Source organism: Tinamus guttatus, unplaced genomic scaffold (genome assembly GCF_059628265.1).
Source record: "Tinamus guttatus ecotype Peru unplaced genomic scaffold, ASM5962826v1 Tinamus_guttatus_pri_ptg000107l, whole genome shotgun sequence".
In the NCBI taxonomy this organism is placed as follows: Eukaryota; Metazoa; Chordata; class Aves; order Tinamiformes; family Tinamidae; genus Tinamus; species Tinamus guttatus.
In genome coordinates this window covers 350,679-409,611 of record NW_028288641.1, presented here as the reverse complement: position 1 = coordinate 409,611, position 58,933 = coordinate 350,679, and the positions used below count along the sequence as shown (strand labels likewise).

Here is a 58,933-nt window from a genome sequence, read left to right as displayed (position 1 = left end):
CCCGTTCTCCTCCCCGTGAGATGCTTTGACTCAAAGCCCTGCTGCTCTGCAGGGAGCCTGGCCCAAGGCAGGCAGCATCCTGACTCTGCCTTTCCTGAATTCCTTCCCATGGGAGCAGGCGCCTTCGCTGTGCTCCCTTTTGCAGACTGTGGCCGTGCTCCTCATGGGCTCCCTGGGGAAGGGCTGCTGGGGCAGAGCTGTGGGTGCCGCTGCCAGCTCGGCCTGTGCTCCCCTGTGCTGCTCTGCAGCCCGGGAGCTCCCTGCCTGCGTGGGCTCCTCATCCTCCCCTCGCGGGCCGGTGCGCCCTGGTCACCCTCTGCTTGCACAGAGGCTTTTTCAGCTGCATTAACCCTGCCGCTGCAGGAGCTGCACGGCCGGGCCATGTCCCACTGCTCGCAGCCCTGCACAGTGGTGGCTGCAGACGTCCCCGCAATGTCCCCTCTGCACCATGGGGCTGAGAGGTGTTGCCTCTCTGGCCAGGGCTAGCCAGGATTGCTCCCATGTGGAAGGGAGCATCACCATGTGCTGGCGGACAGGCCCTGCGGAGCCAGGGCTGCAAGGGGACCTGCAGCAGCCTCCCCTCGAAGCACGCTGCCCTGCGCCGGAGCGTGTCACTCCACACTGAAGAGTGCTGCCCTGCATCGGAGCATGCCCCCCCATGCTGGAGCACGTCGCCGTGCATCCCTGCACGCTGCCCCAGCTCAGTGGGTCAGGCCCGGCACACTGGGAGCACTCGCAGCGCAGCAGAAGGTGGGTGGATTAGCATCCGTGTCCCGTCCCCGCTAACGGATGGGCGTGTGGGAAGTGCAGAGCCTGCACCTGCCGTTTCATTACACTTTGTTAAGCACCCTGTAACCGTGACCGATGCTGCCTCCCCGGGTGGCTGCTGCTGCATCATATTTTTGCTGGGCTGGCACCCTGCAGAGCTGAGCTGTGCAGGGACATGCGGGTGGCGGCTGGCGGGGCCATGCAGTGAGAGTTGCAGTGACTTTGCCGGGACACCGGGCCGGGACCCTTCTCCGGCACGGCTGCCATGGCACCGCCGGCTCCGGGACCGGGCCGGGCCGCAGCGCTCGGTCCCTCAATGCCAAGGGCAGTCCCAGAGCACGTCCCGGGGTTATTTGCTGGCAGCCTCCTGCAGGCCCCAGAAGACTCAGCCCACTGCAGGGATCGCCAGCTTCTCTCCTGACAGTAAATCAGCATCTCATTTCATTTTTAACTTATCAGCTTAATACAATCCTTATCCCAGAAGCACCAACCTAATTCCTCTGGAGAGATGCATCTGATTAGATTAATTAATCTGCTTGCACTGGGGATTTGAACTTCTTCGGGGCAAACTCTGACCCATGATCTGCTCGCACTGAAGCAGAAACAGGAGCGGAGGCAGCGTCGAGGCCGGAGAATCCCGGTCCCGGCGCGGCTCCCGCGGTGGTTGCGCAGCTGGTGCTGCCGCCGGAGCGGGTTGGACGTGCTCGAAGGCGGCGCTCGCAGGGGTCTTTTCCCCAGTGCTTTTCTGCTTTGCCCCATTTTCTACACAGGTTTCAGTGACAGAATTCACCACATCGGACATTCGCGCACAGAACCCAACGGAGTGGGATGAGGATGCTCTAATTGTTGCTGGCACGGACACACCTCTTTTTAGCCTTTATCTTTAGAGCTGCCAAGATAAAAGCTTTTGTAAATTAATAGTTTTCACTCAGATATTTACCTAATTATAACAAGACGATAGTGCTGGTGACACGAGGGGTAGGGAAGCAGCAGGCAGAGGGGGAGCGGGACGGCTCGGCACGTCCTGCAGCCCCAATGCTCCCGGGATGGGACGGGACGGGATGGGAGCTCTCCCGTGTCAGTGCCGGGTGCTGGCCCTGGACCTGAGATGCCACTGGGAGGGCAGAGCCCAGGGACGGGCACTCGCTGAGCTGACCTGAGTCTCTAGTCAGGGCTTAAGAACATGCTCATACCAGACAGGCTCCTGCTGCTCCTTCTCGCACACGGTTAAAGAGCTGCCTTGCGAGGCCTCAGCAAGTGTGAGACAACCCGTGCATGTCGTGGGCAAGGAGCAGAGCCCAGCACAAAGTGACACTGCAGCGCTGGGGAGCCACGTGCGTCGTACAAGGGAGGACGTGAAGATTGCAATGTGCTTTTCTGCTATTCAGGCTGAAGGGCTCCTTTAGCACAGACCATCTCCTGTATCAGAGTGAATGATTTCTTTCATTATTCCTGGTTATGAAGTCTATTTTCATGTTATTTGTCATTTGTGAAACAATTTGGTTTAAAGATGGCTTGAAGCTTTTGCACTGAGCAATCAGGGAGGAAGTGGAGAAAGAATAACTAAGGAGGATGCCGGGATTCTTCACGCAGGTGAGCGCGGCCGGGCTGCCCACTGCAGGGCACCGGCTCGGAGGCTCCCGGGATTTGCAGGCATGTGGACGTGGAGGAGAGCAGCTGCACGGATTTACCGGCTAACAGCTCCTCTGGGATGCGCAGGGGGATTTAAGCGACTTTGGAGCTAGCAACTTTCTACAACTCACAAATTTGGACTTAAGAGCCAATCAATTGTGCGGCTCTTTTCTCGCCACGAGAAATGGAGTATGGATCTGCAGGAGGGATTTTAGTGGGACATTTTATCCTCCCATCTTGAGCCAGCTGCTATTCCTCATGCCAGCCATAAGAGCATCCCAACCCAGGCCCTGGGTTGATATATCGCTCGCCTGGGACAGCAGCACAGTACCTGCGAGCAGGGAAACGGGGCAGAATCAATTCTCCAGCAAGTGCTGTTTGGTTTTGTCATAACCCCCTAATATTCCATATTTAAAACGGTAGCTGTTCAGCTTTGGGGGAAAGGCTGCAGCACTGAAACGCCGCGGGTCCTCGGCGTCCTGCGACCGCCGCTCGCTGCAGGCTGCGGGTCCAGCGCATGGTGCCCTGGCCACACGTGCTCGGAGCAGCCCCGAGCGCAGCGCTGCATCCCGGCCACCATCCCTGTCCCGTGGCATCCTGTCCTCTCGCCCGGGAGCTGCTGGCGCTTGCGGAGCTGCTGGCGCTCGCCCTTCGCCAGCCCGCGCGCGGGTGCCGCCGGTGTCCAGCCGCGCGGGCGCTTTATGCACAGCGCAAGCTGCTTTGCTCTGAATAGCGAGGTTGGGATCACGCAGCTTCCAGAAAGTTACTTTTATTGGCTCCTCGCAGGGAAATGCCATTGCAGGTCTAAAATAGCCACGGAGCTAAAAGCAAACAGAGGCGGGAGGGCGCCCGCGGAGGCAGCTCCCGCTGGAGCGCCGGCTCCTCCTGCTCGGCAGCCAGCTCCGCTCGGAAGAGCTCAGTCCACTTCCAGGGATTTTATTCTGTCCCTTTGTAGCGGGTATTTAAAGACCACAGAAAGGAAGGGCAATGCGAAGGGGGGTTAGGATGTCCACAGCAAGCGCACGCGTGTGAGCAGGGATGTGGGGAGCGGGACGGCTACGGCGGCGCCTGCAGCCCCGTCACCGTCCCCGTGCCATGCGGGGTTGCACCCCGAGTGCAGGCTTGGGGCGCTGGCGGGAGGTCGGATGCTCTGATGTGGGGCCCTACTCACTGCCTTGGTTCCCTCGGGCTGAGAAATCCTTCACTCTGGCGACTTCCTCCCCGTCCCTCGTGTCCCTGCGCTGCCTTTGCCCCTCCGTGTCCTCCCTGCTGTTTTCCTGATGCCCCCATCAGATGCTGGCTGAGAGCAGCAGTGTCCCCGCAGCAGCAGGAGGGATGGCCAAGGTGGGCACCTGCAAATCGCTTGCTGACATCTCCTCCCAGAGCCTTTTGTGGCTCTCTTAAAGATCGCAAACCTCAACCTGCAGCAGCCTGAGGACAAAAGGCCCTTCTAGCACTGAAAATTACAGATGCTGCTTCCCAAGCATCATAAAATGGACTTCTAAAATAAGATACTTAATTAAATGTGTCCCTTCTTCTGACGCTCCTCAGAAGAGTTAAGTCCAGAAGTGATATGGAGGTGCAGTGGGTGATGTATTCACGGGGATGGTTATCTTTCGCATAATGGCACTGTGAAAGCAGCAAAAGGAATTGCATTATATTTATGTCAATTTTCTTATTTAACTTGGCTGCAAATTAAGCATTCGGTATTGAACTGCAACCCATTTTAATTTGCAAAACCAGCTCTGCTTTGCTCAGTAGTATTGCAGCTAATGAAAAATGACTCGGAGGAGCAGATCTTTTCCATATGAATGCTTGTACGGAGCCAGACGGACGGGCAGGAGGCAGCGGCTTCCGAGGCGGCGGGAGGAACAGGCTGGGTTTGCTCTCGCGGCCCCGTCCCGCCGAGCGCAATCAGCAGCGCCGGAGCGGCCCTCGGCACCGCCACGAATCCCATTTGCGCTCCCGGCTGGTGCAAAACGCTCTTGGCCGAGGCGCTGCGGGAGCCGCAGGCTCAGGACAGGCCGCGCTGTCAGGAGCCGCTTTCCCAGCCGCCGCTCGCGGTGCCGGGATCGACCCCGGCTGCCCGGCACGCACTGCAGCTCCGAAGCATTTCCGTGTGCATCCCTTGGACCCGCTCCCATTTCCCAGCTCCTCCAGCCGCAGAAGCTTTGGAAACAGCTGGATGAAGAGAGGTGGGAGAGGAGGAAGGTGTCTGTAAAATCCACCCTGCTCTGTAGGCTTGAGCAGAGGCGGGCCCTTCCCTGTGCAAAGCCACATCTCATCATCCCGCTCTGCTTTGGATCTGGGATCCCTGCAGAGCTGGGAAGCAAAGCCAAGGCTTCTGTCTGCAGAATGGATGCAGCCCCGAGCAGGAAGGAAGGGCCCTGGCAGCCAGTGTCCCCCATGTCCCCGTACAGCCCCCGTGTCCCGGCCTGGCCCCGTGTCCCTGTGCGCCAGCAGCCCTGTGCCCTGCTTCACCCAGCAGCGCCGTGACCGTCGCTGCACGCGCTGCCGTTCAGCTCGTTTTCCTGACAAGGTTTTGGCATTTCCAATGACGCACAATTGCTTCCATCATCGGAATTGGGGTGTTTAGACAGGCCTGCCCGCTCCCGCTCCTGCCTCCCACCTGGCACGCGTGCCGGCCGTGCGCGCTCCGGGTCTGCGTTTGGGGAGGGGGGACAGCAGGTCCACCCCGGTTCTGCCCACACTTGCTGGGCAGCCGCAGCCCCTCGCCGCGCTGCAGCCTTGCAGGGAATTAACGGCACCGTTCCCGCCTCCGCGGTCAGGGCTGAAGTTCTGCAGCGCTGCAATCCAGGATGCCTGGACAGGTCCTGCAGTCGAGGGGCAGCCGAAATGCGACCCAACCCGACGGAGTCCGCAGCGCTGGTGCCCCCAGTACCCAACGCACAGGGCACGGAGCAGCCCCTGTTCATTCGGCCCTGGATTGCAGCCGCGCGCAGCCAGGAGTGCGGCTCGCTTGTCTCTAAACAGGGTTTGCGTGGCAGCCAACGCCAGCAGCCCCGCGAACAGCCAACGTGCAAACAGCAATTAACAGTTGTGTCTCCTGCTCACATGCAAAGGACATAATTAGCCAGTTCCATCTGTTAATTATACCTGCCAGGACACGGGCAGGCACAGCGCAGCCAGCGCTCGCAGGGGAAGGTGAGAGGGGCGAGCAGGACTCTGCTCACCTGGAGGCTTCGCTCCTGCCGCATGTGGCAGCAGCACCCGCAGCACCTACAGCACCCACAATACCCGCAGCACCTACAGCACCCACAGTGCCTGCAGCATCCGCAGCACCTACAGCACCCACAGCACCCGCAGCACCTGCAGCACCTGCAGCACCCACAGTACCTGCAACACCCACAGCACCCGCAGGGCCTGCAGCACCCACAATACCTGCAGCACCCACAGCACCCGCAGCACCCGTGCAGCTCTGTGATGGAGGAGGCCCCAGCCCTTCGTGCGCGGGGGCTGCGGGAGCCCGTCCCGCCTCGCCGGCAGATTCCTGCACATTGACTTCAAACAGACTTTCAGGCTGTGCCTTCCCGTGCTGGAGCAAGCAGCAGAATCTTAACGATCAGAGCTCCTCGCTGCCTGATAAAATATGGATAAAGGAGCCATCGCTCTATAACAGCAGGAAGAAAAATAATTGCCGAGGTTGGCTCTCATTTGAATATTGCTTTAGCTGCCGGCAGTGCTTTGGTGAGCGCCACGGCCGTGCTCCCCGTGCACGCTATGGGCACGAGATCCCGGCTCCGCGCACGGAACGGCAGGAGGGGCCGAGCATCCCGGCCCGCAGCGAGGGTTATTCCCCATGCCGGCCTCCCCGAGCGCGCGGCCCCGCAGGGTTTGGGCCCGGCCTTCACCTGTGCAGGAGCCGCTGCGGCCACTCGCAAGGACGGCAAAGTGACACCGACTAATTGAATTCTGAACTAGCAGGAGCAATGCAAATATCTGACAAATTGATTTAATTGCATCCACGTACAACAAAGCTGAGCTCGGAAAGGTCAGCGAGCAAATGGAAGGGGTCCCTGGAGTGCTAACAGGAAGAAGCTGCCTTTAATACACATTCATCACATTTTATCATCTAATTAGTTCGCACAATGCCAGACTGATAGGCAGAGGCCTGAGCAGGGGTATTGATCGATTATTAGCCACATATCTATCATACTGCTCCCAGCCGCTGCGCTGGTGCTGGCAGCTCCGGCTCAGTGCAGAGCAGAGCGGGCTGGGGGGTGATAAATGGTTTTTCCGCAGCAGTTTCGGCTCCGGGAAGTGTTTCCAGAGGTGCCGAGCGACGAAGCTCCTCGCTGCTCCATGGGAAGGCCCCGATGGAGCCCGGCAGCCTCTATCCCTCCCGTGCTCTGCAAGGACATGGATGGAGCTCCGGCACCGCGGGGGCTCCGGCCGCGCTCCCGCCTGCAGGGACATTTCCAAACCGTCGTGCCATGAGCATGGGCAGAACTGCCCGCTGGGGCCAGACACGCAAGGTTACACGCGAGTCTTTCGCCACACTCCTACGTCTGCATTTATTTGCATTATTTCTGTCAGAACATATGGGATGGGACTTCACTAACGGGGCTTGTTTTCCCCTTTCCTCGGGCTTTATTCATTTGTATTCCAGATTACCTAATCATCTGGGCTTTAAATATCTAGTGCTAGAAAACAGATATTTGGCTACGGCCTAATTTAGAGGAATTAAACAGCTTCTAGTTGGACCGGCATGTTCAGCAGCTGTTAAAATAACATCAGCCCTAGAAAGAAAATGTCTTCACTATTTTATTATTCTTAGAGAAACGAGCAGCATTAGTAAGCAGAATGAAGGCATTAAACTGGAGCACGGAGCGCACTGACTCCGTGTGTTAATTAGGCTGCAAACGAGGCCTCCGAAGCACCCGGCTCCCAACTGAGACCTGCAGCCGGAGCGGAGGCGCCAGCTGGATCCCTGCACGGAGCCGCGGCCGGGCGCCGCGCCTGGCGTCCGGGATGGCAGGACCGGAGCGCGCGGGAGCGCGCGGGGCTGCGCCCGGCGAGCCGCGACCTCCCGCGCGCCGCTGCTCGCCCCAGCGCCGTCACCCTCGGAGCAGCTCCACAGCTGATTTATTTTGAACAAAGCTAGGAATAAAAGGATAATCAGGTTATCCCAAATGGCAGCAGCAACATCTGTATTTTCCGGTACACTGCGCACATTTGATGCACAGAATATTGTAATGAGGCTGAAAAACTTGTCAACGATATTTCGTTTGTCCCCTTCTCCAAGGACTGATGGCTGGCTCTCCAAAAGAATATTAATTGCTGCAAAAGGCGGGGAGCAGCATGTCCTGCAGTATCCGCCCTTCTCCTCTGACTTCCTGCAGGAAAGCCCCTAGCACATGTGTCCTGGCTTCCCGCGGGAAGGCCGTTACCCTGGGATTTCCCAGGAATCCCCCAAAGCATGGCCAGGCATTGCTCTGCGCCGGCTTGCGAGACGCCTGGTTTGGAAGAACAGAACCGGGTGCTGGACTAGACAACAGCCTGTGATTTGTGGGTTTTCCCTTAACCCGAGCTCTGGGAGCTCTGATGAGGGAAGGTGCTAACGGCAGCGGCGCTTGCGGGGCTTCAGGGAGCCCCGATGATCCCGGCATTGCTGGAAGGAGAGGGAGGCCGGGCCGGCTGGAGCCAAAAGCGCGCCGTAAATTGAGGCTTGGCATCGAGTACAAACGGCAGAGCTTGCTGGCTGCCAATAACAGTAAATCAGGCCCGAAGAGCACGGGCGATAAGGCTGAGAGATGGATTGTGCTTCAGCGGGAGCGCTGGCCTGGAGAACCAGGTGGGAGCCGTCGTCCCAGGTGATGCTCATCCATCTGAAATGACAGAGTTGCCTGTTGATAAGGAAACCCCCGGGGGCTTGGGGCTGTTTGTGTCCTGTGTTGGCTGTCTGTGGTGCTTAGGGTGATGAAGGGGGTTATTTGTGCCTGAGATGAAGCTGCTGGGACACAGCGACTTCTGCAGAACCGAAGGGCCAAGCCTGAATGTTTCCCTCAGGGAAGAGTGTCCATTGCTGGAGAGCACCCTGTGCCGTGCAGCTTGGTCACTGTTGCAGGTAATTGCAGGTTGGTCACCCTGTGCCCATGGGCTGCGGCTCCGCACACAGGTGTCCAAGGGGCTGTTTTCCAGGGAGTGCAGCAGGAGTTCCAAGCCTCCGTGCCTGAAATCCACCCATCGGCCCGGGGAGGCTGCTGGAGCTGGAGTTCATTAAGTTGAGATTATTTCATACAGAGCCACAGGAGAGCGCGTGAGGGGCTCTCCCAGGTGGAGGTGCCAAACCCGGGTAAGTCTGTCCGCGGATCCACCTGGTGAGGCGATGTGGGCTCGGGACAGAGGGGGCTGAGGGAAGCGACGGCAGCGCGCGGAGCGGCGGCTCCCGGAGCCCTGCAGCAAGCCGGGTGTGCGGAGCCGCGAACGGAGCCGGCACGCAGGAAACCGGTCCCGAGCCCTGCCGCCCGGGCCAGCAGTGCCGCCTCTCGCCCCGTGAAGCCCTGGGCCTTGCTGGACCAACGGGTGCACGGGGGGCGAAGCTGGTGCTTGTGTTTAACTGGGCGACCCAAGGACGCAGAGACTGAACGGCCCTCGATATGGAGCCTGTTGCTGCCCTGTCTGCATCCCAGAGCTCGCGGGGTCTGGCCCTTTGGCAGATTTCCCCAGAGCACCCAAAGTGAAGGAGCAACGTCCAGGTGCTGCCAGGAGACCCACAGGGACAGGGCGCCCGGAGCCCTCCCGATCCCCGGCGCTGCTGCCGCGGCTCTGGGCTTCCCCTCGGGTGCCCGTGCACTAGAACGCCATGGGGGTTTCTTCTGGCTAAACAGCAATAACTCCAGGGCTGCTCAGGAAAGACGGAGACCTCAAGAGATGTTTAAATTAGTGGCTATCCCATTAATCAAACACAAATGCAAGCCTAGCAAAGGCGCTAGTTGCTGAGCTGGAAAATGCTTAGACTCGTTTATTGAGACAGCGGGGAAGCGGAGCCCTGCCAGCGCGCGGGAGGTGACCGCGGCGGTCGCTGCGCGCAGCAGCAGGTTGAGCCCGTCCAGCCCCGAGGGCCAAGCTCGGCCCTTTGGCCGTGCTGACCGCGATCCCGGGCTGTGCCCTGCAGCGGCTCCGCTCCATCCTGCTCCCTGCCCTGCCTCCTTGCACCGCCCGCTCCCCTCCAAACCCGGATTATAAACTCGTTAAGCCCCTGTGACCGACCGTTTCCAGCGTGCTGGCGAGGGAGCGGCGCCTCCATGTCCGCGTGATGGATGCGGCCGCGGGAGCAGCCGTGTTCGCAGCAGCAGACGGCGCTTAACTCTCTGCTCCCGCCTCTAACGTGAAGCCAGAAGAAACGCAGGTTGTTCCTGCAGGCGGGTCTGGGGTTTTCACCGTGGCTCAGAGCTCCGAGGGCCATGGGGTCTGGGCTCCGCGTCAGCACTGCACCGCGTTCCTGCAAATCCATGGCCCAAACCGCCTTCCCGCTGCCAAGGCCCTCTGCTAATTCTCATGGATCCCCCGTGTTTGGTGTCCTTGGTATCCTGTCATGCACTGCTAGCTTCAGTCCACAAGCTACACTGCAATATACTCATGAGTAATAGCATCTTATTGGAGTGTAAAGATCTTCCTATTTCACTTATTTATCCTGCATTTAAACTAATTCAAAATTCACTTACTCCAAAAGGTACTGGAAGCAAAATGGTCTCTGTAAATAGCCTGTTTTTTTCTAAACTGATATATCTGAAAGGGAAGATGGAACAACTCGTACTATCTATTTTCTCTTGGAAGTGGCATCGCTGTGTAATTTTGACCGTTTTCCGTAACGAGCCCTGGAGCCGGCTCTTGCAGAGGAAAAGGCTGGTGGGAGGGCAAGGACTGTCCGACCTTTCGGCCCTTCTTCAGAAACTGCTCTGATTAATCTGAATTTCACTTAAGCAGCTAGTTAGGTGTTAGGTGCTTGCTCTGCTCTTGGTTAGCATCACGGTGCATTTCTGAACTGCCAAATGACAGATATCCAAGCCCTCACCTTGTGAGGGGTTTGGGGGTGAATTTTTGCTTTTTATTTCCTTGGATGCTCTTTAGATGCTCTTCCAAGTTTATGGGCTGTCGCTTACCATGTCACGGAAGAAAACCCCGGGGCGCTGCGGAGCCTGGAGCGCGGCTCGGCGGCTCCGGGATGGCCGAGCCGCGGTGGTGCTGGCGGCCTTGCCGCGGTCCTGCTCGGAGCGTCGCGCTGCTCGCGTCGGGCTCGGGCACCGCGTGCTCCCTCGGGCTTGGCGCTGTTTGCAGCACAGAATCACCGACACAGGCCGTTTCAGACCCAGCTCCTCCAAAATCCCGCAAGAAGGGAGTCCCTCGGGAGCCAGGACCCCTCCCACAGGGGCATGGGCACTTCTAAAGAAGAAACTTGCACGGGAGCCGGGTGCCTCATTAGCTGCAGAGTGATAAATGAGCAGCGCAGGGAAGAGCTGCAGAAATGATGAGGGAGGTGGAGGATCCACCTAATGAGCTGTGATTAGATTACTGAAATTACCAGGCCTTTGCTGAGCTGTGAGCACTCAGGACTGGTGGGTCCTTCCCTGAGGAGGAGCAGGGATCCCGGATCCTGTGTGGCTCCGGCATGGATCAGCAGTGGGAAGAGCCCCTGCACTGCCTGCACGGGGAGGACATGGTAACGTTTAGCAAGGGAAAGAAACTCCTGACTCCAGGAGCCCTGGCACGTCCCCTTCTCCGCAGAAAGTGTGAACGATCACTGATAAAACAGGATTTGCTTCCTGAGCACCTTGCCCGGAGATGCTCTTCCTTCACCTTTTGTTAATTTTAGGCAACAAAGACAGATGTAGTTTCCTCAGATCTGCAGTTTGGATCACAGAAGTTGCTGCTAAAAGCCGTCAGAACAGCGCTTATTCTAAAGCTGAAGCTGTTTCCATGCGCAGGAAAATGCTTTGACATTGTGGAATGCCACTGCAAAATATCTCGAGTGCAGAGCCTCGGATTAGTTTAAATGACATTGCATTTTTGCTGTTTGCTTTCTATCAGTATACATTTACAATCCCCATTCACTCCCTGAAGGAGGTAGGGCACGGTGTGAATTAATCTACCTCTCTTCAAGGTGTTTCACTGCTTCTTATGACAAGTAGATAATGAAGAAGAATTATAAGAGGTTAACCTACAAAGCTTTCTGGAAAATATTTTTCTAGGAATGATTATGCTAAAGAACAATTCTGCAAAAGTCAGGAAATAAAGGTGAGAACGCCAGGAAGCTTCTTTTCAGCAGAAGCAGCGCTTGGGAAGGCAGCTGGCAGGGATTCCCGGCCGGAGCAGCGCTGGCCGGGGATGTGCTCCAGGCCCCGCTCCCGCCAGCGGGATCGTTTCCTTCAAGCAGTGTGGGGAGCCCTGCACGGCCCCGCGCGGCCGGCGTGTCCCGTCTCCGCACAGCTCCTGGCAGCCCTGCTGCAAAGCCCCTTTCAGGCTCTGTCTCTGTATGCCTTGGCCCCAATAGTCCTCTCAGGAAGCTGGTCCAGAACAGCATTTCTCCCATGGTTAGAAACCATCTAATTTCCAGCCTAAACATATTTGTGCCAATTTATACCTATTTGTTTTTGTGCCAGCACCGTCCGTTTCCAAGGCCATTTTCCTCCTTCCTTGGTGCTCCTCTGCATTTTGAGAGTGGCCATATGTTCCCTGGCCCTCTTCGGCTCGGCTAACATGCCCTGTGTCCTCAGGTGTGCTTTTCATCCAGAGGTCATTCCCAGGACCTCTAGATCACTCCAGATTGGCCTGCTCGGAGCAGGATGCTGACGAAGGGACCTGGACCTGTGTCTGAGCCAGCTCTGTCCCTTCTCCCGTCTTTGCTCCCCGGCTGCAGCCTTGCGTGGCCCTGGCAATTGGAAGCACCCTGGTGCTGCGGGAGGCTGCAGCAGCACCTCGGAAAGGACTCTCCAGCCTGTTGTGGGGGAAAAAACACTGTAATTGGAGTCTTGCCTTTAGCAGAAGCTGCATTGGGCCCTACTGGGGCTGGGACGGGTTCCCAGCTGCCTGTGTGACCTGGTCCAGGAGCACCGCGTGGATTCCGGCGCTGCGGGAGGTGGAAGGATGTTCCAGCGGTTGGGACAGGCTCTGGCCACGCTGGGTGACTGGGCAGGAAGAGGCTGCGTTGGAGCAGAGGCTGCTGCAGGGCTGCTCATGACAGAGTCCCTCCTCCGCCCTCCAGAGCAGCTGGTCTCCAAACCTGCCAAAATTCGAGGGCGAAGTAGACGGACCACTGGTCTAATCCATCCTGGCAATTCCCATGTTGAGCTGACAGCACCAGCTGGCCTCTCTGGACTGGACACTTGCTGAATGTTTGGGAAACGCTCGTTTCGTTAATTAGTATGGATTGGAAGGGGCAGGTATGCAGTGTAAATACCCAAGCCCTTAAAAGCAGAGCTGTCAAATAAAGTGTTACACTCCATCAGCTCCTATTGCATCCAGTCACTGCACACCACCAGGCGCTTGGATAGCTCTCAGATCTGCTCATGGATGCATTTGACATCCATACAGGAAAAACACACAGTCTAGGATGAATAAAGAGTCAGAGCTGGGCAGCAGTCATTTAAGGCTAAACCGCTTGTTTTAAAAGCTTTACAATCTAGCTGTAAAATTTCCTCTGGGCTGGAAGCCGGTGCCCAAGAAGAAATGTCCTCGCTGTTATGTGTGGTTTGCTGCAAATCCCATTAGTCTTCTGTGCAGCACATCACAGGAGACGAGTGTCGTCGCGGGGTGTTGTGGTGAGCTCTGTGCCTCAGATGTGCGCTCCATTTAAAAAAGCACAAGCACTGCGAGTCTTCCTTCGGTCGTGTCTGCTGTGGGGTTTAGCCCACCCTTTGGGAACCTCAAACCCATTTTTGTGGGTTTGGGGGCTGTGGGGTCACTATTTCACGTGTGAAAACGGCTCATCCCTTGGCCTGCTGACTGCGTTGCCTTGGGAGTTTGTCCCATGAACCTGGCCAGGGAGAAAGCCCCGAGTTCGCAGGGCCAGCGGCACTGGTGTGGGCAAGCTCAGGGGCAGCCGCCTGCCCGACTCCACAGGACGCTCCTGGCTTCTCCAAGCTGAAATAAATGCATTTCAGTGAATGGGTTGGTCTCTGTAATTCTGCACTCAAGATATGTCTGTACATACTGTAACAGGAGAGATGCATGCTGAGGATGGGGATGCGAGCTGCACGGAGCGGGGGAGCGCACCCGCGTGGGCCAAGGCTCCAGGAGAGCCTGTGCCAGCCTGTGCCAGGCTCCCCTCCATCCGCCAAAGCGACCCGGCTGCACCCACGGGGGACTCTTGGGTCCCAGCTCGACTGCTAAATTCGCTGCTCATCCTGCTGCAACCTTGGCCTCCCGCATGGGCTGCCCATGGCTGGGGCTGTCCCCAGCCCCGCACCCTGCGCCCTGGCACAGCTGCTCTCGGCCCTGGCTGTTAGCACGAGGCCAGGCGCTTCCCTGTCAGCTCAGGTTAGCCCCTGACGTCCCCATTACTGTAATGCAGCTGAAAAGGAACCCAGCAGTTACAGGAAATGATTTACGGGACACAAGACGCTGCATTTCAGAAGTCTCCTGTGTATCATAAAAAATATATTATAACGGAGTAATCTGGCTCAGAATGAGAGTCGCACAGAGAGAACACACGTCCAGCTGAGAGCAGCATTGAGCTTTTGTTCATTATGGGAGAAGTCTGTGCTCTTCAGCTTATTTGATGAATATTTTTTTTCCTCAGCACTGGGTACCTAGTTAATATTTGCACTCCATGTTTTCTCAGATGCTGCCTTTGCCATGACACGGGCGCAGCCAGGGCTCCGGCATGTCGCTCTGAGCTGCTCCCTGCTGCACGTCACACATTAGCGGTGAGCTTGGGCGCAGTGCCTGGATCTCCCTTGGAATGAGGGCCACAGAGCACCTCCGTATGGTGGGACATGAGCTCCACAGCCTCTCAGAGCGGAGGCTGGCGGAGGCCGGGTGCTCCCTGCGCAGGCACCATCCCCGGTGCTCTGGCAGGGTGCAGGGCCAGGCAGTGGCTCTCGGTACGGGTTAACTTGCACTTTCTGTGCAGCTTGGCCAGATACTGGCATGTGGGGACACCCCTGAGACCTCGCTGAGAGCTGGAGCGGGGAAGCGCCTGCAGGAAGCGCAGGGAAGCGCTGCGGTGGGGGCAGTGGGGAGAGAGGACCCGAGCCCCAGCTGCTCCCCCAGGGACGTTGTTCCGGGAGAGCCGCATGTGGGGGTCCGTGCAGCGCACGTGTCCCCACAGCCGGTGCAGCCGCTGGCTCCCGGTGATGCCCCAGCGCCGGCTGCCGCTGTCCGGCCCCTGCTCCAGTCCCCACGGGAGGTGCCAGGGGCACCTCGAGCCAGTCCTACCTCCTGCCCGGGGCCGCGCCAGGCCGGGCGAGTGCTGGGGACGAGCTTGGGAATGCCTCGGAGGGAACATGGGGATGTCCCTTGCAGTGTCCCTGGCGGGGGAGGGGGCGGGAATGTTCCCGGAGGGAGGGAGGAAAAGGACTGGCGTGCCCTGGATAATGCCCCAGCAATGTCCGTGGGGTGCCGGACAATGTCCCCTGCAGTGTCCCAGGAGGCGGGAGGCCGCGTCTCCCCCAGTGTCCCCGTCCCCCGCTCTGCCCCGCGCGCGCCCGGCGCTGCCCCCGGCGCAGCGCTCCGCGGCCCCGCGCGCGCTCCCGCGCTCCGCGGCGGGCGGGGCGGGTCCTCCCGGCGCCGGGAGCGCGCCCGCCGCCTCCGCCCGCCACAAAGTTTCGCGGCAGGAACTCGGGCGGCTGCAGAGCGGCGCGGAGCCGAGCGGCGGCGGCGGCACCGGCGGCGGCTCCGGGGCGGCAGCGGCGCCCGGCGCAGCCCGGCGGCGCCCGTGCCATGCGGGTCGCCCCCCCGGCGGCGGAGCGGGCGGGCAGCGGCGCCACATGCGGCTGGGGCGGCCGGGCGGCGGGTGACACGATGCGCGCCCGGTGCCCGGGGCGAGGAGCGGGGAGCAGCCATGGCCCCCGCCGCCCCGCCGGGGCCGCCGGGCGCGCGCGGCTCTAAGGGGCCGCCGGCTCGGAAGCTGCTCTGCATGTGCAGCCTCTCGCTCTGCCTCACCTACCTGTGCTACAGCCTCATGGGGGGCGCCGGGCCCGGCGCGCTGCGCTCCCCGGCCGCGCTCCCGGCCACGGCGGCCCCGGCCGCCCCGCGCTCCGCCGCGGGCCCCGCGGCTCCGGCCGCGGCGGCTGCCGCAGCCCCGAGCACGGCGGCCCCGGCCGCCCCGCGCTCCCCGGCGGTCCCCGCAGCGCCGCGCTCCGCAGCGCCGGGCACGGCGGCTCCCGCGGCTCCCGCAGCCCCGGGCTCGGCGGCGCCCGCCGCTCCGCGCTCCGCGCCCGGCAGCTCCCCGGCCCCGTCCGCCGCCAACAGCAGCCGGGAGGCGGCAGCGGGCGCGTGGCCGCGGGCGCCGCTGGCCCCCGGGGAGGCGATCGCGGCGCCGAGCGGTGGCTTCGAGCGGGACCCGCAGGAGTCGAGCACCACGGACGAGGAGCTGAGCCGCGCGGGCGGCCGGAGCACCACGCCGGACTACGGCGAGAGGCGGCTGCCGCAAGCCCTCATCATCGGCGTCAAGAAGGGCGGCACGCGGGCGCTGCTGGAGGCCATCCGCGCGCACCCCGACGTGCGAGCCGTGGGCACCGAGCCCCACTTCTTCGACAGGAACTACGAGAAGGGGCTGCAGTGGTACAGGTGGGTGCGCGGAGCGGCGCCGTGGCGGGCAGGGGGATTCGCCTCATGGCTCCAGCCGTGGGAGCTGCGGGTCGCGCTGCGAGCGGGATGTGCATGAAGGTCCCTTTGGCAGAGCTGCGGGTCGCACAGGGAGCAGGATGTCCCTTGGCAGAGCCGTTGGAGCCAGGCAGAGAGTGAAGCTGCGTGGGCATCGCGGCGTGACACTCGTGTCATAACTGGTACCTGCTGAACTAGAGGCCCGCGAGCTCCGGGGTGCTGAGGGCTTCGGGGTGAGGAGGGCATCCTTGTTTCGTGCAAGCTGCAGAGTCCGTATCGCATACAAGATTCGCTCTTTATTCAACAAGTTCATCCATGGAAAGTTTTTCCATTGACTAGATTGGATTCTGTTTACAAGGCAATCTCTGCATCTTGTTGTGTAGCATAGCATAAGATTGTCCTAAAATGTTATACTAAAAGCTCTATTTCTTGAAGAAATACTGAACTACAGAATTACTAAGTGCCTTGTCAGTTTAGTAAATCAATGAATTGCATTGGCTCAAGGTTTCAGGTTTGTTTTCTTGGGACTAAAAAAAATGCAGTGCATTAGTGTCACTTGCAAATTCTGTAGTTCTTAGTTTATGGTTAAAATAGGCCAATGATAGTGGCTTTCCAAGAAGAAAATGATTTGTGGTTAAGCCCATAAATTTCAGGCTCTTTGTTTTGCTTCACGTAGTGGTTGCTCAGCCACTCCAAGGAACAGGGTGCAGCAGGTTAGGCACTGCCTGGGTTATCTGGTCAGTCTTATAAAACAGTACGCAGTTCTCACAACAGGATTTGATCAGGAGCAGTGCTCACTCCAGGCAGTGATCTGTAGGAATTGTGGAAGTCTTCATAACGGTTATTTGGTGTAGCGTCTGCTTGGCTTCGTCAAAGCGATGAGGGATTTTTTAGAGGGAACCGAATAATGTGGAGCCCAGTGCCGTGAAAGTACGTTTGTGTCTGAGAGTGTTTTGAGAGTGTTGAACCAACATGAGGAAAGAATGAAGGATTAACTGTGGTTATTTTACTTTTTTATTTTATAATATGTAATTTCAGACCCAGTAGCCTATTTTACTGAATTTTCCTGAAGGAAAGCTTGCCTTGAAAAACAAATGTAGAAATTTGTTGGAAGAGGCTAGAGAGTGGCATATGAAAGGTTTCGGTTTATTTGACATAGGCAAAAGAAGATCAAGCACTGGATATGGCAAGAGCTGCCTTTTCATCTTTAAAGTCCTGCTACAAGAAAGGGGCTGGAGTGGGTGTAGCTGCTCTCCTGGAGGTAAAGGCACGCACAGGGTTTTCCTTGCAGATGCATTTTGAATTTTTTTTCATCCTTGCAGTAGCTCTGTGACTTGTTTAGCAGATTTCTCGCATTAATGGTGTGCTGCACTCTGAGAGAGGTAGGAACTGAGAAGACCGGGTGGAAGCTGGTTTATGGAGCTGCTGGGCAGAGACAAGAGCCGCATCCCGCAGCCGTGGGCTGAGTAAACGGCGCTGCTGCGGCCCGGTGCCTCCGTCCTGGCTGTCCAACCTGGCACGGGATAACGGGGCGCGCAGCGGAGCCGTCCTGCGCTCCGGCGGCAGCCGCGCGTTTCCCTCGCGCCGGGCTGGTGTCGCGGCTGGGCAGCCGCTGCGCGCGCTGTGAACGCGAGCAAGGAAAGCCCCGGAGGAGCCGGTGAGAGGATTGCCGTCGCATCAGCAGGCGTTTCCTCCTGACCCCGCGTGAGGCTGCTGGGTGCAGGGCATTAGGAAGGCTGGCTGCTTGCGGCCGTGCCCTGGTACGGCGACTGGGGGCTTTTCCCAGCCACAGAAACAGCTTAGCTTTCCTATAACACAGCAGCAGCTTTGTAGCAGCAGCTACTGAAGTGTTTGTATCAGCATCTCCTTTCAGTGGCTTCTATCACTGTTTGTATTTTGCATATAATATGCTTCCTTTTATGCATTACACACTGCTAGCTGTTGTAAGGCCAAGTTGATCTCCTCGTGCAGTGAAGGGAGGCGGCAGCTGAGCCCGTACGTGTCCTGCTTCGTCATTCGGTGCCACGATGCCCTGCCCGGAGCCGCGAGCGAGCCCCGGTCCCCGCGCTCCGCTCGGGGCTGGGCTCGGCGGCGTCCCCATGGGTAAAACAGAGACAGCACCTCGTGCTACCGCGTCTGCCGTGCGCGCTGGGCTGCGTTGTTCGTGTCTCTGCTGGCTGGAGCTGGGTCAGCTACAAACACGTCGCTGCCAGGATGGTGTTGGGGAGCTGAGGTCGCAGCTCCCTGCCTGCCCGGCGGTGCTGCGTGTGCTCAGCCCGTTACTCTGCTGTTTTCCCGGTAGCCTTTAGGAAATGCTGTGCTGTTTGCGACTGCTTTGACTCTCCTGTCGAAGTTCATGTGCAGATTACAGGAGCAGCATCTCCCTACACAGGCACTGATGTGAGCCAGGTCTAAGGCTTGCTTTGGCTGTTCAATGTTCAGCTACCAGAATTGTCAATGCGGCTGTGATTTGTAATCCCATACATTTTAATGTTGGGTTGCCTGAAGGACAAGTTCAGGGATGCAGCTTTCCTGGGGTTGTTCTTGATGCCCTGGTGTGCAATGGCTTTTGAGGCATTGCCTCAGTTTCTTTTTTCCCTAATGCAGGCTCCTGTGCACCGGGTGAAGGGGAAGGCCGGATGAGCGGATGAGCCCTGCTCTGAGACCGCTGCCGCCCCGGGGGCCGAGGAGCCCCGGTCCTGCCACCCGCCTGGCCCAGCCCATCTCGGCATCCCGTGTTGAGCAGAAAGCTGAGTATTTGCAGCACGACTTGGAAACAAATGTGTCGTTTTGATGAGAATCAAGTGGTGTCCGTAATGCAAAGAGAGAACCTGACGGGGGTGAGCTGAAAATTAGGGGGGGTAGAATTCACTGATTTGTAGGTTATTCCGAACCTCGCTCGGGAGCTGCAGCCCGTGTGCACGTTCAGCAGGTTTTCTGGAGAAGGTGACGCTCTCTACCCTGGCCCCAGGCTGCAAGGAGGCTGCTGCGGTGCCGCTGTGTCCTCGCGCCGTCCCCGTCCCCCGCGCGTGTCCCGGGCGCTGTGTGCGCAGGGTGTCAGCGCAGGGCGTCAGCGCAGGGCGCAGGTCCGTGCGCCCCGAGCGGTCCCCGCGGCTCCCGCTGCTCGCGTGGCCACAGCGCGGCCCCGCACGGTCCCCTGGAGCCGTCGTGCAGGGTTTGGCAGACGTGGCCGCGTCCCCGGGCCGTGCCGGAGCAGCTCGCGCCGTCCCGCGCCCTGGCGTGTGCGGAGCCCCCAGGCTTTCCGCGGTGCCGGGGCAGCGTCCCGCGTCCCCGCCGGGCACGCTGGCGAAAGACGTTGTTTTTTCCGGGCCCTGCTGTGAACCGGCTCTTGCTGCCAGGCAGTGACTCAGCTGCCCCCACTCTTCCGTGGAGCTGTTACATGGGGATTAATCCCGGCTCAGCATCCTGCGAGTGTTGCTGCGCAGCCCTGGCTCCTTAAGGGCTGCAGCCCCCTCTCCAACCCCCAAGCTCTGGGACAGGTCTTGCCTTGGCGCTGCTTTTCGAGCCCCGGTTTTCCGGTGCATCCCTGCAAGGCAAGTGCACGGGCAGCACGGAGCACCCCAGTGCCGGCAGCGGCTCTCCAAGGAGTCTCTGCACAGTCGCCTGGGAAGCAGGTCTGGGAAGCGCTTGTGGCTGGTGCCGTCCCGGCCGGTGCAGGGTCTGGTGCAGAGTGACTGCCCGGCGGTGCTGCTGTGGCCGCATCCCGGTGATGCCGCTGGAGCGCTGGGGCCGCATCCCGGCGACGCTCCTTGCTCCGCAGGAGCAGCCCGGTGGCTCCTTGCAAAGTCACCGAAGCGAGTTACAACCCGGGCAAGGAGCTGAGCGCGCCGCTGTGCTCCCTAATGCCTTCTGAGCGTCCCTGGAGCACTCGAGCAAGTGTAATGCGCTGCCAGGCCTGAAATAATCTCGCTGTTACACTGTATTTTCGAGAACACACTTTCTCCAGGATTTTGCTCAATAATCCATTTAAGTGGATGCTGGAGTGCCTCGCTCCTAATGGCTTAAGTGTCATTGGCGGTGTCGGAGTCGGTGAGCTGTGCGCTTTGCACGGTGTTGTGCCAGGGTGTGATGCCATAGAAAATTCCACTGTATCCCGGGAAAAGCTGCGCCCCTGTCGAGGCAGCCGCACGGGCTTGGCCGCTCGTGCCGGGTCTGCGCCCGGCCGCTGCTCCCGCTGCGTTCCGGGAGGCTGTTCCCGGTGCGGAGGCGCCGCCGGCTCGGAAGCAGCCGCCGGTTTTCAAAGGAAGCTGTGGACAAAAGCTCCTGACTTTCAAAGTGAAAATCCCCGTCCGGGCAGGGGCACCTGGCACTGGGGGCCGGGTCTCCTGCTTTCCATGGGCTTCTCCTGCCTGCAGTTGTCATGGGGACTCCTCTTCCCCGAGTTCTTATATCACACACTTCAGCAGGAGTTTTATTGCTTTGGGGGCCGAGCAGCTCACATGGGACATCGCTCGCTGCTCTGGCGCTGCCGCGCAGAGGTAATTTCTTTCAAATGATTTTTGCTTGAAGTGGTTTCAATGAATTGCGAAGGATAAGAGTGCGAGTGAATGGCTGGAATGGAGCACGGAGTTTGGGTGAGGAACATGCACTATCCAACTTTCCAGAGCATTAAGTGTGGATATTATAATTTCACCGTGGCGTGTAAGGAGGCAGCAGTCCATTTTATCCTTCTATTCACTTTTGAAAAGTGTTATTTAGGATCTGAAATGGTTTAAATTGGTTTCCAGGCCCTTTGAAAGAAAAGTTTAACACGAAAACATGAATTGCAAGGGAGGCTGGAGCACCGGGCCGGAGCGCGGCGCCAGCCTGGGGCTTTGCCCCATCCGCTCCCTGCTCTGCCCTCCCCTTCCTTATTCCCGCGCTGCTGTTTCCGAGCCAAAGGGGACTCTTTGGAAGCAGCATGTCTGAAGGCTGCGGAAGGGGCTCGTATTTATGGAAAAACATTTCCCCGCTCTTTCACATCTCCCGTTTTTATCCCAAGAGTCAACACACCAATTTAGCAAATGTGGCAAGGCGCGCTATTTTCCCCCTTGTCGTATTACACATCCAAGCATCGAGGATGGATCATAAACCTGCTCTTTATGGCTTTAATGTTTCAATTGCTAGTCACATTTTATGTAAATGCGGATATTTACCTTGACAAGCTCTCCGGTGGAGTACGGTGCTTCTTTAAAGAATTTATTTGGCAATATAAACAGGCCAAATGCCGAGGCTGGCTGGAAAACTCGCGATCGATTTTTACGGCTGAGCAATGCGGAGTCCTCCCCGATGCCCCGGCGCTGCCTGTGCCCGTCGGAGGAGGGAGCAGGATGGCGCCGGGGCATCCGCAGGGCTCGGCTCCGATGGGAATAACCTACGGGGCTTGTCCGTGTCTGCAAACAGCCTCGCTCGTCCTTGGCCGCGGTGGCCGTGGAGCGGCGCGGTGCTCGCGGAGCCGTCGAGGGGCAGCGCGCCCGTGCTGTGCGCCTGCGTCGGAAGCGCAAAATCCTCCAGAAACCCGGGAGAAATCAAAGCACAGCAGGAAAACGCCCGAGGCAATAACTTCACTAGTAAACTAAGGTGTCAAGCTGAGAGATTCTGAGATCCGGCAAATCATAACACAATTTCCTATGCAAAACAGGGTTTATCTCTATCTAAATATTGTTCTCCATCGTTGCTCCTCACAGGGACGCGGTTGCTCTCCCAGGTTAACTGATGGAACTGGGGAGATCGAGCTTATCGCGCTGGCGGTGCCTTGACTATTATTGCTCCTAAATTGTAGTGATAGTGTTAGATATTGGCAAATTAGAAAATATTAAAGCTTTTTGCTACCTAAGAATTAAAAAGATTAGAAAAGGCGTTTCTGCAGTCTAGTCCACCATGAAATCGGGATCTCTTTGGTGAAATGCGCATTGCCAATAGCCTGACAATTAATGACAAAGGAAGGGCCGGGGCGGATTTAGAGCTTGGATGACTCGGGGCTTCTCGCGGCTGCTCTGGCAGCAGGAAAAGTGTTATTGGATCATTACGGGCTGTTCTGCCAGAGCTGCTGCTGCTAAAGCTACATCAAGGTGTTTTATAATTACTCTCTTCTTGTGCAATATCCCGGAGCGCTCTCCTCTTGGGATACAGTTGTCTCTGTGGGAGACCATCCGTGTCCTGCCAAGGACTAGCTGGTTTGGAGAACTTGAAAAGAATTTTTTCAGCTTTTTTTGAGGCAGGCCATGGTGAAAAGCTTGCTTTCTCATGCCTGGAGAGCTTAAGGATCTCATTTATGGATGTGAGGTTGGATACAAGTGGCGTTCCCGGTGGGGCCTCCTGCGGGTTGAGGTGGAGCGATGCCAAGGCCAACGCTGGTCCTCACCGTCGCCTTCGTCCTGCCGGGGCCGCTGGTTTGATGCTTCCTGATGTGGCTTTGACACGTGGCGACACTTGCAAGCGAACTGCCTTGCTGTGCAAGGCCAAGGCTGGGGATGCTCCAGCCCCGGGGGTTGTGCTTTTCCAAGGGGTAGCTGTAGCCGCGGTGCCGGGGCTGTCCCGCCGGCCGCGCAGAGCGTCGCTCGCGCGGTTCCTGCCCGCGTCCTCCCCCGGTGCCCGCGTGCCCTGCGGAGCCGTCGCAGGCCCTGGCGCTCACACGGGCGCTGCGGGATCTGGGCTTTTCCCTTCGTTAACGGGATCTACATGCCGGTGTTTCTTGCTGACCTGGCTTAGTGCCGCAATAAAGAACACGCGTGCCGCCTTAATTAAGCGGGAGCCCCTGCGCTGATATATCCAACAGCGCTGAGACCGCAGGGTCGCTGGTGGCAGCAACTGCTCAAAGCGCCCGCGGGTCCCAGCGCCGCCTCGGAGCTGCTGCATCCCATGCAAGCGGCCTGCTGGGCGCAGCACTTGCTCCCAAGTAGTACTTAAAATACATAAATGTCTATATGGTAAATGCAGGAGGTCCCAGCTTTGTCCCTGAGCGCTGTGGTCGCGTTGCCTGCGGCAGCTTGTGTAGGTATTTTGCATTCCCAGCTTTGCAGTTTCTAGGCCCATGAATATTCAGGCTCCCTCTTACCTGTCCTGCATCCGTCCCTTCCCCTCCCTGTGTTTTCCAGCAGAGTCAATTAGCTCTGTTTGCTGCTCTAGCAATAAAAACAATTGCCTCCCTGCTGTTCCTTTCCTCCGGGTCTCCTTGCACTTCAGCATCTCTTGCTCGCTCCAGGCGTGGGGGCCCCGTCTGCAGAGCCGCTTTGGAAGTGATGGGTGAAACCTGCCCCATTCCGGGGCCTTTCTGTGTGGGCTGGGAAGGAGGAGGTCGGGAGCTGCCAAGGCCCCGCACGGGCAAGGCAAGGGGGAAGAGGGAGTGGATTGGAATCCTGCCGCTTCCCTGCGTGTCCTTGGCGGCGCTTGGCCGGGATGTGGCAGCGGGCAGGGATGGACATGGGGACCCGGCTCCCACTGCTCTGGGAAAGGCGATCACGGCTTCTGCACTGGAGCATCCTTCAAAAACAACCCTTCTGCTCCCCGTGATGGGGGCGGTCTAGAACAGAGGGCCTGGATGTGCTTCCCTTTCCCAGTGCCAAAGTGTCCAGAGAGAGAGGGCCGGAGTCCCCTCTGCCGGGAGCCGCGGGCAGTGCCGCCTGCTCCGTGGGACACGGCGCCCGTGGGACAGCGAGCGCCCACCAACCAAGTGAGGAAGCTTGGGAAGGAATTACAGCTTTGGGGGACGGAGAAGCATTTGGAAAGGAAGAAAAATGGGAGCATGCAGCAGGATAAGCAGGGCTGCAAAGTTAAGTAATTAATCACCCCCTCGTAACTTGGAAAGGAAATAAATGTGATAAAAGGATTTGTCGGAGTGGATTACAGACAAATTAAAGAAAAAAAAAAAGGAGGAGGGTCATGGCTGGCCTGGGAGTTGTCTCTTTAGAGATCCTCAATCATTCTTGCAATCAATTCTGCATTTCCTTAATAGCGGTGTGAAACGCAGCTCCCTCCGCGGCACCCGGGAGGAGCCGTGAGCTGCAAGCCCTACATTAAATGAAGTATCGAGTATTTGTCTCTCAACAGCCCCCTTGGAAGCTGTTTCTTCCCCGGCTGCGGCGCGTGGGCACCGTGCTGGAGCGGTGCCCTCCCCGGGCGAGGGTTCCCCGTGACCCCGTGTTTGATCCAGGGACAATTACACCGCCTGTACGGGGCCACATGTGTTTCTCGGCAACAAACAATCTGCTTTATGGGTTTTCTTAGTAAAATACCAAGGCGCTCTGCTTGCTAATATGATTCAATTGTGCTGTGTTATCTGACCTTTACAGAACTTGCAATCTATATTAACATGGTTCTGCAGCAGATCCACTCGTAAAAGCCTCAGCTTCTGGGAAATGGGGCCTGCAAACAGAGGAGCCGGCTCGGGCAGGGGGCAGGAGGGCGTTTTAACCCCCGCGGGGCCGGGCACGGCCGTGCGGGGCTCGGCGGGCACGGCGGCCGCGCTGTGGGAGCCGCGGTGCCTCCCCGGCACCGGGATGCTCCGGGATGCTCCGGGATGCTCCGGCGCCTCTGCCCGCGCCGCCTGCGTGGAGCCGGTGGCAGCAGGGCCGGCCGCGGCCACACGGAAACGATCAACGGCGGCGGCCAGCGCGGGTCGGTCCCCAACCGCCCACGGGGAGCTGCCGGATCCGGCGGCCCCGGCCCCGCGCCCCCCGGCCTGTGTCACTGCCTGGCGGGGGCAATTCCCGGTGTGACACTGGAGCAGTGGCAATTCCCAGTGTGACCCTGGAGCGGTGCAGTTCCTAGTGTGACACTGGAGCGGTGCAATTCCCGGTGTGACACTGGAGCGGTGCAATTCCCCGTGTGACACTGGAGCGGTGGCAATTCCCAGTGTGACACTGGAGCGGTGGCAATTCCCGGTGTGACACTGGAGCGGTGCAATTCCCAGTGTGACACTGGAGCGGTGCAGTTCCCAGTGTGACACTGGAGCGGTGCAGTTCCCGGTGTGACACTGGAGCGGTGCAATTCCCGGTGTGACACTAGGGCGGTGGCAATTCCCAGTGTGACCCTGGAGCGGTGCAGTTCCCGGTGTGACGCCAGGGCAGTGCAATTCCCGGCATAGCACCAGAGCAGAGCAATTCCCAGCGTGGTCCAAGCTCCCCAGCACGGCGCTTCCCAAGCACGTCCTGTCCCTTCCCCTCGCAGGGGACACTGGCCAGGTCTGTGACACCGTCTCCACGTGTTTCCAGACTGCAGATGGGCTCTAATCCCTGCAGCTGCCTCCGTCCCCTCTGCGGCAGCGACCTTCTGCTGAGGTGCATTTAGCGACTGCAGGTAGATAAGCAGAAGATGGGGGATGTTCAGGGATCTTTTAACCCCAGGAAATAGGCAAGAACCTGGGAGCTGCTAACAGAGAGTGAAATCCCTGCAAAGTTTTTAATGATGATTTTCTTAGAAGCTAGAGGACAGCGTGTGCCTAAATCCTGTTTTTTTTTTTTTTTTTTAAGTTTTCTCATGCCAGTGCGTGGCCTTTGGGTACAGATCTTTGTGAAACAACTTTTCCACTGAGGGCAGAGAGATCAGAGCGTTGCTCCGTTTAATGCTGGAGCGCGCGCGAGCTTGCAGGGTGGCGTGTGAGGCTCTGCCAGCCGCGCTAAAGGTCACCTTCTGATCCCTGCAAACACCCTCCTTTACCTGCAGATAAGATTTAAAAATGAAAGAGGAAACAGAAAGAGCTTAAGGAAGGAGGAGAGCCCGGCTGCTCGCTGCTCCCGTGTATGTGCGGCCGGAGCGGGGCCAAGGGAACCGCGCGGGGCGGCCCGTGGGACACCCCCCAGGCCACGGGGACACCGTGCAGACCCGGGACCATGGGGGAGCCTGGGTTTGATGGGGGACACGGTGCACCCATCAGTGTGGGATGGGAGAAGGGGCATCCCACGGGTCCGGGGCCACCGGGACACACGGTGGCAGCGGCGCCTTCCCCAGGACAGTGTCGCTCCAGCATCACTTGTGTGCGGAGACGCGTGGAGCGCCGCGACGCAGGACCAAGGTCACCCGCAGGGTCAATAAATAATACATGGCGATGAGGCTGGGAAGCCACCGGCAGGGAGAGGACACTGCGGCGCCGCGATGCGACATGAGCCCCGACAGGGCCCGTGGGACGGGACCGTGCGCTCCCGCGGCTGTCCCCAATGTCCCAGACAGCGGAGCAGCCGTCCCCGCCGTCCCTGCTGTCCCCACCATCCCTGCCCCTTCCGCACCAGGGCTTTTCAGCAATTGTTTGCCTTTCACAATCAATTCCCGTCGGAGATGTTTTAAAATGTATAACTGTCTCCTTGAGACGACACATTCAGCAGGTGGTAACACTCAAAGCTTTTTCTTAATCTGTAGTAAGGATTTACAAAGGAAACCTTGACTTTTAGATTGATTTTTAAATAAGCATGTATTTAGTTGCTAGTGCTTGAAGTACATATTGGATTATATTCTTCTGCAAACAGAATATTCTAATTGATCTGCTAATAAATAATGGAAGGCAGCGGCGCTGCGTGTGGTCCAAGGCTGCTCCGTGCTTGTGCCGGTGGCACCGGGGAGGTTTGGAGAGGAAAAGCGCCCGTGGCGGCGGGGTGGGAAGCGGAGCTTTCCCAGCGTTCCCTCATTGTGTGCTGAACGCTCCGCGTCGCTGCGTTCCTGGCCGGTCCCACGCGGTCGTTGCCGGATGGGACCCTGCTCTGGCGCTGCTGCATTCTCGGCACCGCGGGACCGCGCAGCACCCGGGCTCGTGGTGCGGGCCTGCTCGCCCGCACGCATGGCCATTGCCATGAGGGGTAGGGCGTTTCTTTGGCATTTAACCAGAGGAAAAGGCAATTTCTTCTCTCCCTGCCCAGCAAAGCGCAGCTGCAGGGGCCGCGTTCCCGCTCTGTGCTGGGCAGAGAATTCCCGGCCAAGGCCGCGTCCTGCGTTGCGGCTGCCGCAGCTCTGCGACGCGGCGGTGCCGGCATCGCGGCGCTGCGGCCGGGACGTCCCGCGTCGCTCCCTGCGCGGGGGCCCCAGCATCCTGGCCGTGCCCGTCCCTCGGAAGAGCCTTCCTCCCGCACGCAGAGTCCCCGTCGCTGCCTCGGCGGTGGATGGAGATGTCAGCGGGCCCGGCTGGCGCTGCGGATCTGCCGCTACCTTCCTCCTCCTCCAATTCTTGCAATCATTTCATGGGGATCCAATTTTCTCTTTTATATTCGCTCTTGCAAACAGATTTGAAAAACTCTTTGTTAGTTGAAATAGTCTCTGAAATGTGCTGCTGTATTTCTTTTTGCTATTCTAATTAGCCTTTTAAGTCAGCACTGCTAGTATTTATAGACGGCTAATCCTCCCTCCTCAGCCCTCCTCCGCCTCCGTGGCAGAAGCCTTTCCCTGTTTAAAAGCCTTTGCTCTTTCCTGTTTTCCGCTTCCCGGTTCTTGGCTATTGCTGCTCAAAAGCTCCGGCTCTTGACTGCACTCCGTGATGGGACACAGGGTCCCCGGGCTGCGGCCCCTTCCCAAGCTCCGGCTGTCCCCGGCTGTTGGCAGCCGCAGCACTTCCCTCCTGGAAGCTGTTTCAGCCTGTTGTGGACGTGCAGCTCCCAGCACCCAGCTCTGCCCCGTCCGTGCAGCAGGGTGACCTGCCTGGGCACCGGCGTGGGACTCGTTTGCTTGTCAACCCCCGTCTGTGTCCCCAGGGACGCGGCTCCCCCAGACTGTCCCTTGGCCCTTGGGGTGACGCCAGCCTGGATGTGACTCCACCTTGACCGTCCCAACCTTTCCTGCCAAACGTCTCAGATTCAGTCCAGCTTCTGCACCATTGCAGGGGAGCGGCGCAACTAGTCCCCATCCATCGTCCTAATTAACAACTGCATTTTTTTGCATTTTTACCTTTGATGCTTTTATGTGCTTAGGAGCTTGCGCGAATTGGGTTGCTGTAGTTTTGCAGTAAGCTTTAGCTAATGCCAGTGTGCTCCAGTTTCCCGGGCGGGCGCGTAAGCGGGCGCTCATCCCCCCAGGCCAGCACCCCGTGAGACCCTTTCCCCCCTGCGCCTCTAACCCGCGACTTAAGAACCATCCCCTGCTAATGCTTTATCTCTGCTTTTATGAAGCTTAAGATAGCTCGCGCTCTTCTGGGCCGGTGCCAAGTTCCAGAGTGGAATAGTGAAATGTCTTATACAGTGCAAAGCTCTATCCATGGCTGGGGATGGGGGTTTGTCCCTGTGCGTGACCCTGCGGCCGGAGCCGCGTGTCTATATGGGCCGGAGCCGGGAGAGGAAGAGGGAGGTGAGGAAGAGGAGCGTGTTTAACTGTAATGCAATGCAGAGCGCGTGGTGAGAACGCTGGGCTCGTCAGAGGCTCTAAAAAGAAATCGGGAAAGCAATGTTTTCTTCCTAATACTACATTTTAAATGTGCGTATCTGTTACTAGTGAGTTATTTGCTCTGCATAAAATATTAGCCCTTGTCAAAATGCATCTCTCCTGCACGTACATTGCTTATCTTGGCATCTTGTTTCTCTGCTCAATCTCTCTGGTCCCTCAAATTCGTCTCCGTCTTCTCCTTTGCTCGGTGCTTTTTGTGCTTACGCTGGGGTTTGTGCCAGGGCCTCGATTCCCGAGGAGGGCCGAGGCCTCGCGGTCGCTGCGGGCGCCGTCGGGAGCAGATGCTGGTGGGCGGCAGCTTCCCGGGAGCGCTGGGCTCGTTCCCGGCGCCGCTCCGTGTCTCCGGCGTGGGCTGGGGACGGATGCACCTGCTGGCAGCGCTCTGCCCCCGGCGGCTTCCAGGCAGCCACGAGCACTGACAGATTTAGGCTGTGCGAGCACCGAAAACGCAGGCTGTGTCAGCACCTACTGCACCGCAGAGCCGCCGCTTCGGGACGTGGCCGCCGGCGCCGGGATGGCAACGGGCCCGTTGGAACGGTTGGCAACGGGCCTGGGGGAGCAGCGCCTGTGCGGGGGGTGCAGCACATGGATTATTGTCCGCGTATTTTAGGGCACTGTGTCCTGCGCTTCTCCCTCCAAAAGGAGGGAGCCTCCCTGCTTGTTTCCAATTGCATTTCCTCAGCCTGGTGTTTCCAGGTGCTCACCGTCAGCCTGGTGCAGCCTTCGGAGGAGCACGCAAGGGGTTAAAGCTCTGTGTGTCATCGCGCCCAGACCAAGAAGATTTCTGTCCATTTCCCAGTCCAGTCTGTATCTTTTCAAGCATCATAAATCTGCCTCCTTGCCGCTAAAGCCTGCAAGAAATCATGCCTAGCTCTGTCAGTCTGCAGTCCAGCTCTGCTCCTGATTTAAGCAAAACCATGCAACTGGTTGCTACTGTACACGAATGCAAAAATAAATGCCTCATCTGCTATGCTGTTAGTGGTTCTGCAATCATTAATCTAATGAAACTGATAATAACTCATGGGGATGTGTTTCTGGGTGAACCTCAGCTCCGGCAGAGACGTGCCGCACAGGCGGCCGTTTGTCACCTGCCGTGAGCACGAAGCTCCGGCGACGCTGGGAGCGGCGGCTCCGGCACCGCATCCCGGGAAGCACCTGCCGGAGGAGCCGAGCGCAGCGCCAGAACCGGAGATGCTGGCGATTCCCGGGACAGGGAAGGTTGGGAGAATCCGGGGAGCGAGAAGTCAAAACCGTCTTGGGCGTCGCAGAGCCCAGGCCGGCAGCGAGGTCCCGGGATCGCCACCTTCCCATGGGAAGTCAGGATTCCTGGCCAGGGGAGCAGGCCAAGGCGGGTTCGTTCTCGCCTGCAAATGGAGGAAGCAGGAGGAGGTCGGCAGATTTTTAAATATTTAAAATGTTTGAGGAAAAAGTTTCCTAGTTGGCAGAACACTTGATTTCAACTGCTTTAATGAAGAGATTGGAAAACAACAGTCAACATTTGAAGGCTTAATTAACTGAGACCTGAAAAGTGGGAAAAGAGGAATGCAGCAGGGCTGCGGGGAGCTCTCCCGGCATTGCCCTGCGGCCCCTCGACGGGAATCAGCGGCGTTGGGCCGTGCAGCATTGCGGCAATCAGGGCTGCGGGAAAGAAAAGCCGGAGCGAGCCGGAGCTCGGCAGAGTCAGGCAAGGATAAGCCCCAACAAAGTCAGGAATGTTTTTCAAATGATAATGGCTCTCCTTAATAAATGCCAAATGCGGCGCTCCGGCAGGCTGCAAGTCACGGCAGCCAAGGTTGCGGGGTCGCGGCGGCCGCGCGCAGATAAACTCTGCTGCGGTGGCCACAAGCGCCAGGGCTTGGGCAGCGCCCCCGGCACCGCTCCCCGGCTCCGCTCCCTCCCGGCCGCCCGTCATGCAGGGAGTTCCTCCCGGCTGCATCCCGCTCCCGGCACCGCTCAGGAGCCGTCCTAGGGATGCGGGGCTCCGGTGGCCCTGCTGGGATGACATCCCTGCACCGGGCTCGTGGTGCTGGGACGTGGACCTGGACAAGCAGGGCAGGGGCAGGCAGCCCTGGGGACACCGTTGCTGCGGGGGGCGCGAGCAGGGCCATGGGCAGCTCCAGCGGCACCGCTCCCCGGGCTCCACGCGGCCGGACCCGCCTGCCCCACGGGAGCGGAGCCGCGCGGGCTCCTCGGAGCAGCGCCGGGAGCTCCGCCAGCCCCGTGAGTCACCGCCAGCGCGTGCGGAAGAGGCATCTGCTGCTGCAGGAGCCCGGCTGGGACCGCGCGGCGCCATACGGTCCCCGGGAAGGACGCGCTTCCCTCGGCACGCGCTGTCCCCACCGGCAGCGCTTCCCGGCAGCGCGCGGGCTGCCAAGCGCAAGCAGAGCGGCTTCCCTGGCACCCAGCGCCCTGCTCTGCGCCAAGCGCTTGCGAGGAGGCAGCTGAGCAGCCCCTGCGCTCTTGGCCATGCGCCGTGCCGGGCGCCTCGGTGCCACCCCACAGGTCGGCTGCCCTGTGGAATGGCCGGGGCTACAACGTGGCCGGTTCTGGTCTGGGCTGGGACCCGCTCGGGGCAGCCGCCCAGCTGGGTCAGGCTCGCCGCCTGCAGTCTGCTCTGCATGCTCAGATTGCTCTGGGAGTCTTTGAAGATGAGCTCTGGGAGGAAGCGTGAGGCCTGCCGCGCTGGGACGCGCCGCTTTAGCATGCGGGTGGCTGCTCTGTCGCACAGAGACATCTGTTTGCAGCAGGACGCGTGAAGCAAATGATCTGTCAGTGTGAGCGGGGCTGCGTCCTGCAAGTGCAGCACCCAGGCGGCCACGACACTCCGGCCCTCGCGCCGCGTTTCCTCGCGCCCTCGGGGCCGGTTTTCTGCTGGCAGAGCGCAGCCGGCGGCGGGAAGCCCTGGCACAGCACAACCGAGTGTCTGGGGGGCGGAGGGCGGCGGTGGCTCTGCACGTTGCTGGTCCCTGGGGAAATGCAGGAGCGGGCACAGGAGCAGCTGCCGCTGCACCCAGCGCAGCCCATTGCTGCTGGGGCGGCAGGACCAGCGGGAGGGTCCGGGCCCTGGGACCAGGGTGCTCCGACCTGCACCTCGGAACGGGAGGCTCATGGTGAGACCGCACAGTCTGCAGGGCCCCCAGGAGGGCTGGTGGCACCAGTGATGCTGGTGACAGCATTGACACCAGTGACACCGGTGACACCGGTGATGCCAGTGATGCTGATGCGCTCAGCACCAGGTGTCCAAATGTCTGACAAAGCTGCTGGAAAAAGCTGAATTTCTGACTTTATTCCTCAACCTCCCGGGTTTTGCTCTTTCCAAGGCTGGCTGGCGCCCAGTGCTCCTGCAGCAGCTGCGACATGGAACAGGCTCTGGTACGGAACGGGAATGGGTGCTGCTGCGGAGCAGAATGGGAATGGGCTCCAGCACAGAATGGGAATGGACTCCGGTGTGGAGTGGGAGCGGGCTCTGGTGCCATTCCCTGGAGCTGCTGTTGGTAGTTGGCCCACTCCAGGATTGCAGGAACCGCTGCAGCCCCTCTGTTGCCCTCGGGGAAATTTCCCCCATACCTCTCTGTGTTTTCTTTATGGCAATTTCTTCCGTTGCAGCCTCGCGTACGGCCCTGATTAATTGCTCTGTTTATGCCTCCAGAATATTTGCAGGCTGTTCCCAATGATGCAGGAGTGCTTTGTATAGGAGAAAGGTCTGTACATCCGTAATTGCTTAATAAAGTGCTAATAGGTGGAAGCCAGAAATGTTCATTATTCTTCCAGCTTCGGTAGGACCCATAAATCTCGGGCGTTGCGCGTGGTGTCGCGGGCAGCTCGCAGCCCGGCTGCGCCGGCTCCCCCGCTGCCGGCTGCTGGGCAGGGGTGCCCGGGTGACCCACAGCTCCCCGGCAGCGCTGCTGTGAAAACGCTCCACAAATAGGACAGGGCTTCACGTGGCTTTGCTGACTTGTTAATAACGCTCTGGGGAAACGCCGGGGCTGAGCGCGCAGGAGCTCCCGCGCGCTGCTCGCTGCCGTCCCAGCACCGCTCTGCGCTCGCTGCCTGCACGCAGCCCGCGGCGGCGCCGGGTTTGCAGCCACCCTCGTGGTTTGGCTCTCGTTTGGCTCCCGCGTTGTGTCCTGTGCCAAGAGCAGCCCTCAGGGCTCGTCCCCAAGGGTCCCGTCCTGTCCCATCCTTTGCAGTGGTGACCAGCCCCACGGGACACGATGCTGCTGAGCAAACGAATCCCCACATGAAGTGATGCTGGGACAGGTCTCCAACCCCCTGCGACGACTCTGCTTTCCTAAGTGTGGATGAAATGGCTTTCTGTTTATCAAAGAAAAGGAAGCTTTTGTTGGACATCAAAGGTAGGATTTAGGACACAAAGCAACTGCTTTGCTGCAGGCTTCTGAGGAATGGGAAAAATGAAAAGGTTGCTTGAAATTCCCAACTAAAGCAGTGGCTCCAAACCTTCAATTTGTGCTTAGCTGGACAGAAGAGACTGGATAAGTCACCTGCCTGCTGCAAACCCGCCAGAGCTCGGATCAGACCCGGAGCACAAGGACATGGCCAGCGAGCACCTTGCTGCACCCCATGCTGCGCTGTGCCATGCAATGCCATGCCATGCCGTGCAATGCTGTGCAATGCCATGCCATGCCGTGCAATGCCATGCAATGCCATGCCATGCCGTGCTATCAAACAGCCTGGTTTGCAGAGCTGCCTCAGAAACCTGGGATGAAGTGAGGCAGCCACAGGGAAGAGCTCGGATAAGTGCGTGGCCCGGAGTTGGGATGTGCAGTTTGCTTCAAACCCAATAACTGCAGTAATTGGTAGTGGGGCGCAGCGTTTTCCAAGCGTGAGGCTGCGAGCAGCTGTCGCTCATGAGGAGCTGTAACCTTGAGCTATGAGACGTTATTGGCAGTATTTAACACAAATCTGTTTTCCATCATTGTCAAATCCCACTTCAATATGCACCACAGGAAGAAAGTCGAATACCAAATTGATTTCTTTAATGGGAAGTGTTCTTCAGGAGATACCAGCTCGTGTGGAGATGCATTAATAGGATTACAGTGGAACTTTCTTATTTTATTTTGTATGGAGATTTTCCAGCGGAGGATTTCCAGCCCGGCCTGGCGTGGCTCGGGCTCCACCGTTGGGAATGGGCTGCTCTGCAGATGGGGCCGGAGCGGAGGGACGGGGCCGGAGCGGGGCTGTGTCTGCTCCGCAGGCCCCGGGGCCGGCTGGGCCATGCTCCGTGTGTGGCAGCAGCCGGGAGCATCCCGGGAAGGCTGCAGCAGTCGGGTCACGGCGCTCCCCGGTGCAGCTGGTCGCCCAGAGCTAACCGGCTTTGCAGAAGTTGCGCGGTGCCCGCGGCAGAAGAGCCCTGGTCTCCTCCTTGTGCCGTTGCTGAAACCGTTTCCCTGTCTGGCTCCAACCCCTTCCCTAAGGAAGGATGGGGTGGAGGGATGTGGTGCAGCAGGGGCTGGAGCGTGCGGAGCCCGGGCGCTGCCCCGGCAGCAGGATCAGCCACGGGATGGAGAGCCCCAGCTGAACCCTGCATCCAGGCCCTGCATCCAAGCCCTGCATCCAGCCCTACATCCAGCCCCTGCATCCAGCCCCTGCATCCAGCCCCTGCATCCAGGCCCTGCACCCAAGCCCTACATCCAGCCCCTGCATCCAGCCCCTGCATCCAGGCCCTGCACCCAAGCCCTGCATCCAGCCCTCTGCATCCAGCCCTTTCATCCAGCCCCTGCATCCAGGCCCTGCACCCAAGCCCTACATCCAGCCCCTGCATCCAGCCCCTGCATCCAGGCCCTGCACCCAAGCCCTGCATCCAGCCCCTGCATCCAGCCCCTGCATCCAGCCCTTTCATCCAGCCCCTGCATCCAGCCCCTGCAGCCAACCCCAGCATCCAACCCTCTGCATCCAGCCCCTGCGTCCAGGCTTCTGCATTCAGCCGCTGCATCCAGGCCCTGCATCCAACCCTCTGCATCCAGCCCCTGCGTCCAGGCTTCTGCATCCAACCCTCTGCATCCAACCCCTGCGTCCAACCTCTGCATCCAGCCCCGTTCCGGCGGCAGCAGAGGGGCTGGGGCAGGAGCGGGTGGCAGAGCGGGGCCTCCTGATCCTTCCTGCCGAGCAGGAACGTCCTCACGCCAGGAATTGCTGGCACAGGCTCCGGGCACGGCGCTGCCTGCCCGTCCGCACGCACGGGCTGCTGCCGGCTCCGGGCTAAAGGGGCCGGACACCTCTGCACCTCATGGAGCGCTTGGTGCCCTGCTGTCCGCGCACAGGGAAGCCCCGGTCCTTCCCGGGGGCTCCTCTGCACCAGGAGAAACGCGGCTTCTAGTGAGGCCGAGGGGAAGGCAGGGATCGCCAGAGCCTCCTGCCTGGCACCAGGACTTGGCCAGCTCTGGTGCAGATGGTCAGGGAGGGCTTTGCCAGGGAATGTCGCCTTTTCCCGAGAACCTGCGCGGCCGAGCCCTGCACGGAAACGCACCTTGGCAGCGGCTCAGGCAGCCGGAGGGCTGCTCCAATCTGCTGCGTGCTCAGGCGTCCTCACCAAGCCGTGCACGGGAGCGGGAGCATCCCTGCTCCCCATGGCCATGATGGCTCCTGTCCCATCCCCATCCCTGCTTCCCGCATCCGGGATGGCTCCTGCCCCCATCCTCATCCCCATTCCCTGCAGCCAGGACGGCCCCTACCCCCACCCCCATCCCTATCCCTGCAGTGGGACCAGGGGCTGCTGTCCCTGCTCCGCTCCTGCGGCCGCTCCAGGTCGCCGCTGCTGGGGAAAACCATGACTGGAGCCTTCAGCCCCTTCAATTACTGTCAGTTAATGATGATTAATTTACAATTAAGGACCTCCAAAGGGTAGTGTGTGTTAAATAAATATTGATCTTTCATTTGTGGCCGCAGATATATTGCCCTGTTGCAGGAAGCCAACCAGCAGCAAGTCCATGCAGCTCTGCGAGCGGCAGAGCTGGCCCTGGATCATCGCCTGGAACCAGGGATGCGCCGCTGCTCCGCTGGGAGCTGCTGGGAGTGACTGGGAGGCACTGGGAGCTGCCGGGAGACACTGGGAGCTGCCGGGAGGCACCGGGAGCACCGTCACCCCCGGGAGCCCTGGGCACGCGCTGCCATCTCCCGTGCAAGGGCGATTCCCGTCAACCCGCGCTCCCGTCCTGCCCCTGCAGACCTCTGCAGCTCGCTCCTGTTCGGGGATGTCACACACAAAATGCCACTGCGTCCAGAGTTCTGTAATTTTCTTGCCCTGTCCCATGTGTCTTAAATGTTTCCTGTGCCGGAGCGTCCTCTGACACCAGCTGGCTTTGCTGCCGATAATGAGCGCACTCTCCCAGATGTACTTTTCTACAAATCTTTTATCAGTTAGTTGCTAACTCTAAGGCTCTCCACATTTTCCATGTGACTATTTTTAACTTGTGCCTTTGAAGCGTTCGTAACTGCTTTGCTGGTGTGGAAATGGCTATCGAGGCGCTATTGGTGCCGGCACCAAATCCAAAACGAAGCTTCCAGAAAACCCCTCGGGCGCCAGAGCGGCACCGCTCAGAGCGCGGCCGGCCCCGGGGTGACTTTCTCCTAATTCCCTGCAGCTTCCCAGGACCGGGTCCCGGCCGTGTCCGCGCTGCCCCAAGCAGCAATCCCGAGCCTGGAGCTCGGGGGCAGCCCTGGTTGCTCCGGTGGGACACGGAGGTGGGTCCGGAGTCCGGACCCTGATCCTGCTGCCGCCTCCTGCCCCGGAGCATCCCGGGGCTCCCGGCACCTCCTCCCCTTCCCGCCGCGCTCCTTGCGAGCGGCTCGCGAGGACAATATTGTCTCCGGCTTCCACTTGTATTTGAGGCGTGTATTTAAAATGATGCTTTTGTTCCAAATGAATGGGTTGATTCATTCAGAAGTGCAGTTTCTGTTTTTGAATCAGCAGAGCTGTTTATGCTCATAGTGTCCATAAAAATGTTATTTTAGTCCTGACACTGATGCTTATGAATAAAATTTAGATCTCATTCAGAAGTACATTAGCTGTAGCTATTTGGCTTCTTGTTAAAGCATTAATTTTTATTGAGAAAAATACATTGCCAAGCAGTTCCTTCTCCGTCTTGCAGCAAAGTGAAGAGATGAAATCACATCACGTGCCCCTCCTGCCCTGGCACTCGCCAGCCCGTGGACTTGCTCTGCTCTGGATTATTCTCTGGTTGGTTGTGTCGGGAATGTCTCAGCTTTGCTGGGAATGTGAGGCTGGAGCAGGCGCGTCGCGGCGGCTCCATCTGCGGCCGCCTGTGCTGGCACTGCCGCCTCTCCAAGGGCCGGCCCGGGGCGCGATGCAGCCCATTGCCTCTCCCGGGGAGTTATTGCACGTTTTGGGCTTGAAGCAAGCTGCTAAATGTAAAAAAACACTGTAGCATTTTAGCTGAAAGTTAATTTTTTAATAGATTCCACCTACAAAAAGGAGCTGACTGGCAGAATATTAAATTCTGGAAGATGCATTTTTAATCCTTGCCTCCAAACCGCTCAAGATAACCGTTTTTGGCCGATGAGCGCCGCTGTCCCTTGGTGCGGCACACAGCACACAGCTGCCGCACGCTCGTGTCCCACCACCCCGGAGCATCCCGAACGCTGCCGCACGCTCGTGTCCCACCACCCCGGAGCATCCGAGCGCTGTTGCTCACGTGTCCAGGTCCAGATTTGGCACTTAGGTCACTGCTCGACATACACCTGGTTCTGATGACTAAGGTGACTCTATTTTTCCTCAATAATAAAATGAGCTATTTTGAGTGATGCTAGATTTAATGGCTAAATCAATATGTGTATTTAGTGTTAGGCTTTATTTTAGCACTAAGTGACACAAGATAAGCAGTCTTAGAGAGTGTTAATTGGTTTGTGTTCAGCATTTACACTAATGGGCGCGCGCGGTGCTGCCCGGGGCTCCCCGGTGCCGCTGTTTGTGCAGGGCGGGCGCTGGTTGCTCTATTGACTGCCCGGGAACCCGCCTGTTTTCCCACCTCCTGGAACGCTGCCGTGCGGAACCTGGCGCACGGGCCCCGATCCGCCATGCACGAGGGACCAGGGCTGGAGCGTGCCGGGAGCGCAGCCCTCGCCCGCACCCACGATGGTGTTAATGCAAAAGGCATTTGCTTCCATCCGCTGCTGGCACGTGCCCAGCGTGGGCTGGGAATGATCTGGGATGTGTCCGGGCTCCCGGCGCGGCTCCGCGCGGCGCTCGGGATGGGATCGCGGTTATCCCGTACGGCGCTGTCGCTGCTCCCATCGCTGCGGCTCCCTCCTCCCGACGGGAGAGCGGAGCCGTCGTTCAGCGCCGCTCGCACCGGCCGCATGATCCGCCGCAGGACGGGAATCATAAATCTTGATTACTCTCTGTCTCAGCTGATTTGAACCAAATGCCTCGGACAGGGATATAGTTCTCATCCTGCTGAAAACTGCAGAAAACCTGATTAAATGTACAAACTGATATGAATAGCACTCTGTCTGCGTTAATGCTCCGGGTGTCACTGCGTGGAGCGCGGCGGCGCGCGTCCCGGCCCGGGGCGGCTTCCCGAGGCTCCGGAGGCTCCTCGCTCCCGGCTCCGTTGCTCGGCACGCGGTGCCAGCTGCTCTTAGCACATGGCAATTACAGACAGCGTCACCGGCTCTGATTGCGCCTCGCTTACAATTAAGCGTCCTATAGAAAAATGGAAATGCTGGGCCATTAACATAAAGTAATAATAAGGTAAACCATTCAATTACAGAGAAAAAAACATTTTGAATAACAACAATATTGTATGCCTAAAAGCATTTCAGATGCCAGGGTATTACCATTTTTGCATGCATAATAAATGAATTTGATCCCCAAAATAATCAGCATAGGCACGCAGCAAATAGCCATTATCCCGGCTCCGCAGCGCAGAGCCGGGCGGCAGCGATGAATGCTGAGCATGGAGCCGCTGCCTCCCCGCGCTGGATGCAGCAGGACAGGCATCCATCCCGTCCCTGCGCCGTGCGGGCGCGTGGATGCGCCCATGGATGTGCCCATGGATGTGCCCATGGATGCGCCCGTGGATGTGCCCATGGATGCGCCCATGGATGTGCCCATGGATGCGCCCATGGATGCGCCCGTGGATGTGCCCATGGATGTGCCCATGGATGCGCCCATGGATGCGCCCATGGATGCGGGGGCCGGCACAGGTCCGCAGCGAGGCCGAGCTCGCGGCGTCGCTGCCCGTAGCCTGGCCACGGTGCCCTGCGTTGCCGTTAATTTTGTGGAGCGGGTCTGGCGCGGCGACGCCTGCGCGCGGAGCGGGATTAGCGGCGGCTCCGTAGCTGCTGTCGCTAAAAGACTTTAATGGATCCGCTTAGCAACCTGGCCGTGGTGATCGCGTCGCTCCCCGCCTGCCAGGCCGCAGCCAGATGGTCCCAGGAAATCGCTGTATTTATGTTTCTGCCTGCGGCGCAGCCGGCTGCCCCCGGCTCCGCTGCATCCCGGTGGGAGGAGCGGCACGTCCTGCGGAGCTTCGCCCTAAACCGGAGCAGCTCCTTATCCGGCCGACCCACGCACAGGCTGATGAGCCACAGGATCACAGGATCCTCCCTGTGCAGGGGGGAAATTCCCCCCAGGAGCAGGCTGTGCTCCACGGCATCGTGTCCTGCTGCCGGGAAGGGCTGGAGCGCCGCTGGCAGCGTCCTGCCCCAGCCGCCAGCCCCATAGCGTGGGCTGAGCCCCGTGACGGGAGCCCCACGGCGCGAGCCCCCTCCTCGGGAACTCGGCTATTGACACGATTCCCGCTCGGCATTCCGGTTGCCATAGCAGCTCCGTGCTGCGCTCTGATCATATCGGCTTGCCGTTAGTCAACACCGTGTTAGCACCTTCGTTGTTATGGCAACAGCAGCCCGTTCTCCATCCCCGTCTGACATTGCTGAGGGAAGGGAGGGCCCTGGACCGGGCAGAGGGAGCGCGGGGAGCGCGCAGCAGGACGAGGCCATGGAGCGCAGGGAGCGAGCTGCAGGAAAGGGAGCGTGCAGGGGAGCATGCAGGAGGAGGACGGAGTGTGCAGGGAGCACGCTGCAGGAGAAGAGCGTGCTGCAGGACGAGGCCATGCAGGGGAGCGTGCTGCAGGAGAGGAGCGCGCAGCATGAAAGGGGAGCGTGCAGTGGAGCACACAGCAGGAGAGGGAGCGTGCAGGAAGAGAGGAGCCTGCAGCAAGAGGAGAGCGGGTAGCAGGAGAGGGGAGCGCACAGCAGGGAAGGGGAGCGTGCAGGGAAGTGCGCAACAGGAGCAGGGAGCGCGCAGCAGGAGAGGGAAGTGTGCTGGGAATCACCTGGCAGGCGAGGGGACCGTGCGGGGAGCGCACGGCAGGACGAGGGAGCGCGCAGGGGAGCAGCAGCAGGAGACAGGAGCGCGCAGCAAAGAGGGGAGCAGGGAGGAGGAGCGGGGAGCAGAGGGAAGGAGAGCGCGCAGGGGAGCGCGCAGCAGGAGAGCGGAATGTGCAGCAGCAGCAGGGAGCGTGCAGGGGAGCGCACAGGGGAGCGCAGAGCGCAGCAGGAGCAGGGAGTGTGCAGCAGGAGAGCGGAACGTGCAGCAGCAGAGGGGAGCGTGCAGGGGAGCGCACAGGGGAGCGCAGAGCACAGCAGGAGCAGGGAGCGCGCAGCAGGAGAGCGGAACGTGCAGCAGCAGAGGGGAGCGCGCAGCAGGAGACAGGAGCGCACAACAGGAATGGGAGCGCGCAGGGGAGCGCAGAGCACTCAGCAGGAGCGGGCAGCAGCAAGCCGAGCTGTGGGGAGGCTCCTGGGGGCACCTTGGGTCTCTCCCAGCCCCTCCAAACCAGCACCGTTTCTTTCAAATGGAAACCCAGGAGTAACCAAGGCCTTTTCTGAAGTTATTTGCATTTGTTTAGTGTTTTTTGAAACATATGTACACGCCATTTGAATGAGAGCAGTGTCAATGTATTAGGCAGTGGCAGATGCACCTTGTGTCCCTTATTAGAAGGGATTGGATGCTGAGGTTTAGTGATGTGCAAAGGATTGGACTTTGGCGAGATTAAAATTATTTTCAGCATTAAGCACAATATTTCTAAGCTAATGCACTCAGTCTTGAATATAGATTCACAGACCAAAAAGATTATAAAACATTAAACCTATGTAAATTCAGCTGTAAATTTATGTTTGAACAAATTCAACAAGAGATTTGACTTGGGGGCTTACAGCAAATAGGTTCTGCTTTTAATGCACAGTGCAGCCTCCAGCTGCAGCGCTGTTCTCCCCGCGGACGCCCCCGGCTGCCGGATTACGGTCACAGCTCGAGCAATTACAGCGGGACGTGTTAATAACGGCGCGGGCGGCTCCGCGAGCACCGGCGCAGGGCACCGCGCACCACCGCAGCCGCGGCCGCTCCGACCGCTCCGCCGCTCCCGGCGGGAACGCGAGGATGCAGCTCCTGGCGGCGCCGCGAGCGGGACTGCTGCAGAGCTGCAGCGCGGCCAGCACGCTGCCTACACAGAGATAAATGACAGCTGTGACTGAAGGAATAAACAAGATAATCTGGATTTAAATAAACCGCAAGGGGCTGTTGGCAACGTGCAACTTCACAAATTTATAAAATGTAGCCTTTGAAAATAAAGAGCTTGTCTGAAGGCAGCTGTTAAGAGCAATTAGTGTGGCAGGCTGGTCCGGCCGGCGCTCGGAGCTGCCGTCTGCCCGGAGCAGAGGGAAGGATGGAGGGATGGAGGGACGGGCAGCCGGGATGCCTTCCCCTGCACAGGGCACAGGGAGCAAAGCGCACGGTGCTCCTTGGCTCCTGCGTCCCAGTGCCCGGGAGAATCCCGCTCCGGAAGCAGCGGCCGCGTTCCCGGTCGGTCACGCACGTTCCCTCTCTGTAGGGCTCAGTGGCTCCCGTGGGCCAGGCCGGGGCCGGGGGCGCAGGGCAGAGAAGGGGCCGGCTGCGTCCCGGGGAACCCGATCCGCTCCGGTGTCCCGGCTCCCGGCACCGCTGGCCCGGGCGATCCGGACGCCGCTGGCAGGGGACGTCGCCGCGCAGCGTCCACCCTGCCGTGATCCGCGGGAGGCGGCTGCGGGAAGCACTTACCTCTCCATTTTCGTAGATGTAAATGCTATCTTGGCTGCAGTTTCATTTTACAAGATGGTAATACGCTATCCAGGAAAGTCTTGCTACGTGCTAATTTATCCAGGAGGCAAATTCCTTTTGGCTAATAAAAGTGCTTGCACAGGAAGCTGGAAACCCAGCAGCAATTAATTATTGACAGAGCATGTGAATTAGAGATAAAAGAAAAGTCATTCTTTCTTGCACACAAGATAGTAAATAAATTTAATTATTGTACTAGAAGCAAGGGATCTTATTCTGTATTAAGTTTTATTAGCCGAGACATTTAAACGCATGTCATCATAACAAAAAGGTCTTGTGTAATCCTAACTGCACCGCTCTGCTACAAGGCTCTGGAGTGAATGGACTCAATTGAGCAGGCGGGACCGGGCGGCGCGGAGCCGTCCCGCTAACCTGTGCTGTCCCCGCAGGAGCGTCATGCCCAAGACCCTGGAGGGGCAGATCACCATGGAGAAGACCCCCAGCTACTTCGTGACCAACGAGGCGCCCAAGCGCATCCACTCCATGGCCAAGGACACCAAGCTCATCGTGGTGGTGCGGAACCCGGTGACCCGGGCCATCTCCGACTACACGCAGACGCTCTCCAAGAAGCCGGAGATCCCCACCTTCGAGGTGCTCGCCTTCAAGAACCGGACCCTGGGGCTCATCGACGCCTCCTGGAGCGCCATCCGCATCGGGATCTACGCCCTGCACCTGGAGAACTGGCTCCAGTACTTCCCCCTCTCCCAGATCCACTTTGTGAGCGGGGAGCGGCTCATCACGGACCCGGCCGGGGAGATGGCCAAGGTGCAGGACTTCCTGGGCCTCAAGAGGATTGTCACAGAGAAGCACTTTTATTTTAATAAGACCAAGGGGTTCCCCTGCCTAAAGAAGCCGGAGGACAGCAGTGCTCCCCGGTGCTTGGGCAAGTCCAAGGGCCGAACTCACCCCAAAATAGACCCCGACGTCATCCACAGACTGCGCAAGTTTTACAAACCCTTCAACGTCATGTTCTACCAAATGATCGGCCAGGATTTTCAGTGGGAGCAGGAGGAGGGCGACCAGTAGAGCCGCGGCGGCAGGGAAGGCTCTTCCCGCCGCGCTGGGACGCGGAGGAGCCGGGACCGAGACGCGGCGGCCGCGGAGCCGGGCGCCGAGTCCAGCTCCCGGCCTGGCGCCGGGCTGGGCTCTGCCGGCGGCCCCGGATCAGGGAACGGGCGGGAGGAGGCGCCGGAGGGACGAGCGGGAAGCTCCGCACTGACCTTCCCCCGGTGCCGGCGGGACGGGCACATCCCGCTGCCCCGGCGGCGCTCCGGACCGCAGCAGCAGCCGCGGGAGCCGGGAGATGGGATCCCTCCGGCCCCGGCTCTCCGTGCGCAGCAGCCCGTGCGCACAGCGCGTCCGCGCGCGGAAGGAATAAAGCCAGTTACGCTGCAGAGCACCATGTACAGAGACTTCATTTGCACCAGACGCTCCATTTGTTGCACTAAAACTAGCGTTTACCAAGTGCCGCAGACCCCCTGGGCCCAGCTGTGCTGGCGCTGCCGGCGTCACCGCGCCGGGGAGAGCGCGTCCCCAGCTACGCGGATGTGCAGCGAGAGCAGAACCGGGGCCTCCCCAGAGCCACCCGGCTCCTCTGGAAATCCGTGTCCCCAGACACCCCCAGGGCCCCTGTGCGGGTCTGGCCTGGGACAGGGACGGCCCTGGGTCCGGGCTGGTGTCGGCGCTGCCGCTCGTGGTGGGTGCTGGAAGCTGCCTTGGCCCTGGCCGCAGCCCCAGGACAGGGCGGCTGCTCCGCGTGGAGCCGCTGGAAGTGCCCGTGCAGCCCCGCTCGCTGCTCCCGGTGGGAACGGCGCAACGAGCCCCACGGCCGGCACCGGCAGCGCCGGGAGTGCAGAGCAGGCAGCGCTTGTCCGGGTCCGTTACGGACGGGAGAGCCCTGAGCGCGGAGCCAGCGCTCCTGCGGGACAGCATGGGAATCCCGCAGGGAGCCAGCGCTCCGTTTCCATTAAGGTGGCAAGAAATCCGCATTGCTGCAGCAGCCCATGAGCCACGAACGCCGTGACCGAGCTGCGGGTGCCCAGGTCCCACCGGAGCGGCGTTGCTCCTGCTGGGAAGCAGCTCCCGCTGGGAAGCAGCTCCCTGGGCGGCTGCAGCGGCCTCTCCTCCCCGGAGCAGAGCTGGACTCATGGACACGGCGGGCGAGGGCGCCGTGGATCCGCTCCGCCGCATCCCGCTGCGGCCCTCGCAGAGCAGCCCCACGGGATGACGCCGCTCCAGGCTCCGGCACCTCCGGGATGTCGGCACCTCCGCGCGGGCTCTGCTGGGCGCCGGGGGCAGCGGGTGCCCCGGGGGGCCCGGCCCCTTCCCGTGATGCCGGCTCCGGCGCCGCGCGTGTCCGCATCCCTGCGGGCCGCGGCGGGATCAGAGTGCCGGGCTGAAAGCAGGGAGCCGGGATAACAGCGCTTTTTTTAACTGTTCAAATGTCAGCATTACAATACACAGGAAATTGAATTTTGTATTTGATTTCAATTAGCAAAGCATAAATTATATTTAATTTTACACGCAGCCTGGGTGATTCATTGCTCCCGGGAGCCAGTGCGCAGCGGAGCCGGCCGGCACAGCGGGTCCCCGATGGCCCCGGCCGCGCTGCCCGTCCCGGCTCCTCCCGGCATTCCCGGCCGGAGCAGCGGGAAGGGCCCCTCGGAGCGACGCTCCGGCAGGAACCGGTGACGCTGCGAGTCTGCAGCCTCCGTGTGCAGGAGCGGCTGGGGACAGGGATGGGGGTGACAGTGGGAACAGGGAAAGGGAGCGGAGCCGGGATGGGGACAGAGATGAGGATGGGGATGGAAATGGAAATGAGGGCGGGAACAGGGACAGGGCTGGGAATGGGGATAGAGCTGGTGCTGGGGACAAGAATGGGGACGTTCCCCCGCATGGCTCAGTCCAGATCCCCAGGGCCGCAGGAAGCAAAGCCCGACCTGGGCCCGGGAAGCGCTGCCGGATCTGACGGACGATGAATCGCTGCGTCGGGGAGCAGAGGGCTGGCTGCCAGGCAGAGAAACGGCAGAAAACGCTTTTATTTTCCCTGGTGTGCACAATACCCTGCCGGTTTGAGAAAGGCTATTCCATAGCTCGGCTTTACTGTGTCATCTGATAAAACCACTGAAAAACTTTTATCAACAAAATTAGGAAGTAGTGAACTATAAAATTGCTAATTATTTTCTAGTAAATTTACTTTTAAATAACTTTAGACACCAATTACAGGCACCATTAAGCACTGTTAACACTGGGTATATTTACCAAACAAGGATGGAATACTCATTACTCAAATCAAGATGGCTTTGGTGTAGATTTTGCTGGTCAGAAAGCAGCCCCCTCTCACCAGGTGTTTAAAATGTAATCAGAAGATCGGTTATGTCTCAGATTCAGTCAGATTTCTAACATTTGAATTGTGCTAGAAGGTGAGCCAGCCTTTGCAACGAATCTCTGCCTGTTTCGGCCCGGAGGAGCCAGCCCCGGGGCTCCCGGCATTCCCGGCCTTGGGGCTCCCGGCATTCCCGGCCCCCGGTCTTCCTGCACGGTCCTGGCAGGGGAGACCCAAGCTGGCAGGTCCGGAGCAGCCGGCGCCAGCCGCGCTGCGGGGTCGACCTCGTGGCACAGGGGGACCCGGCCTGGAGCAGCCTCAGCCCCAGTGCAGCCCTTGCTCCCGTGCAGCCCTTGCTCCCGTGCCGCCCTCGCTCCCGTGCATTCTCGGCCCCGGTGCAGCCTCATTCCTGGTGCAGCCCTCGCCCCAATGCAGCCCTCGCTCCCGTGCATTCTCGGCCGCGGTGCAGGTGCAGACCCGCAGCCCCTGTGTCGCCCTCCCCGCTGCCGGGCGCATCCCTGACCGCAGCCTCCCATCCCCGCGCAGCGCTGGCTCCATCGCGCTGCTCCTCTGGACTTCTAAAGGCTCCGGCTTCTAATTGTGTGTTGCCAGGAGGCTGTCGGGAAGCTGCCTGCAAAGTCGTTCTCCGCTCCCACTTTCCTGCTGTTATCTTTGACATCCTCATTATTTATTAACTGCCCTGAGTCCAACAGGCTGCCACTGATGCCGAGCTGCTATTATTATGCAGGGTCGATATCCCGCCTGCCTTCCAAGGTCACATCCTCCAGGATGTCTTGCAAGGCAGATTGACGAGGTACCACAAAGAGGCAACATGTTCTGTGCAGGCTGACGCCAGGTTCCGAGCAGGGCCCTTTGGCTCGGGATAACACGCGGGATTAGGAGCGCCAGGGGAGCCGGAGCAGCCGGGAGCTCCAGCCGCAGCTTCCAGGCAGCACAAGAGAGCTCTGCCCAACGTCGTGGCCTCGGGAAGGCCCTGCAGGGATTGTTGGGGTGCTCAGGTTGCAAAAGACCCCAGCCTGTTACCGCTGCCAGCACCGATGAACCCCCTTTTCCAGCAGGAACGCATCCCGCTGCTCCGTGCCAACCGGTGCTGCGTCCAGAGCATCAGAACAGACTGATGCTCTGGCTCTTCCCCCAGCTTTCAGGGGACTCTCTGCTTCTCCCCCGCCCCTTTTATCCCGCTTTCAGAAATGATCCCTCATGGGTCATTCCCTGGAAAAACACCTGATTAGAAAAATCTGGCTGCCTTTTCAGAAACCCTTCTGGCTGCAGGTGAGAGACCTGAATCAAGAGTAAGTAACTGGAGGAGCACTTCACACTCCGTTACTGCTTCCCAGCAGCATCAGGGATGTTCTGGGAGCTCCCGGGAGCGGCGCGAGGCCAGGAGCCCGGCACAGGAGCAGCTCCCGCGGGGACGGGGGCTGCTGGTCCCACGGGTTCTGCAGAGCAACTCCCTGTGCGTAGGAATCACTGCTGCAACCCTGGGATGGGGAGGAGGGAGACGGGCGGGCAGGACGCGGATGCAGGGCAGGATGTGGATACAGGGGAGGACGCGGATGCAGGGCAGGATGCAGGGTGACCCTGGGACGAGGGCTCCCTCATGGGCAGGAGGGACCTGATGACGGTTTCCCGGCACCGAGGAAAGCGGCCGGTTCGGTCCCAAGCAGAGGCGATTCCTGGGGTGATTCCTGCGAGAGCAGGGCTAGCACAAGCCCCGTTCCCTTCCAGCGACTCCCTCCGGCTGGAAGCGGCGACTCCGGCGCTTCCCAGAGCGGCGGCTGCTCCCGGAGCCGCTCCTGGGGCTCGCGAAGCGCCCGGCAGTTTGTGCAGCTCTCCGGTAAGCAGCAGGGACGTGTTTACCCGGGAAGCAAATCCCAGCACATCCTCCTGTGTAGGCTCTATGTTACGGAACAGTGAGTCTGCCAAATTAATTAGCACACGGGGCTTCGTTTACTCAGCTCATCTGCATATCTTGCTCCGAGGCTGCGGGAAATCGCCTCCAGGTGCTGCTCGGATGCTCGTGGCGGTTGCAGCTCCAGCCCCGCTGCAGGCGGATGCAACATGCACACGTTTTGGGTGCACGGACCCTGAATTCCCATCTCCCTGCTCTCCATCCTGCCCTGCAAGTGCCCATGCCCACATCCAAGTCCCTGTCCTTATCTGCCACCCAAACGGAGCTGCCCCGTCTGCACACTGGGGTTGCATGGAGAAGGACACAGGAGCATTCCGGGGATTCTGCCGTTTCCTCGTCTTGGCACAAATCCCCCGAGCCGATTGTTTGAAGGATGAGTCACCAACACAACAGCAAAGACACATCCTTGACTTAGTGGCAGAGAAGGGGGATGTGACCAGCATTAAGTCTCCACGCGACATCTCCATCACCGTGTCTGGCGTTTATTCTAAACAGCTCTCAGTCTTGGGCAGAATCATTTCTCCCCATCAGCTCCTTTCCACAGGAGATGTTGCTCAACAGAGGCACGGACAGGCTGCACGGGTGTCGCTGCCGGCCGCACGGCGGGCGCAGAGCCGCACGCAGCGGGACGCTCCGGCACCGGCTCCGGGTGATGCCCCCAAGGGAGGCACCGCTCCCGGTTTCCGGAGCAGGGGCTCAGGCTGCGCCTTCCCGAGCTTCCCTGTTGTTCGGCTCCCGCCTCCTCTCCCCGGTTCTCTCGGCAGCCTCTGAACGAGGGCAGAGCCTGGGGCCACGGCGGAGAGGGACGTACTCCGACCGGGACTCTGCACGGGCCGTGGCCGCGGTTGTAACTGTGTCCGTGTCCATGGCCGTGTCCATGGCCGTATCCACAGCTGTGACCATGGATGTATCCATGGCCGTATCCATGGCCGTTTCCATAGCTGTGCCCGTGACCATGGCCACGTCCATGGCCGTGTCCATGGCTGTATCCATAGCCGTGACCATGTCCATGACATCGGAGCAGGGCTGGGCCGGCTCTTGCAGCTGGCGCTGAGCTCACGTCCAGCCAAGAGCTCTGCAAGGGACACGGGTGGCAGGAGGCTGCGGGCACCAAACGTGGAGCCCGGCACCGGACAGGGCACCACAGCGCGGACACGGCACCAACACAGCACGGACACAGCACGGACACGGTACTACCGCATGGACACGGCACCATGGCATGGACACGGCACCAACACAGCATGGACACAGCACGGACACGGTACTACCCCATGGACAGGACATCACGGCATGGACACGGCACCAACACAGCACGGACACAGCACGGACATGGCACGGACACAGCACTGACATGGCATGGACACGGCATCATGGCATGGACACGGCACCACGGCACAGACATGGCATGGACACGGTACCACCGCACGGACACGGCACCATTGGACGGACACAGCACCACGGCCCCTGCACCCTCCTGTTAGCATCTGCGGCGCCATAGCGATTTTATTAAAAATTTAAAGCACAAATTACGACATTTACCAGGAAAGAATCGCTTTTCTACCAATTACAGCTAATAGGGTAAAATTAATGTACCAATTAATATGGCTGCTTCTAAAACTCACTCTAATATGTTAAATACTGCTCCTGCCTCTGTAAATGCAGCAAAACAAAGTGATGAGCAGGGTGGGAGCTAATAAAGTTTTGCTTCTCTGTACTTAAACTACTTGGCATCACTGACTTAAGGCGCAGGAAAAAGGAGATTATTTAACATTTTAAGGTTTGTAAGACCCATAAATCATTTCATACATGCCATATTTGTTGAAAAGGATAGAATACATTCAATTTTACAGTATATTAAACTTCATCTAATTTGAACGTAAGAACAGACCAGCAAAATAAATGACCAATTTCTGAAGCAGAAATTACCATTTGGCTGCTGCCATTATGAAGCTGCTGGTATTTTATCATGTTCTTAACATAATATTGCTTGTCTATTGATGCATAGTTATAGTGCTAGTCCAAATTGGAAGGCGGCGAAAGAGGACAGTGCAGAGTTTTTTTTTAATAGGCATCATTTGTCAGATGTTATTTCAGAGGTCTTTGCACTGATGATAATATGCAGATTAAAGCAGAAGTAAATAGGAAAAGAAAAAAAAAAGGGAAGAAGAGAAAGGCAGGAAGGGGCTGGGTCTGCGCAGGCTGCGGTGGCGCAGGAGGACGGGGCGGATGCAGCGGGGACGTGGGGACACCGGGACGGGGGCGGTGGGGACCCAACAGCACGAGGATGGGGGTGACATGGGGACAGGCCAGGGGGGATGTAGGGACGGGTCGCGTGGAGCCTCCAGCAACCGCCAGCCCCTGGACACCAGGACACTGCCATGGGGCAGGGAACTGCTGTGGGGCAGGGAACTGCTGTGGGGCAGGGAACTGCTCCGGGATGGGGCATCGCTCCAAGGAGGGCAGCGCTGTGGGGCAGGCACTGCTCTGGATGGGGCATCGCTCCAAGGAGGGCAGCGCTGTGGGGCAGGCACTGCTCCGGGATGGGGCATCGCTCCAAGCAGGGCAGCGCTGTGGGGCAGGCACTGCTCCGGGATGGGGCATCGCTCCAAGCAGGGCAGTGCTGTGGGGCAGGCACTGCTCCGGATGGGGCATCGCTCCAAGCAGGGCAGCGCTGTGGGGCAGGGACTGCTCTGGATGGGGCATCGCTCCAAGGAGGGCAGCGCTGTGGGGCAGGGAACTGCTCTGGATGGGGCATCGCTCCAAGGAGGGCAGTGCTGTGGGGCGGGCACTGCTCTGGATGGGGCATCGCTCCAAGCAGGGCAGCGCTGTGGGGCAGGCACTGCTCCGGATGGGGCATCGCTCCAAGCAGGGCAGTGCTGTGGGGCAGGCACTGCTCTGGATAGGGCATCGCTCCAAGGAGGGCAGTGCTGTGGGGCAGGGACTGCTCTGGATGGGGCATCGCTCCAAGGAGGGCAGTGCTGTGGGGCAGGCACTGCTCCGGGATGGGGCATCGCTCCAAGCAGGGCAGCGCTGTGGGGCAGGCACTGCTCCGGATGGGGCATTGCTCCAAGCAAGGCAGCGCTGTGGGGCAGGCACTGCTCTGGATGGGGCATCGCTCCAAGCAGGGCAGCGCTGTGGGGCAGGCACTGCTCCGGATGGGGCATCGCTCCAAGCAGGGCAGCGCTGTGGGGCAGGCACTGCTCCGGGATGGGGCATTGCTCCAAGCAGGGCAGTGCTGTGGGGCAGGCTTTGCCCTGGCAGATCAGGGCAGTGCCCGGGGCCTCTGTCGCGACACCCGGTCGCTCCGGCCCTGGGGCTGCTCCCGCTCCGTGCTGGCAAATCGCGCCGGGATGGACTGCGCTATAACCGGGAGTCAATCACTTCCCAAGGCCTGGCGCGCCGCGCGGCACGGCGCTGCACTGCCCGCGTTTGCCAGCACGCTCCTGCTTTTATTTCTCCTGTTAAATATGGTCTTTGTCACGCTTCATTGATCTCTGAGCATATTCTGCTGTTTACAACTTTGATAATCTTTGTGTAATCTTCAGGGGTAATTGAATTCCGACAAACAGAGCTGCATTTTAAGCATCACACAGATTTAAGCGCACTGCAAAGCCCTGCTATGAAAGTCAAACCTGGAGGAGGAGGCGCGCGGAGGCTCCCTGCAAACAGGAGCTGGAGAGGGCAGAGCCAGCGCCGCTGCAGGCGCAGCCCCGAGCTCCGTCCCGGCAGAAGCAGCATTCCGTTTGGTGACGTTTGCGTAGGAAAATGTGGCAAACTGCTGCAGTTCTGCAGTCCCAGGAAATCCGCAGCAGGAACGCTGCAGGGTCTTCCATTCTCTGCAAAGACCAGATCTAGTCAGGAGCTATCCATCTTGGCTTAAATACCTAGGGAACTGCCCTTGTACAGATAAATTATTGGTTTTATGGGTATATTTTTTGCATTAGACGAGGCGGGAAATGTTCCTGTTGGATTTGGATGTGAAGGTGGTTTCGCAGAGCCCGGGGCACGTGTTTCTGTGATCACGGCTGCTCCCCATTCCTCACCGAGCTGGACCTGCCGTGGGGCCGGGCCGGCTCCGAGCAGGGACACGGGCGCCCCATCCCATCCCACTGCCCGCTCCGCTGCCCGCCGTGTCCCGCCGGGAACGCCGGGGTCTCCCCGCGCTTCCCAGGGCAGCAGCCCGGCCGTGGGGTCAGTGCAGCCCAACGAGGAGCATCCCCAACCCGCAGGGCCGGACGGGCAGCCCTGCCGGAGCCTCCGGCACGCGCTGGAGCTGCACATCCCAACGGGAGAGGACGGAAGGGCTTGCGGAAGGGCACGCCGGATCCAGTGCTCTTCCTGCTTTGCCTCCTTGCGCTCGCAGCTTCTCCGTGGGAATGTCCCGGGAGGGAAGCACCGCACACGGGCTCCTATTGATTGGAATGTTCCTCAGGGATCTGTGACCCAGGCTCGGGCACCTCTGCATCGTCTCTGTGCCCTGAGCCCCTGCGCTGACGTTTCACCGGGAGCCGGGCAGATTCCCGGGGTCCCTGACGGTTCCTCTCCGGGATCCGATGCCCAGCGGCTCCAGCGCAGCCCCTGGCCGCTTGGAGCCATTTCCTGGCCCATTTCCCTGTGGCAGGAGGCTCGGAGGACTCATGAGCGCTCTGGATTCCAGGCAGGAGTCACGTCGCATCCTCGCGTCTCCGCAGGTCCCGCTGCAGCTGGCGCCGCCGTCCCACGGGAGCAGAGCCGGGATGGAGCCGCCACGGCCACGAGCGCCGCAATTCCTGCATTCAAGAGCAGAACCGTAATGAGCCTTGACGCTAAATTCCACAGAAAGTCAAGTTAATCAGTGACCGAACCCGTAATTGATTCTTCTGCTAGTTCAATACTTAATGCTACATGTTAAGCAATAGGATTTTACAATTTGCAAGCACTTCACTTACAGGGAATTAAGCCATAAAAATCCATTCGGCGCCCAAACCGGGAAGGCAGCCACGCTGCCTAACGAGCGGCCGGGCGGACAACGCGGACAACGCGGCCATCGATCCTGTTCCTGTCGGAACATCTCCCTGCGCGGGAGCGGAGCCTTGTTAACGAACGCGGGAGCGGAGCCTCGTTAACGAGCGCGGGAGCGGAGCCTCGTTAACGAACGCGGGAGCGGAGCCTCGTTAACGAACGCCGCTAACGAGCCCCGAGCGCGGCGGCCGTGGCCGAGACGGGGGTGGCGCACGGGGTCCCATCGGCTCCGTGGGCTCCGTGGGGCCCCGCAGAGCAGCCCGGGGGCAGCGCTGGGCAGGGACGGGGTGGTTACACGCCGGCTGTACGATTCCTGTGTGATTCCTGAACCGGAATTGTGGATGACAAAGCAACCTGACTGTGCCTCGAGCCCCGGCGTCCTGCATTTCCTGCATCTCTCCCACAGAAGAGAACCTGCCGCTCCGGCTGCTTCCCTGACCCCGGGAAGGAGAGCTCCTGCTCGCCCACCGGGATGCCTTTCCCGACGCCTTTCCCGGCTCCTTCTCCATCCGCCGGCGGAGCGGCGCCGGCTCCGAGCCCGGAGCGGGTTGGTACCTGCCGCCGCACGCGGGGACGGATCCGGCACCCGGGGCGGTTCCGACGGGAGGAATCCCGGCTCCTCCTGCCGCGCTCAGGACGGCGCCAACAGCCGCGAAGCATCTGATCTTCCAGGAGACGGATGGGGAGAGGATGCTCGTGTCGTTATCAAGTTAATTAGAAAAACTCAAATGGAGCTTTAAACATTTTTATAATACATTTGGGCCTTTTTTGGCAGGATTATTGCATCTTTTGGGTTTCCATTTCGCATTAAAGCGCTCTCAGTAGTGTGCATATAAAAGCCATGTGATCTTGGCTTCTCAATGTTTTTTTTTCTCTTTTTAAAGACATCTTTTTTAGGGTAAGATTTATTAAATATTGTAATCAGTTAAATTCTGGCAGCTTAAACATTTTCTTTAATAGCCTTGTTAAATGTGGATTAGATTTAAAATCCCTGCCTCTGAACTCTCGAGCAGCAGTATTTATACACAATGTTAAAAAAATTAAAAGCTTTACAAAGTGGTAATTACTCCGCTGCTGTAGGAGGAGAGAAGCTGATTTTCTGAGTTATTTCAGGGTAAGTTTTCCAGGCTCATCCTCCTTGATGAGCCCCACAGCAGCGCGATTCCCCTCAGGGATGGGCCGGCTCCGCGCTGCCATCCCGGCTGGCTCCGAGGTCTGGGACACCTGGTCCGGGGCAGGGGGCACCGCGGGCAGCGTCGCTCCCTGCATCCCTGCATTCCCGTATCCCTGCATCCCCGCATTCCCGCATCCCCGCATCCCTGCATCCCTGCATTCCCGCATCCCTGCATCCCTGCATTCCCGCATCCCTGCATCCCCGCATCCCCGCATTCCCGCATCCCTGCATCCCCGCATCCCTGCATCCCTGCATCCCCGCATCCCCGCATTCCCGCATTCCCGCATCCCTGCATCCCTGCATCCCTGCATCCCCGCATCCCCGCATTCCCGCATCCCTGCATCCCCGCATCCCTGCATTCCCGCATCCCCGCATCCCCGCATCCCTGCATTCCTGCATCCCCGCATTCCCGCATTCCTGCATCCCTGCATTCCCGCATCCCCGCATCCCTCCCTGCCCGGAGAGCCGCATCCCTGCCGGCGGCACGGGGCTGCCGGCCGCCTCCGCGGGTGCCGGCTGCGGGATGCGCGGGTGCAAGGACGGCGCCGCTGGAGCTCCAGCCGGGATTTCACGCAGCTTCCTGCCCCTGAGCGCGAGCGGCTTTTCCTGGAGCGTTCTCCTGTCTCCCGAGGGCAGCGTGGGAATACAGGAGAGCTGGAGAAGGAGGCGAACAGCAACAGGGCTGCGGAATTCTCAAATGAGGAGGAGGAGAAACACGTTAGAAAGGAAAGGAATAAATAATAAATGGCCTGGAAGAGGCACCCTGGGAGCTGCTCTTGTCCTACCCGTAGGAGAGAAAGATGAGACGAGACACTGGAGCAAAAGGTGGAGTAAAAGGGTGACACATGGAAACCTCCTCCACGGGAGCGGCGCAGGCGGCGGGCACGGAGCGGGCAGCAGGACGGCACGGCGGGCAGCACGGCGTGGATGGAGGGATGGAGGGATGGAGGGATGGAGGGATGGATGGAGGGATGGAGGGATGGATGGACGGACGGACGGCACGGGCAGCAGGGGGGCCGCACGGCGTGGGCGGCCGGCACAGCATGGATGGATGGATGGATGGATGGATGGAGGGATGGAGGGATGGATGGATGGATGGAGGGATGGATGGATGGATGGATGGATGGATGGATGGCACGGGCAGCAGGGGGGCCGCACGGTGTGGGCGGCCGGCACAGCATGGATGGATGGATGGAGGGATGGATGGGTGGATGGATGGATGGATGGATGGAGGGATGGATGGATGGAGGGATGGAGGGATGGATGGATGGATGGAGGGATGGAGGGATGGAGGGATGGATGGATGGATGGATGGCAGCAGGGGGGCAGCACGGCGTGGGCAGCCGGCACGGCCGAGCTCCCGGCCGGCTCTGCCTCCATCAGCCCCTGGGCCCGGGGCCGCAGCCGCGGGCGGACGCGAAGCTGCTGCTGGAAGAAGGGGATCGAGGAAGCTTCTCGCATGCCAGCCCCGCACTGGCTGTCGGAGGAGGTTTTGGGGAGAAACCCCTCCAGGTCTGCACCGGAGCTGGGGATTTTCCACCCTTAACCCTCACCGATCGGCACAGACTGCGGCTGGAGAGCGGCAGCCCCATCCGCACGGAGCCGGGAAGCAGCCGCTCGGGATGAGACTTTTCCCACTGCCTCCTCTCAATCAGGCAGTTGCAGCGCGGGGGTCAGTGATGTTGGGGCACTAAAATGCAAACACGGCGATGCCGGGACATGCACCGGGGTGCTTGTTTATACGGCTCCACTTCTGTGAAATGCGTTTACAGAGACAGGCTCCCAGCGCTGTTCTTATGCTTGAAAATGGCTTAGCAGAGCAAATACTGGGCCTAATTGGAGCACAGCAGAAGTGCTGGCCGAGCCAAAGCACATCCCGACGTGTCCCATGCCCAGCGCCGGACACGGCTCTGCCTACGGCACAGGGCTGTGTCCCTGCAAACACCCTCCACCACGGGCCTGCGGCCGGACACCGGAGCCGCCGGAGCAGCCGGAGCCGCCCTGGCTGCTCGACCTGCTGCCCAGCGGCTCTTCCCAACGCTGCGGCGCTGCCATCCCCGCGCGGGTGCGACGATAACGAGCCCTTAACGGAGCCGGGCTGAGTGCCACTGCACGGAGAGGCTGTAAATTAACAGCCATTTCATTTAGTGTCATTTATCCGTAACAAGATGCTGATGTTTCCCCCTGGGATAATGAAATTGTTCTGTGTGAAGCAGGACTCCTCGCGCAGTGCGAGGCCGAGGGAGGTGCAGGATTCACGGCACAGACACGGCAGGTTCCCGCAGCTGCGCCCGGTACCTTCGACCACATCCACGTGTCTCCTCCCGCGCGTCCTCGGCCGCTTCCGTCCTCTGCCCACAGAAAACCAGGATTTAGGGGCACCCGGCCTGTCCCAAAGGGCCGGGCTCCTCCACCGCGGCGCAGCCCCACGGCAGGAGCGGCCGTGGGGAGGCTCCCCCGCTCCCGGCTCATAAAGCAAAACCCGCCCTGGAAATCGAGCGCCGAAACTTTCCCTCGTGCCGCGCGGCCCCTGGAAATCCCGAGGCTGCCAGACGAGGACGTTAATTTTAACTTGTGAGAGAGTGTGAGATCAAAACAACTAATGTCTGCAAATAAAAATTAAAAAATAAAAGCCTCTCATAATTAAACAGCCTTTAAATGGAAAACAAATTACACAGCATGCTGAGAATGAGAATGAGCCTCCCCATCCCTCAGCAGAGAGAGCAGAAGTGGATCCCAGAGCAGCTTCTCCTTGCGCCCGCCTGCGTTTTGCACCCGCAAACGCCCCTCGCTGCAGCCGCCCCGGGGTTCTGCACCCACCAACGGCCCCTTGAGCCCTTGATGCAGCTGCCCCCAAGGCCGAAACCCGGGGCCGGGAGCCCCCGGAGGGTCCGGAGCCGCCGGGGCGCTGGGTCCCGTGGAGGGGCAGATCGCACGGCCGCCCTGCACGGGTTTCATCTTGAACGTTGCTCTTTGCTCACCCACCTATGGAAGGTTTGGACCGGCCCTGCAGCGCTGTGAGCGATGCCCCGCGCCGGGGCCGCGCGCTGCAGGCAGCCAAACGTCTCCTTCCCCTCGGGAACGGGACCCGGCCGCCGCGTTTGGCCACAAAGTGCAGAACTCGGAGCAACTCGCTCCGGCCAAGGTGCTCGGCATGAGCCGTTTCCAGGGGCCGCGGCAGCACCAGAGCCTGTCAGGAAGGGATCGGCTCCCACATGCGTCCCGCCGGGTGTCCGTCCCGCCGGGTGTCCGTCCCGCCGGGTGTCCCTGCCGTCCGTGGGGCTGCGCGGGCTCCAGCGGAGCCGTGCCGGAATCACGGCACGGTGCCGCGCTGCAGCAGGGCCGTTTCTTCACTATCTTCTGTTTGGGTTGGCAGGCAGGGCTGGCGCTTTCTCGACTGGCTGATAAAGCACTAGACAGAGGATTAGTCCTCTCGGAGGCGAAGGAAAGAGGCAGTTTGGGTTGTTTATAGCCTGCAGGGGCGGAATCAAAGCTGCAGGAATCAGACTGGTGCAGAGCACGTGGAGCCGCCGCACGGAGCGCGCTGCAAGCAGCGCAGCCCGGCAGGGCAAAGGAGCAAGGGGAATCATCTCTTTTTGGGGCATATATTGCAACAAAGGCAGAAAATGCTGCCCACATTAACCCCTGCCTGGGCCACCTTTAGCCTAGACCACTTGGCACAGGCTTCGGATCGGTGTTGGAATGAGCCCGGCGTCGAGGCGGCCACGGGCCCGAGTGGCGGCAGCCCCGATGCGACCTTGGCCACTCGGCATTAAATGAGTAGCAGCTTTGGCCCAACAGGGTTTTGCTGGGCTTTTATAGCTTTTAAATCTAATTGCTGAGATAGAGTTATAAAATTATAATTTTAACCGTGCAATTTAGATGGAGTAACCAGTCGTCCATTCCTGTGATTATCCCTGATTATTAAATGAACAGCTGCCTCCAAATATGTTTGCAACCAACTAATTCAATGAGCACATGTGCCTGAATATTCATGCGCCTCCGATCGCAGCGTGGACCTTTAGGACATTGCCACCATGGTTTTAAAAGTTAATTCCTCGTGACGATTTCAATAACTACACTTGCACCGGCTTTGGTTGGCGCTCCGGACGCTCCCATCGGACTTGGCAGCAGGCAAAGCTGCTGCAGCGCCGGCGATGGAGACGAGCGCGGCCGCTCGGGCTCTTCTCCGGCTGCCGCTGAACCCTGCGGCGGCAGCCGGGAATAACCCGCTCTCCGGAGGCTGCCGGGCGCTGCGGCTCCATCCCCATCCGGACACACTCCGGACGCAGGCACATCCCAACCCAGCACTGCTCCGGCACGGCGCAGCGGCTGGAGCCGTGTCCCGGGCACCCGGAGCGCCCGCTGTCCCGCCGGCACCACCGCGGCTGCGCGGACCGGGAGCGCCGGCACCACGGCCGGGAAACGGCTGCATCTCTAACAAGAAGCCATGGATTAAAAAAGGCTACTTAAAAATTCCTGCAGGAGACGCAGAGTTTCCCAAGCGTATCAGAGTTAATATTTATAAAGGGGATTGTTGCCTGGTCTCAATTATCTGGGAAGCTCGGCACGGCCGACGCGTCGAGGAGCCACGAGCACCGGCGCGCTGGGGAGCCGCTCGCTCCCGTGAGCACCAGCAGGACGTGATCAGACCCGCAGCACGTGCAGCCCATTGATTTCCAGCGGGTTTGCAGTGTAAACAAGGGATTGATTCCTGGCGCCTTTCATTCCCGAGCAGGCAGCGGGAGCGCGCGGCGCAGGGGCTGCTGCGATTGCAGCCTTTGCAGCAGCCCTGAACACCCGCGGCCGCAGCGAGCAGCCGGGCCCGCGCTGGCCCCGACGTGCTCGGGCTGCTCCTGCCTCCCTGGTGCTTCCAGCCCTGTTCGTGCAGAGGGGCAGGGGTCTCTCCAGCAGCTCCATCACGCTCTGCCGGCACCAGAGCTGCCGGACCGGAGCGCGCCCGGGCCGGGGCGCCGCGTCCCACCGCGACGGAGCTGCTCCCGGGCGCCACGCCAACGCGGCACCAAACACCAACACGGCACCGAACACCAACATGGCACCGAACACGAACATGGCACCGAACACCAACGTGGCACCAAACACCAACATGGCACCGAACACCAACACGGCACCGAACACCAACACGGCACCGAACACCAACGTGGCACCGAACATGAACATGGCACCGAACACCAACACGGCACCGAACACCAACACGGCACCGAACACCAACGTGGCACCAAACACCAACATGGCACCGAACACCAACACGGCACCGAACACCAACATGGCACCGAACACGAACGTGGCACCGAACACCAACGTGGCACCGAACACCAACACGGCACCAAACACCAACATGGCACCGAACACCAACACGGCACCGAACACCAACACGGCGCCAAACACCAACACAGCACTGAACACCAACGTGGCACCGAACACCAACACAGCACCGAACACCAACGTGGCACCGAACACCAACACGGCACCGAACACCAACGTGGCACCGAACACCAACACAGCACCGAACACCAACGTGGCACCGAACACCAACACGGCGCCAAACACCAACATGGCACCGAACACGAACGTGGCACCGAACACCAACACGGCACCGAACACCAACGCGGGGGATGAAGCCGCCACTCGCTCGTGTGGGTGTCGTGGGCCCACTGGGGCTGAGGAATCTCTCGTTAAAATGATCCTTTTAAAGCGGATTAAGGCTCATTATGAAAGCAGCCGCGAACATCTGCGATCGCTCAGCAAAGGCTTTCCCGCTCCCTCAGAAATCGCGCTGTTCCCATCCTAATTCCAGCA

At 59.6% G+C, this 58,933-nt stretch overlaps 1 protein-coding gene across 1 annotated transcript; it reads left to right on the top strand.

Moving 5' to 3' along the window:
• The first annotated feature begins 15,424 nt into the window (after positions 1 to 15,424).
• On the top strand, positions 15,425 to 42,733 carry HS3ST4 (heparan sulfate-glucosamine 3-sulfotransferase 4). Its single transcript, XM_088520953.1, has 2 exons — positions 15,425 to 16,152; positions 42,070 to 42,733. The coding sequence occupies exons 1-2, from the start codon at positions 15,425 to 15,427 to the stop codon at positions 42,704 to 42,706; spliced, it is 1,365 nt and encodes a 454-aa protein (XP_088377079.1). The 3' UTR covers positions 42,707 to 42,733.
• The last annotated feature ends 16,200 nt before the right edge of the window (positions 42,734 to 58,933 follow it).

What these genes read in the sequence shown, in the direction of transcription:
- HS3ST4 (XM_088520953.1), top strand. Translation starts at nt 15,425, where the DNA reads ATGGCCCCCGCCGCCCCGCCGGGGCCGCCGGGCGCGCGCGGCTCTAAG. An exon ending in AAGGGGCTGCAGTGGTACAG is followed by an intron (nt 16,153 to 42,069) that starts GTGGGTGCGCGG and finishes CTGTCCCCGCAG; the next exon opens with GAGCGTCATGCCCAAGACCC.